Below are 72089 nucleotides of genomic sequence, written 5' to 3'. Positions count from 1 at the left end.
ATTTCAAACTTGAGGTATATCAAACTTCTAAAATAGTCTAAAATCATAATTTGTAATTTGCAACTTTCTTTTGAGATCTATGATCTAAGGATAAGATCTTTAGAAACTCTAGAATTCTCTCTTGAGATCTATATTCCAACAATTATATCTTAAGAAACTATTATCTATAGATATAGAATCTAAGGATTAGAATAAGAAACTTTGATCGAGAGATATAGAATCTAAGAATTATATCTTAAGAAATTATCATTGGATTTATAATCTAATGGTTGATATGTTTCTTACGTATTAGAAAACTATCAAGTATTGATTGAACTCAAAAAGTACACATTACTTGAAACATGTAAACAAATCTAAAATAAATTATCCTTTCAATTATCTAAATTAATTTATATAAATATAAAATTATGTGTGAAAATTTGTATAATTAAGAAAATAATAAATATTTATTTTAGTTAAAGTTATTGGTGGTAGTAGGACATCTTGTCTTATCCTTGATATTGTTTTATAATTTATTAGGTACAAGATATGAATGTATGAACATCAATCACCAATAAGGGCTAGTTTGGTTACAAGCATAGAAATAGGAAATTAGAATGGAAAATGGGAATGGGAATGGAAATGGGGAATGGGAATGGAAAATGACAATCTCATTCTTATTTGGTTACCTTAAAAACCCAGGGAGTTCAACTGTATGGAATATGATTGAGCCAAAGTAAAAAAGCCTCATTGTAGAGAATGTCCAAATACTTCTTTAGGATTTAAAGATCCCAATTTCATTGTTCAAAAAGATGCATGACAAACTGGCCACAACTCAATGTGGCATCTCTCATTATTAGGTTCAAACTCATAATAAATTTAGTTTTAATCTAGAAAATATGAAATGACTTAATCTGTTCACGGAAATCCGATAATAGAATACGAAACAACTTACTTAGTCAAACACAAACCATTCAAACATTGTGTGAAAAACTAACTTGAGTAGTCATTAAAAGCATGGGAGACTGGGTAGCAGCAATAGTTCTCTAGAACCATAGGCATTCAATCCTTCTAGGCAAGACAACTTTGCAAAGCCATCAAGCAGAGTAGACAGTTTCAAATGCCTGTTTAGGAGCAACAATGTCAAGTGTGTATGTTGGCACCTGCAAGAACACTAGGGGAGACTTAGTACTCTAAGATTTCAAGATGACGATGACATATTCCTATTATCCATTCTAATAACATATATTTTTGGAAATGAACTTACACTCATTTTGGGCTAAAATAGGAATACGTATTCCTATTCCCCATTCCCATTCTGCTCACCAAATGAGCCCTAAGAGAGTTGGGTAGAGGTTGCATTAGATTGAAATAAGTGCATTAGAGAGAAGGATAAGGTGTTCTTTAGTACCATGGAATTGGAATAGGGTTGTTAACAAAACACTAGAAGGTGAACCATTCATTATTAATTGACATTAAAAGTAGTTTTTTGAAAGATAAATGTATCACTTTGAGTAACAATCTACTAGATTAGAGAGTAACATCATTTTTGTCAAGTTTGACTCATGAAAAAAGGTGCTGAAAAATAAATGTTGATCGCATGATCGCAATGTTCGAAGGGCTTAAGTGATAAAAGGTTGCGATGCAATGATAGGGCATGATATGAGGGCATTGTAGTTTCACATGGCTAGATAGTCCAAGAGGAGAATGAGTTGTGAAGCCACAAACGATGCAAAGGTGATAGTCAACATAAATATAAGACAAGATGATTTGGTGAAATGCTTCAATGATATAAGGGAAAGTGGCGAGGTGGACTATTTAAATGATGACACAGTTGACTTGGTATGGTCACAAACATGCTATTGAGCAGCTCTTTGATGGCATACAAGCCTCTTGATCATTTACAACCACTCTTTGGTGTTCTCCATGCCTAATGAATGTAGTTTTCGCTCCATCACTGCCTTGGGTTATCCATATACTCAGTCATGTAGTTATGGCCACCATTTATGTCTCAGCAAGCCAAATTTACACATAAAAGATTAGATCTTCTATATGGGGATATGCATCTAATCATGATTTCCTTTGCTCAATAATTATTGCTTTCCTCTGCAATCTCAACTCCACCTGGTTGGACTTTGAACTCAATGTAATATCAGAGTTATGCCTGAACTCTATAAAAGATAGTTGTATATATGTTTTAGGGATTCTTCCCTATCTGTATTTGGCAATAGCATTATGCTCTGCAACTTTTACCCTCCATTAGTGAAATCTTTGTTCCTTACCTTTCCTTGCCATTTTGTTGTCTAGTGTATGCATATACCTTGTAGTAAATGTTTTCTTTCTATTTTCTTAAGTCTACATGTTGTGTTTAATTTGTTGGTAATTGTTACATAAGTGAAATTTATCTCTCCTTTCAACATTTCATCAGTTTCAGACCTCCATGTCACTTTGGGAGATAGACCGAAGTCAAGTCTAGTGTATTTTGGGCTTTCATTGATGTTTTGTGCAGTTGTGGGCAAAGTTGTGACCATTTCAGTTAGGTGCATCAACCCCTTTAGATTAGATTAGGTAGTTTGATTTCCTACATCTCCTCCCTTTTCGTTCAAAGAGTAGTTAGGTGCATCTTGAATGTAAGGAAGCCAACCTTCTCTGGCGATTCAACCTCAAAGTGAAAGTCCCACACTTGGAGGTTGTTTCCATGTTACACGAGGTTGCTTGAGGGTCATACTTCAAGCAAGGGTGCAAACTTCTGTGTCAAAAATAAACACCAAACTTGAATTATTTTTCAAAAGACATGTAAGTAAATTTTTTGGAAAGGATAATTTGAACTAATGAGTAACTTGGTGTGTCTTTCTGTCAAGATGTTGACTAGAACATTGACATGGTTAGAGGCACGTTTATACATTCTAGCTTTGATTAGTGCATGGATTTGATAATAGATTGTAATTCAAAACGTTGACAAAAAAACTTGTTTAGTGCATGGATATAAAGTGGGTGTAAGTTTTGGAGAAAATAGGGAGGTCATGTACATAACCAAAAGAAGAGGGAATGATCATTGATGTTGAGGATCAAGGAATATAAGTGATGAAATAATGTTGGAAGAAGTAATATTAAAGAGAATTATAGTATCCAAATTATTCAAACCTAAGGCATATTGGTATTGATATTTGTAAGGCTCCTAAATGGCATACTTGATTTATGTTTTATCTCCTTTGTTACCCTTGATTTATCTTGGGACAACACTTATATCAAAACAAATAATGTTTTTAGTGGCCTCTGTTAAAGTTGTAGCTTTAGTTGGATAAATTTGATCTGAAATACATTGTTGTTATTGGTAAATCATCATTTTCTATATATACATATTCATGTAATTTAATAATATATATATTGTAGGTGCACTTTCAGTACGCCATTTTAAAAACTTTTAAAGTCGCCTTCCATAAAAAATTTCCCAAAATTGTTCCCAGTATGCTTAACAAAGTTTCTATGAAGGATTGAATTATTTATGAGTCCAGATATGCAAATGTGGAAGCAAATAGAAGTCAAAGTTCATTTTTCCGCCATGGAGAAGCACTTTTTGAATTTTTTGCAATGGAGTAGTCAACTTGGGATTTTCCACCAAAAGAAAAAAAAGGCGTAGTGGAAAACTCATTTTCACTGCACCTTTCGCAGTCATTTTCAGATTTTCCATGGGAGAAGCAAATATTTCATTTTCCAGCAAAAGGAAAAATGCGTAGTGGAAAATTCATTTTCCACTACGACTTTTGTAGGCAAAGTCCAATTTTCCACATAAGGAGAGAAAAGGCAAATCTCAATCCATAATGAAGGGATATGGGTTCTAGCATCAAGATCACTCCAAAAAAATAATTTGGGAAACAATCTACATCAAAATGGTGCCCACTACATGAAAATGGAAAACTGAAGATTGGGTGCGCTTTTTGCACTCAAAAATGGAATTTCCACCAAGCATCAAATCCACAATACAGAGATGGAAAAGGGATTTTAATTGATTAAACAAGGAATGATAATCTCACAATGATTTACTACTTGAAGATTTAAACATCAACATGGCATTAAATGTGAAATGGAAAATTCATTTTCCACTGTGCCTTTCGCAGTCAAAGTTCAATTTTCCACAAAAGGGAGAAGACAAAAATTAGATTTCCGCTATAAGCATTCCAGAGAATTTCTCCCAAATTTTCGTAGAGAATTAACATTGAAAGCATGGAAGATAACATTCTTGTAGATTGAAGACATATGGATTACAGATAATTGAAAGAAGAGTGGCTAGAAATTTTATTTTATCAATTCTGATTTTGCAACAGTCATATAGACTGCATTCAGTAGCTCATATCTTTTGACTCAACAATTATTTTTTTGATCACTTTGGTCAGAATGTAGAAAACTAAGTTTGGAAGAACATATATCTAGAAATGAGCTCGATCCAACTGTGGAATAAAAAGATATGCCCCACAGAAAATGACCCATTCTTACCTGGCAGGAGTATTTATTTTGATGTCCACTCAACAAAGGAAAGATTTTGGATATTGATTTAATATATTTAAATGTCAATTGTTAAAATATAATTTAAATATGTTAATATATATCATTATTAACTTTAAAAGTTAATAAGCATATCAATTTTCAAAAGGAAAGGATGAGAAGTCAAAGAGACAAGATCAGTTACAGAACTGAAAAGTCACCATAAGAAACCAAACGATTGTTGGAGAATGTATTTATTGTAAAACCTTTTCATTCGTAGGGGGTTCTTCTTTTCTGCAAGAGACAGAGAGCTGGAGTAGGGGGAAGGAACTTAGTTTAGTTTTTTTGCATTTTCATTATGCATGTTAAGAGTTCAAGTTTTTGTAATAGATTTACCATAAGTTGTGAGCAAATAAAATTTGAATATTCTTATTTGTGATGTTCAAGGCAACAGGGGTTTTATTCTGAATCAGAGCATTTAGTTATTTTTCCTTTGATTATAATCAATCAGAGTATTGTTATTTTCAGTTTTGGGCATCATCTTGCATCTTGTGTTGAATAATGAATGGGTTGTAGATTAGAGTATTTGCAGACGCTCCTATTACAAGAATTGGGATTATTTAACATTCTCTTTCATTTCATTTTCCACTACATTTGCATACATAGCATTCACATTGCATTACCAATGTCGAGGAGTCATAGGAAGTGTGAACTCCTAGGGTTGGCTAGGTGTAAACTGAATTCTCTGCTTGAGTTAGTTCTGTCTAGGGCTAGCTTGGTTTTCCTCTTCCATTCTCGGGTTAAGAACGTACCCAATTAGTTTAGGAACAAAAAAATTCATTGAATATCATTGATAAGGGAGTTGTACCTTTCAATTCAGAGGAAATCTATCAACCTCATGATAGATTATCCAACTGTTGGTATCAAGTTGTTTCTCACACGTTCGGGCATGTAAGAGTTACATTGGAAAGAACAATTTGTTTACCAATAGATTTTTGGCGACTCTATTGGGGAAGCGGAAAATAAGATTGGTGTTTACTTCCTCAGTTTATTATTATCTCTGCTGCTTGGAGATTGGCGACTCTATTTAAAATTCTCAAAATTTGTGGTCAAGCAGTTCAATACTTTCACTTTTAGAATTTAAGGTACCTCCCCCAGGATGGAGGTTGGTGGTACTGTTGAAGAATATTTCTTGAAATATTCATAAATTTTAAAAGATTGGATGCCAGTGAGAGATGAAGATGTTTCAGACATCTTTATTTTTATCCCAGGATTCAAAAACCCAATTGAAAAAGTTACAGAAGACACGGTGAGAAGTGTGAATTGGTTGAAGGCTTCCTATGGCTCTTTTCTCATCAAGAAGAAACCTCCTATGCAAGAACCCAAAGAACAAGAGCATGCATGTGAAAATCTTCAGCAAACTAAAAATGAGGAGCTTGACATCATCTCATTGCATATGCTACATGAATAGGAAGAAGAACAACATATACATGATGACCTTCAAGTAAGTGATGATGGGTGTTCTCATAATTTACATTTTTAGCCTGATTTTTTGAATGAGGAAAAGGTCAATTGTTTTGAGAATAAAGGAAGTTTCAGTTTGAAGTTTGATCCTATGTTAATAGAAAGCAATATTCAAGATGTATTGGTTCCAACAGTATGCTATGATAAAATTCCATCATGTCAAATGCTTGAAGAATCATTGTTTTCTAATTCTTCCTTTGAGTTTCAAGATGAAAGTATGATTGAAGTTGAAGAAGTTAAAAAGTTACCGCAGCTGATACCATCCATGATTTCAACCAACACATTATCTTGCAAGGAAGAGGTTATCTCTCAACTCTTATCGATTGTTGAAGAACGGGATGCTCCTCCAATAGTTTCAGGTATCGGTTCATCATCCTATGCCACTATTTTGGATAGAAGATTTTCAGATTTAATTGGTGAAAAGGATAAGGAAATTATTTCAGTCAAGGTTTATCCTAAAATTGGAGAGGCATGTTCAAAATTTGAAGCTGTCAAGTATGCTGAAAGTCCTCCAAATTATGACAGTCCCAAGAGTTTAAATGATAAAGATAACAAAGTGTTTTCTTTGGAGATATTTGAGAAATGTTCTTTTCAATTTGAGTTTGGGTATGGTTTTGAATCTTCCATGCAAAAGGTTAAAGAAAAGCCAGAATTCTATGATGAAGCATGGCTCTTTGGATATAATATTTTGCCTGCAAGACTTCTTCATTATATTAAGTTGATTTTCAGTATTGAGGGGATCATTAAATTATAGCTGAGATGGATTACTCCATTGGGACACCATGCATTGTTCAGGAATGACTCCTTCTTTTCTCAACCGGTTAATGGCCATGTATGAGTTCCATTATACTCCTCCTTTTGGTGAGGTTTCCTCACCTACTTGTAAATATGTTTTTCTTTCTAAATTTTGGCTTGCCTAGTTTAGTTTTTTTCCTTGCATTGTTGTGTTGCTATTCACTTTCCCAGTTTTGGTTTTGCCTTGCTCCCCTACACCCTCCCAACAAGCAGCTCTATGTTTACCCTCTTTTTGGCTTGACTCTATAACCCAATGGATAAGGCACTTTTCTTCTGCTAGAGATTCTAGATTCTTTATGCACTTTGCAACACATAATCCCCATTCAGAGCCAGTTGTAGGTGCACTTTCAGTACACCATTTTAAAAACTTTTAAAGTTGCCTTCCATAAAGAATTTCCCAAAATTGTTCCTAGTATGCTTAACAAAGTTTCTATGAAGGATTGAATTATTTCCGAGTCTAGATATGCAAATGTGGAAGCAAATAGAAGTCAAAGTTCATTTTTTCACCATGGAGAAGCACTTTTTGAATTTTTCGCAATGGAGTAGTCAACTTGGGATTTTCCACCAAAAGAAAAAAAAGCGCAGTGGAAAACTCATTTTCCAGTGCACCTTTCGCAGTCATTTTTAGATTTTCCATGGGAGAAGCAAATATTTCATTTTCCAGTAAAAGGAAAAATGTGTAGCAAAAAATTCATTTTTTGCTACGACTTTCATAGGCAAAGTCCAATTTTCCACATGAGGAGAGAAAAGGCAAATCTCAGTCCATAATGAAGGTATATGGGGTCTACCATCAAGCTCACTCTAGAAAAATAATTTGGGAATCAATCTACATCAAAATGGTGCCCACTACATGAAAATGGAAAATTGAAGATTGGGTGTGCTTTTTGCACTCAAAAATAGAATTTTCACCAAGCATCAAATCCACAATAGAGAGATGGAAAAGGGATTTTAATTGATTAAACAAGGAATGATAATCTCACAATGATTTACTACTTGAAGATTTAAACATCAACATGGCATTAAATGTGAAATGGAAAATTCATTTTCCATTGCGCCTTTCGCAGTCAAAGTCCAATTTTCCACAAAAGGGAGAAGACAAAAATCAGATTTTCGCTATAAGCATTCCAGAGAATTTCTCCCAAATTTTAGCAGAGAATTAACATCATAAGCATGGAAGATAACATTCTTGTAGATTGAAGAAATATGGATTATAGAGAATTGAAAGAAGAGTGGCTAGAAATTTTATTTTATCAATTCTGATTTTGCAACAATCATATAGACCAGCATTTAGTAGCTCATATCTTTTGACTCAGTGATTATTTTTTCGATCACTTTGGTCAGAATATAGAAAACTAAGTTTGGAAGAACATAGCTAGAAATGATCATTGATCCAACGGTGGAATACAAAAGATATGCCCCAAAAAAAATGACCCATTCTTACCTGGCAGGAGTATTTATTTTGCTGTCCGCTCAACAAAGGAAAGATTTTGGATATTGATTTAACATATTTAAATGTCAATTGTTAAAATATAATTTAAATATGTTAATATATATCATTATTAAATTTAAAAGTTAATAAGCATATCAATTTTCAAAAGGAAAGGATGAGAAATCAAAGAGACAAGATCAGTTACAGAAGTGAAAAGTCACCAGAAGAAACCAAACGATTGTTGGAGAATGTATTTATTGTAAAACCTTTTCATTCGCAAGGGGTTCTTCTTTTCTACATAAGTTGTGAGCAAATAAAATCTAAATATTCTTATTTGTGATGTTCAAGGCAACAGGGGTTTTATTCTAAATCAGAGAATTTAGTTATTTTTCCTTTGATTATAATCAATCAGAGTATTGTTATTTTCAATTTTGGGCATCATCTTGCATCTTGTGTTGAATAATGAATGGGTTGTAGATCAGAGTATTTGTAGACGTTCCTATTACAAGAATTGGGATTATTTAACATTCTCTTTCATTTCATTTTCCACTGCATTTGCATACATAGCATTCACATTGCATTACCAATGTCGGGGAGTCATAGGAAGTGTGAATTCCTAGGGTTGGTTAGGTGTAGAATTGAATTTTCTACCTGAGTTAGTTCTGTCTAGGGCTGGCTTGGTTTTCCTCTTTCATTCTTGGGTTAAGACCGTACCCAATTAGTTTAGGAACAAACAAATTCATTAAATATCATTAATAAGGGAGCTGTACCTTTCAATTTAGAGGAAATCTATCAACCTCATGATAGATTATCCAATTGTTGGTATCAAATTGTTTCTCACAAGTTTGGGCATGTAAGAGTTACATTGGAAAGAACAATTTGTTTACCAACATATATATATATTGTAGTATATCATACATACATACATACATACATACATACATACATATATATATATGAATGAAATGGTGATCAAACCTTGGAGACATGTCTCTTCACTCCTCTCATATTTATATGAGATCTAAGTTTGCATTTGGAACATATCAATTACAATGGCCATATTATACCATTGGCATAAAAGATCCATGTTATTTAATATGGTATCAAAGCTAGATTGCAAATGTAAGAAAAATGAAGAGGCTTCCTCAATAAAATATACTATAATCAATGTTAAAATATATGTATTCATAGAATGGTTATGTTGGACAATTCTCTCATTTTTTGTATGTCATTCTGTGTATGGTGGAGGCTCATGCATTTGAGGCAACAAATGTCTTGAAGATGAAATGGCTCTCATACATAACTTCCACCATCCATATTAATTAAGAATGAAGTGCAAGTGTCATCGGGTTAAGAATCATTTGGATTTCGTGTGTGTTATGGTGATCACTCAAGTGGAAGTTTGTCTAAACTCTCGATGGGACTCCTTGTGTATGCTTTGTTGTCTTGCTAAAGGATTGGTAAATATAATAACCACTTGGCTTTCATGATTATTGGGATACAAAATGACAATGTGTAGTAACTACCACCTGTTCATCATCTTTCCTTATTTTTGTGTGTTATATTTTTCCTAGCTGTGTGTAGGTTGTGATGATGAATGGTATTGTTGATGAGACATATTGGTTCGAAGATAGAGAGCCATTGTTTTATATTGTTTAGCAAACGTTCTTGCTCGACTTTATTCTTGGTTATTATTATATGTGCATATGTTATCCATCCATGATACTGTGATTGGATAGTAAAAGTTGAGAATTATGATTTTCTTGGTATTCCTATGTACATGACATTGAAGTTGGGGGTGATTCAATATTACACTTAGGTTGGAGTGCATATTAAATAAAACTAGGCTAGGTGTAAATGTACAGGCAATATTGATACCTCATTGGTGCCTGCAACTAAAGGAATGTGTCCTCACAAATGCATTTGATGTAACCTTTGTAGATTAAAGGGAATCCTCCAAATTCAAAATTTGATAGTGTGATTATGCGCACATTGTTGACGGAAGTCATAAACTTAAAAAAAGGGTATGTCGACATCACCAGGCATTTACAAACTCATACTAAGAGCATATGTTTTCATTGATAGATAGTGACATGTGGATTATTGTGTGGTATTACCTTCACGCTATTGAGAACTCGAAACATTGTGCAATTGCATTATAACAACTATGGACTATTTTTGTTCTTCATCTTGTGCACACAATGTCCATCATGTGGCTATTGGATCAATCTATCTTTGTGTTCTTGAGCAAAAGACTTGTAATTGGTGAAGATCTCCATGTATTCATTACGGATCCTTAACATTGTGGTTCCATTTTCTCGATATGACAAAGGTATTGTCAAGATCTTGGACCTAAAACAATCACATGAAAAAAGATTTTGAGCGGACACATCCAATAACTAGATCGTACCCAATAATACAAAAATCTATAACATAAGGGTAACTCCCACTGTGGAAACAAATATAAGGAAAATATAATAGGGGCACCATGTTCAACCCCTATGATTTGGAATAAAATACAATGAATGTCAATGTCATGCACATTGATAGATGTACACAGTGTTGAAGATAATGGGTGTTGCACACATTGCATAATATTGTTATATTTTATTATTTTATTTTATTATGTAATGTTGTACCTAGATGGACGTGCAACATGTAAAGATTCCCATGGGATATAATTGATGAGTTGTATTGTAACATTGTAAAAATATTTTATGTAATTATTTAATATTGGGGAAAAGAATTAAATGTCCAATATTAAATGTGGGGTCAGTGGGTTAGGTAGCACATGGTTTTAGCACATGGTTTATGTAATACCACTTGGTGGTTTTGTGGGACTTGCTACTATATAAGCAGCCACAAGGGTAGTTGTTGTAGAGACAAAAAAAGAGTGACAAGAAGAAGAAAAAAGGCAAGAGTCGACCGGGACAAGGCTTGACAGGTTAGCCAAGGGAGCATTTGTGAAGGTTGAAAGCATGGCATGGGATGTGTGGATTCATGCTTGTTCACATAGTTTGCTCGGTTGTGGCTATGGCCATGAAGGCTTCCATGGTTGTATGGAAATGGTATTTTTTGCTGAATAATACATGATGATGGATGCTTTTGGAGGCTGGGTTTTTTCCCTCAATGAGGGTTTCCCGAGGTATATCTTGTGTCACAATTTTGTGGGTATGTTGTCTATTCTCTTGCATGTGGATTTTAATTCCGTATTTATTTTAGATCTATTATGGGTTATGTGGAAATGGTTATATTCTTTATTGCCAAGTTTCCTTACACACAGGAAATGGTGGATCCACCACTAATATAGATATTAAATCGATCGAATAAAAAGGAGTTTTGAAAAGGCATGAAAGCATCCGCAATTTTGCTGGACCTATTAAGTAAAGTGGACCCAATTCACATGTATGATATATGATATGTTTTATATTATTGGAATATTATGAACTAATTATTTTTCATATTATATATATAGTATGAATTATTGCAATATTATGAACTAATTATTGTTCATATCATATATATAGTATGAAAAATGTATGTAGAAAGTTACAAATGGATAATATGTAAATCCAATAAGAATGACATTATGAGTTATAGTAAATCATTATAATATAAGTAATAAATAATTTTTTTCAATTACAATATCAATGTCTAATGGAGTGAAAGATTAAATAAAAAGGATATTGATGAACGGTTAAGTATTTATCCTTGAGTATTTTGTCTTTCTTATTTGTATTATTAATATATGTACTATAAGAGTTATGTACCTTGATCTTTTCCTTTGAGAAATTCTCACAAGAAAAGAGGGAGATTGAGATTCAGAGAGAGGCTAACATTTCAGGAAACCTTGAAAGAGAGGGAGTAGATAGAGGATATGATTCAATCAACCTTCGGTGATCTTGACCATATTAATTTTGAGGGAGTAAACCATATTGAGATGGAGTCTTCAACAATCAATAAATTGTAATAGTCAAGATGATTGTGATTCATGAATATACCTCGTGACTGTGTGATTTTAATGGGTTACCTCCTGATATATGATGACGATCTTATGTGATGCATAATATAGGCTTAATCAAAAGATCTAACAAATCCCTTTGCATGAACAAAGGAAATTTGAGTTATTGTGAGACATTAATGAAGTTTTTAAGAATTCAATTGAACCATCCACGAGTCTCTCTTTGATGAATAAAACTTGATGTATGAGTTGTAGAGTCATTCATGTGGCACAATCATACTCAATCAAGATATTAACATATTGTGGACGTGTTTGAGAAAATGGAAGGACATGTTTGCTTCTACTATTAATCTAAATGAACATTTGGACCTTCAATGGATAAAATGAGTAAGTTGGAACTTAGAAAGGAGTTGTCATATTTGATACAAAAATTTTCAACAATATAAGAATGAGTGAAATTTTACATTGTGGGGGGAATAATAGTCAATGTTCCATTCCCACTTGAACCTTAAATTTAGAGGGAAGATGTTCCATTCTCAAATATTGTAAGTAGACAATTTTTGAATCTTCGTGTACATATAAGTATTCTTATCTTTTACATTTATCTACTCTTTGTAGTCTCTCTCCTATATGTAATTCTATACATACTATAAGGGTTATTTGCCATGATATTTTCCTTTGTATTTGAGGACATTCTTACAAGAAAAGAAGGTTGGTACTTTACATATGCTACCAATATTGTGTAGACTCAATCTAATGACAATAGCTCCAAAGACCCTGATGATCAAGATGGATAGAGTGAGGCTCTTGAAGCAAACATCTTTGATGATTGAGATTCTTCTACATTAAGAGGGAGTATGACACTTCTTCTAAGGCAACGCGAGAGCTTAGAAGATTAATAATCAGAGGGAGTCTAGAAATACATGTGTATGACTATATGATTTTGATGGGCCTACTCTTGAGTGCATCATGAGGAAGTATTGACTTATTACTAGAAAGTTAGACAATTGATATTAGATTTAGAGAGAGTTCAAAAGTCATCCTTGGGTGAAGAGAGAGCTTCTAATGGAGTAACTACAGGACTTGAGTTCCCAAGATCATTATTCAGAGGGAGAACTTTTGAGGTGCAATCCTTTATGAATGATATATTCTCTATGAGGAGAAGTTCTAAGTGAAACTCATTTGTAATACATTCTTCATTATGAGAGAAAATTAAGTGAAAGCCTTTGCACCACTCTCTGATTGGGTTCACGGTGGTTACTATTTCACATATGACATGTAATGAAAGGTGACAATCTTTCATTGACATATATAAATAGAAGGTAACCATTTTAAGGTGACGATCTTTCATTGACATATCTAAAAAAAAAGTTTATTATTGTAAGGTGACGATCTTATAAATGGTAGACCTATTATCATGACAAGCTTCATCAAGCTGTTGTCCTAGAGTGTTGGAAGTCATGATAACGAATGTATCTACCTGAAGGTAACCATAGTAAGGTAACAACCTTAACAATAGTTGACCTATCTCCTAATACCAAAATGTGTTGGAGCAAGTGTTATCATGGTTCTTGGGGATGAATTTTTTGGACACCTTGATAACCAATTTATCATGGTTTTTTAGGTCGGATTTTGCCAGACACCTTAATAATCAATTCATCACATGGTTCTTTGGGCCATATTTTGTCAAACACAATGATATCAATTTGTTATGATTCTTTGCGTCAGATCTTGCTGGGCACCATAAATTAAATCTATCATAGACCACACTTAAGGTGGTATTCAAATATTGTATAGTAATTGTTGAAATTCTCTCCTTGCTAAAGAGGGAGTGTTGGGAAATTTAGTATCATAGTGAATTGAAGTAGATTCTATATGCAACATATGTTAATATATGTGCATGTTGATGAATTTATGCTGATATCCTTATATATGCCATTCCAGAAATATCATACTAAGATGATATCTCTTCATATACTTGAGAGCACAAGTTGTTCTACAATCCTCCCTAGCTAAGAGGGAGTGTTAAAGTTGTAGCTTCAATTGGATAAATTCGATCTGAGATACATTGTTGTTATTGATAAATCATCATTTTCTATATATATGTATTCATGTAATTATAATATATATAATTATATATTATAGTATTACACACACACACACACACACACACACACACACACACACACACACACACACACACACATTATACTAATTATTATTATGATATATATATATATATATATATATATATATATATATATATATATATATATATATAAAGTGATGATTAAACCGTGGAGACATGTCTCTTCATTAGACATGTCTCATCTTCTCATATTTATATGAGATCCAAATCTGCATTTGGAACATATCAATTAAAATGGCTATATTAGTACATTTGCAGAAAAGATCCATGTTATTTAATATTATCGTTGAGATCAATAAAAATCTTGAACAAGTTCCAAATATCTTTAATCTAATTTGAAATTAATTTCAATCATATAACTTTGAATTTAGAACCACTTTATTATTTCTTTTTGTTTAGAATGCTTAAGTCTCAAATGAATACTTCAACATAGAGAGGCTTTTGTTTTTGTATGGAAAAAGGTTATAAGCTCAAAAAGTTATGTTAATCATGAGAGTTTATTCCCAAGAAGATTACAATTTTTGCCAATAACGTGTAAAATATTGGCATACTCCATTATGTCACCTAACTCTCTTATCCTAAGATATTTGTAGATTTAATAAGTAACAAAACAAAGTTTGTTGGGGCCATATTTGTAGATTCATGATTAGTTTATCATTCCAGGTACTTCAATATCCTTCGCCATTAACATTTGGAGTGATTTCTAATTAGTAAGACACTATTATTTATTCCTTCCACATATTTTGAATTGGTTTTCAATATGATTATAAGAGTGATCCAAGGAGAAAAAAATCTAGAAGGTGTATTGCAGAGAACAATAATTAAATGAGTTCTAAGTTTAATGCTAATTTACATGCCTTCTTCAAGTTGGAAGAGAATTATTGGGGGATACCTAAGGTGGAAGTTCTCATTTATAAAGGGGATGCCACAAAAGACCCCCACTATAACTTTAATGTTCCAAAATTATGCTAATTGTTCAAAGATATCTCATTGCCATAAATACTAGAGTCTACCAAAATTATAAATGGAATTACCTTACATAATGACACATATTTGTAGATCTTCACTTTTAATAATATTAAACTTCATTTATGATTTCCAATCAAACACCTATAGACGTATCCCTTGCACCCCTTTTGAGTACAAGTACTAGTTAAGCATCTCTTGAAAATGAACCACCCACAAAAATCACCTTATAAACCTACATTTAAATTATAATATAATTTTTTTATTTCTTATAATATTATTAAAACCTATAACTAATTAAATCAATAATAGTAGTCTACCAATAAAGTAGTATATCCACAAATATACCAATAAAGTAATATACCCACAAATATTCACCAAATCAAAACTTCAAAGTGGATTAAAAAATATTATACAATAAGGAAACAAAGCACCTACTTCCTGCCAATAGAAGAAAATAATATGATTTTTTTGCAATAGTGAAATGTATAAAGTCTCTAAAATAATTTGTTGCATTTTTTGGATAAATAATTAAAAGCCCTACAAAACAACAAGTCAATTTGTCAATAAATATTATTTTATGAATTATTTCAAATATAATATAGATAAAAACTTTATTGTTGCAAAAAGTAATTGAATAATAAATTGTTTTGATTGGAGAAACAAACAAATGCCACATTTAAAAATAATTTATACTAGCAGTTGCAAACTTTTATGCTTGCAACGATGAGCCGATAGGTGTTTACTTTAAGTAAAATTTAATTTAATTTTGTAATAAATCAAATAAATAATATTTATTTATTTAATTTATCATATACTAATAAGCTATCATCTAAAAAATATTCCAATAAAAATCTATTATGAAAAACTAATAAAAAACTATTATGAAAAAAAAACACATATAAAGTGGAGCAAAATATATAAAATGAAATAAGTATAAAAACTAAAAACTAAAGTAAAGGAAGTCCCAATGCTTACCTCTGTGAGCATCACCTAGATCCAATGACTGCTAAGTGTTCTATTTATTATCATGAGAGATGGATTCTTGTAAATCACTATCACTACTCATTAAACATGAGTCTATAAGTTTGACTCAAAAACTACATAGTTAAACCCTGGTAACAATATCACAATTTAACTTCTTGTGAAAAAATACCTTCTACTTATTAATTTAAAGTCTATTACCTTAAATATATGAATAAAATCATTTTAAAATATAAAAAGATAAACTAATTTAAAATCTACCAACTTAAATATATGAAAAAAATCATTTAAAAACAATCTTCGTAATTTTTTTCAATGAAAATCTAATATGAGAAATATTAAAAAAATATATTTAAAAATAACAACTTGCACAAATATGATATCATATTGGCTAAACGAAAAATCAATATTTAAATGAAAAATTATACTAATTTAAAAACTAAATTAAAACAATAAAAAAACTAAAATTTCAATCATACAAACATCCTAATCGTTAATCCTATTCGCTAAACTCAAAATCAATATTTAAAGTGAAAAACTAACCTAATTTAGAAAATAAATTTAAAACTAAAACTTTAAAAAATAATTATAAAAACTAAAAACTAAACTAATTTAAAGTCTATTTTTTTTCTATTAGATATAAGAGTTTTAGAAAATACAAAGCAACCAAAGTACCACCACAAAAATCAACAAGGAGGCCAAGCCTCACTAAGGAAGAACAAAATCCGCTGTACAACATAACAAAAAAGAGGAGAAGAAGGACTATCTAACTAAGAACATCATAGTAATTGACCACCCAAGCAGTACAATCTAAGGGACCATCCATCCAAATGACGCTTCTATGTTCTTGAATCTGCATCAGCCTGAATAAATCTTCTTTTCTAACATTCACTTTCTTACTAATTTCTCTGTTTAGCCTAATGCAAGCTTGCTCAAAAACTAAACTAATTTAAAGTCTATTGGCTTAAATATATGAATAAAATAATTATTTTTAAAAATCCCCAAAAATTAATATGAGAAATATTAAAAAATATAGTTAAAAAATAGGAACTCCCACAAATATCCTACTAAACTAAAGATTAATATTTGAAGTTAAAAAAAACTAAACTAATTAAAATAATTTAAAAACTAAAACTTCAATCAATTTTAAAAATCAAAATTAAATAAAAAGAAAGAAAAACATGAATTAAAATTGGAGATAGCAACTAATTAATTTTCTAAGTAAATAGAAAAAACAAAGTTCAAAGTATAAATGAATTACTTTATAAATTAAATACAAGAGTTAAAAATGAAGATAAATAAAAAAATAAGAAAAAATAAAGAGTTAAGATAATAGCTAATTAAATAAAATAAATAGGGAAAAAAATAAGAGTTAAAGTTGGAGTGAGATAAAATTGGTCGGAAAATAATTAATAGCAAAGGTTGGCAGTTTTTCGGTCAAAGGCTGACAATTTTCCGACCAAAAAAGTGGTTTTACTAAAATATAATTTTAGTTTTGTTTGATCCAATAAAATTTGAGATATAAAAAATGATTAAACTATTGTTAACAATATTAGACTAGTTACAATTAATTTAATTCATATAGTTGATAATAATAATCAATAAATTAAATTAATTATAAATCTTATTGTATATATTTGAATTGATTTAAATTATTATGTTTCAATCAAATTATAAAATGTGAGAATGACTATTGGTAATTAACCAATTGACTAATATATATTCTTTTAGAAATAGTATAGATATATTAATGTCTCGCAAATATTATTATTAGATAGAGATTAAAATATACTGAACAATTTTAAGAAATTAGTAAATATTGAGATAAACAAATCATAATTTGTTTAATGATATTGTTAAAAAGTGACTATACATATCAAAATTGTATCAATGTTCATTTTAAAATTATTATTATCATTTATAATATAAAATAGTTAGTTTTAATATTTTTATTATTATTTATTAATTAAATATTTCATCAACTACTTAAGATTGAAGATAAATGAAATTGTAAAATTGAAATATTTTTAAATGTAATTAATATGGTTAAGATCCATCACATCACATACAAGTAAAAATTAAGTTTTGAAATTTAAACATTCAAAACTTAAAAATGATAATTAAAAATTAAGATATTTAAAATAAAACATACTAAGTACAAACTAAATATATGACTATTTCACATTTGATTGGGAGTGGAGATATTCTCTATCAATATTGCTAACTTTGAAACCTTTTTTTAAAATTAACTAATATTTGTTTGAAAAGTTAAAAAATATCAATTTTAATGCATTTTGAAAATTTTGACAAAAAAAACGTAATATGAAAATAGACTCTGCAAAAAGGGGTCCTATAACACTAAAGCAAATTCAACCAATAATGTTTGAAATAAATGTTTTTTTATAAGATATAAATTGCGCAAAAACTAATTTAGATTTGAATGGAAAATAATTTAGATTTGAGTGATACTCAATCACTCAAATTATCAATATTGTGTTCAATAAATTTTTAAATAACTTTATAGATCAGTGCATTGAACGCATAATTTAGGCTAATGAATTGAAATAAAGTGCATACAAAACTACTAAATTTATTATTTGAAATAAAGTGCTCAATTAAATTGATGCACACCCTCTCTCAAGCCCTTCAGGTGACCACCCGCTTAAATGCCCCGAATCCAGTTCACTCAGGTACCCCCAAATTTTTGCGACCCACCAGATTCGAAGTTCGAATCGCGCGAAGCACCAAAACCAGAAACACTCATAACTCTACGGAAAGTTAAAATCAGACCCCAAAAACCATTCCACTCAAATCGTACCCTCAGTTAAATCTTTTCAAACCCTAAATCTGAAAACCCCTAACCCATCATCAATGACAGAAGCAGCGCTGTAAGACAAATAAATCGAGAAAAAAGACTGATAAATTCTCAGCAATGAAGAGACTAAGGCAATCCAATCTGCCACAGGAGCAGCTTTCCCAAGCGGCAAATGGCGTCTCGAACCCGGCACCTACAGAGTCCCGATCCGTGACCAACATTTTAACAGGTTCACATGAACTGACAGTAGTAGGTTACTCTCTGGCCAAGGGCATGGGAGCTGGAAAACACATTGCCAGTGATGTGTTTACTGTGGCGGGGTATCGCTGGGCGATTTACCTTTATCCCGACGGGAAAAATCCCGAGGATAATTCTCTGTATGTTTCTGTTTTCGTGGCGTTGGTTAGCGAGGGCACGGATGTTAGGGCTTTGTTTAAGCTAAGCTTGATGGACCAGAGCGGCAAGGGGAAGCACAAAGTTCAGAGCCATTTCGACCGCCCGCTCGAGAGCGGGCCATATACTTTAAAGTATTCCGGAAGCATGTGGTGAGTATGCGATTTATGAATTCCGTTGTTTTATTATGAATTTGAATTGCAGGAATTTTCGTGTTTTGTTATTTTTTTTGGTACAGTTATATACGAATTTAGTACGATCTGCTTCAGTTGTACTAGACTGTGTTTTGCATATTTGTGATCAAGGCAACAATAAATGGATGGAGCTCTAGTTTGACAGAATGATTTGTGAGGATTTTACTACGAAATTGTGCATTTACAAATGGTTTTAATCAGATCCATAAAATTGTAGTAGATATTTATGTAGTAGTGGATGAATTTGGTCCTGATAACCAACTTCTGTTTATAGAAATTGTTTTGACTATTTGTGGACGGACTTAATCTATTTTTGTAATAAGGTCGAATTCCAACGATTTCAAGTAGATTCTGGTTATTCAAAAAAAACGACCCGCATCAATTATTGTGAATTTTTGGGTGTTAATGGATGAATGTGGTCCTTATATGCATCGATTATTAGTAATTTTTTTGAGAACTTATGCATGATCTTTGTCTTGTAAAAACCATTTTGTTATTTCTTTTTTAAATAGGCAAATAGCATGTTTGGGGCTGTACCCACATATATTTAAAGTATTAAAAGAAGTACATGTATCCGTTGATTATCCCAGAAGGACATTATTCCACCATTGACCTTGAGCAGCATAGAGTAGATCCAAAACCCCACCCCAGACAAGACACTGTTCACACTTGACACCCATGTACTTAGCTTACTACAACTATTGATTCCTACTGCGAAATAGAGCAACATAGCATTCTACAACCAGGCTTCTACTACAAAATGGAGTGACCTTAAATATATTTCCATCTTAATTGTATTAACAACGCTCCTCGTCCCATTTCAGACACACTGCAACAGTTCAATTCCTCCGGACTTATTTGCTTGACAGTAGCTGAGATTTGAAGGCATACTCTGGGCCGCAGTTGGTATGTTCCACTGACTCAGCTTCTGATACAGTCCTCTGTCCAGAAAGTACCACAACATTGGCATCTTGCGCCGCATTGTTCTCTTCAGAATCTGGGGCCTTTTTGATGTAACCCAGCAAATCCTCATCTCAGATATACTTTGCAGCCAGCCTTCCATTTTCTCTTGTTCCAGATCCATCTTTAGTTTTAAGAAAGAAAGACTTCGCATCACTGACTGCCTCCTTCGTGGAGTCACTGTCAGTAAGGATAATGTATCACGGGATAATCTTTGACCTCCATCCAAGTCAGTGGAGGACATAGAAGTCCTTTGGGAGAGGGAAATATTTTGTTAAATTTCAATTCAAAGGATTTTACTAGATTTTTTGTGCCTTTAGAGGTGATGGTCCTGTTTTTGTTTTTTTTAACAATTTTTTAAAATTTAAATTGGAAGGATTTTAATAATTTTTTTCCTTTATGTTTATGGATGAATAATTTTTTATATTATTAAAAAATAACTGATTTGGAAGTATTTTTATTTTTTTCAATATAATTGGACAAACTCAATGTTTTTTTTTGTAACACTGAATCCATCAAAATTTAATTACAAGGCTTTCAATGTTTTAGTGGGTATTTGTGGATGAATGCAAGATTTGTGACAATTGTACTAGATTTTGTACTGATTACTGCCAATCAAGTTGTATACCATAATCTATTGCAGCTGTTATGAACCATCCAAGAATCTCCTTAAGGAGGCCATGTACAAGAGAGAGGAAATTGAATTCATCTTGCAGCCATCCCCAAAAGCCTTTAGCTGTGGATTATTTGGATTTTAAACTCGGGTGGGATATGCTAACACCTTCTGAGAATTTCATAATTGCCAAGTTCAAAACTTTGAATATGGTTAGAATCCAAATTGCGTGCATTTGGCAAATAATATCATTCTAAACAGAAACATCTCAATCAGTTTGAGAGATATAATTTATACTTCAAAACATGTATGTATAAAAAACTAAAAAGACTTGCAACTTCACATTTCCATATAAATCCTACTTTTCACAAGAAAAATAAAGTTTGAACATTCCATGTTTCAAACATAACTGTAGTAGTGTTCAAAATACCATTTTTCAAAACACCAAGGTTGTAACATGTTTTATATCCTATAAAGGCACATATTCTCATGTTAAGTTAAACATCAATTACTTGAGTGAGAGTATGAATCATGAAGGGCAAAATGTTTAATAAGTACCAATAGAATGATTAGGTGGCAACAACCACCACCATAAAATTTGGTGTTTTTTACAAGTCTGTATCTAAGATCAGAAACAAAGAAATTACCATGATACATTACTTATCCATGATCAATATATCATCCAAACAAAGATGAAAGGTTGAAACGAAACTCCACATCAATCTATTGCACAAATGATTGTGGATAAACTTAAAGAAATATCACAATTAAGAAATTATCATTGTAGTATCCGTTGTTTACTGCTTTGCCAAAACCCCGTGATATCAATTCATCTGTAGTTTCATGCACGACAACTTAAGCCTTATAACTTAAGCTGGTCTCAAATGTAAGCATCAAACTATAATGCCCCCTTTGGGATCGCCTTATACCTTGCCCTAAATTCGCAAATAGAAATGAAACAAGGAACGTAATATAGTCAGAGATATAATCCTAACCTAGGAATAAGATGAAATAAGCCTATTTTGTGTAAATGTATTTAGATCTCTGATAGAGAATAGTAGCATCAAATGTTCACTAATAGTTCAGATCTGAAATTCTTAAATATAATTCAGTTCTGATATAACGGACTGAATATAGGTACGTGACTGCACTTGATTAAGTGCTTGAGACTGTATTTAAAATATATAAATTATTTGTATGACTGCAGAATGAAATCACTGTTTGTAGATATTTCATTGACCTTGTAATTGATGATTATCTCAGGCAGCGATCATATATAAATAAGGATAGAGGTCATGTACCCGTAGGGACATGACTCTATGTGGCCAATGGCCACGTAGGGTCATGTCCCTATGTGGACCATAATCCTGTTTATCCTTTAACTAATGTGCCGTCAGTTCCTATGATTATGAATGAGGCCCAATAGATATAGAGGAAGGAGTTTGATTGGTTTCTGATTATTATTATAAATATAACTATATATTGTTTATGAGTAAGTATATGAATATATCAGAAATATATGAGGGATTATGTGTGTGTGTGTGTATGAGAGAATTACAAATTCATATGCTTATCATAATGTGTACTTCACTTCTACTGAAGCTACACTTTAACATTTTGGAATTTGCAACCAAATTAGATAATAATAATATCATCATAATGCATGTAATACATCCACTTTTAGGGTAAAGAGAGAAATACTTATAACACATAATTCTCATGGGCTCAACCATAATGGGTGTTGAGATAGTAAAGACATAATGAGATGCCCTAATTATCCATGGCCCTAGGCCCAAGAGTGGAAACTCTGCCCCCCTTAGCCTCATGTAGTTGTGAACATAGCTCCTAGGCTCAGACTCGGCGTGGAATCAGTAAGACTAACTTGAGTCGGGATTGATACCCCTCAAAAACTCAACAAAGTGAAAAAACCCAAGAAGCTTAGAGATTTTTAAGGATTTAAAACTTGTTTCATGAATCTGTTATTAAATAGACCTTAAAAACACAATAACTTCATCAAATAGAAGCTAATTTGATCACATACATAACTACAAGTTTACATCAATCACAAGAATAAACTATAAACACAAGTTGTAGTTTCAGGAAATAGCAAAGTTGATATAAAAATATTCTCAAATATATAGAAAACTCACGGAATATGAAATCCATGTCACCAAATGTTTCAAACAAATATCAAAACAAAAACTACAAGTGTATGGCTCAACTGCTCAAAGGAGCAAGAATCCTTCCTATGAAGTTATCTAATGTAGGTCTTGGATGATATAGAAGCCATACTATTTTTAAAACTATGAATATGCAAAGATTTGCAACAAGGGATATGCATTATGTGGAATTTTATGATCATATATCACCGGCCTTTTACTTGGTTAGACTTATAGTTTGATGGGGATTTGGGGAACACCAAAACAAAGTTGAGGGTAACACCCATTCTGGGGGTTTAAGGGTGAGAGAGGTAGAGATATAGGTCTAGATCTTGGAGAGAGGAGAGTGAGATAAAGAGAGGTAGATAGAGGGAATAGAGGAAGAGTGGTAGGGAGAGATAGGTCTAGTGTTCCAGGCAGTGAGATGGCTGTGATGGGAATCATGGGTAGTTTTAAAAAATCAAGAATACCCCAAAAATATTGGTCGTAGCTCAACCTCTTGGTAATACTCCATTAACAACCAGATGATTTCAATTCTCTGATTATGGTTCTGTTCGATTCCGGTGTGGGCTAGAGACATTCAAAAAGGTTGGTAACAGAAGGGCGCTGCAACTATAGAAAGGAAGGGGCTAATCCTTGCTCCATTATTAGGATCTCCTACCCCACTATTATTAATTGGAATCTCCTGGGTGGGGGGATCTTCATTCATAGCCACACCCAGTTACATAAAGAGGGTCAGATAGAAAGCACCTGAGAATGCTGATAGGAGCCTGCTGATTACTGAAATTTGACAGTCTAAAAAGTTATAAGATCTTCTAACCTAGAATTCACATTGTAACTCCTAGAGATTATATTGAAATGTGGCTTAAATGTTATATTTCATGTATATATTTTACTGAATTGAAGAGAATGAGATTGACTTGAAGACAAAGATGGGGAGCTAAATGTTACATTTCATGTATATTCCAAAATAATAAACCCCCAAAACATTAAGTTTTGAGACTTAAAAAAAAGTCAGTTTTCACAGAGTTTGAGCATCCAAACTCAAACAGACTTCAGAAGTCTCACGACCAGACACGATAAATTTGGTGAGTCACACAAGACTTGGCCGAGTCTGAGGGCTCCTCAGACTTGCTGAGGGACACTCCTCAGGACTTACTGAGTTTCAGTGATTTTGGGAACTATGAGGTCAATGCTCATGAGGTGGCATGCTAGCAGAACCTGTACATTTTTCTTCTCCATCATGCTATCCTTCTCTCCTCTAATGATTGGGGATATCGTTGATATAGGAAGGACATGATGAGTTGTTCTAATTATCCCTAGCGGTAGGCCCAAGAGTGGAAACTCTGTTCCTTGTGGCCTCATTTAGTTGTAACCATGTTCATGAGGTGGCATACCTAGTGTAGTCTATACGCTGCTTCCCTCTATCACACTATCCTTCCCTCTTATTTGAGGATCCCTTTCTTAGTTACCTCAGAGAGGAGATTCTAATAGGGTGCCCTTAACTCGACCCTAGGCCCAAGAGCAGAATCTCCGTCCCCCCTTGGCCTCATGCAGTTCTTAACCAATCTCACGAGGTGTTGTACCTAGAGGCCTCACCTTTCCCACTCCTTGTGCTTCCTTTCCTTCCTAATATGGTTGGTTATTGTAGATGCATGGTTTTACCATATCTATCCATCTATCTATATTAAGTATGCACAATTATCCCTTCGTAACTCAGTGTCTGAAGATATTACCACAACTGGATCTGCAGTAGATAATATTGCTGTTTGATGATTCTCTCTGCTACTTGTATTATATGCTGCCTCCTTCAGCGAATAATAAGATTGCCATTTCATGTTTTCTGTTCTCTCAGATGCTTAATCTGATGCATATATGTCCCTTTCATTGGCTGCAAGGGTATGTCTCTTCCATGGACCAGCCTCCTTATGAAAGTGGTAACTTATTTCATCTGACCTTTGCGCCTAACTAACATTGTCATTGTGATCGCCTCTCAAAAAGTGTTATTAGTAATACTTTTCATTGTAACATTCCTTAATTTCATTTGCTATGATGCTGATTTCGATCACTGCTCTTAATCTTATTTTATTTAAATTAATTATTATTTCATCTCCTAATTGATGCAATAATGCTATTTCTTATGAGAGTCACTGCTATGGTAATCACTGCCTTCTCTTGCATATTCTTCTTATATCTACTATTGCCTTCACTTATCAATCATATCTTCTATTTCGCAAATCTGCTATATTCTTCCTATTCTCTGCTCAAATCTGGTTGTGCACTTATGAGTAGCTTTTCATTATTTTCCCCTTTTGATTCTCATTCTATCCATCTTAAATACCTCCTTATATTCCCTTTCACCCAAAGGATGCAATCATTCATAAAAGGGTCAACCTTTATTAAGAGAAATTAATTAATATAGTTTTTTTCTTTTACCAAAGTGGTAAACGCATGAAGGGAGGTCAGCCTCTTGATTTATATTTATTTTAAACTTTTTTTTGTTACTTTTTCATATGTGAGGTCAACCAAAGAAGTAAAACACATTTTTTGTAATGAAGGTTGGCCATGAGTAGCAATTTAAGTTGTTTGCTCTAAGACTAGGGCTTCACGATAGTTGGCGAAGAGTAGAATACTTGACTTAATGTGCTAGAATAAGTGGGATCTGTTGTTTTTATTTGCAGGGACACGACAGGAACATATGAAATATCCCAAGTACAATAGCATGAAATGTAATACCAAAAATGCTTTAAGAGGCATTGTTTCTGATTGTAATTTTATTATGATTGAAATTTATATTACAACTATTAGTTTGAGACATGAACTGAATGCACCATGTTTAGAAATGATGTTTTCCATGTTAGAAGTCGTGGAAAATTAATGATTGAAGATCCTTGGATTGAAGGGAACTCCTTGATGCTCCATGCTCTTAGTGATGAACTGGTACATGCTGCACTGCCCGAAAATGATGATTTACTACTTGCTCTTCAATGATAAGGATGAACTGGTCCCGATACAAAAAAAGCTGATGTTCAAGCCAAACATAGTTAATTTTTGCAATAAGATTGCTGTTTGGGAAATATCGGCCTCAACAGTAGTGACTCCCAGATGCTTGATAATGTGACTGATTGAAGCACATAGCTATGGTAGGCATGATAAGTTGTGGACTGAGGATCACAGTGATGTAGAAGTGTTGCTGACAACTACATATGTATCTATTAGTCTGAGTAGGAAGTGTTTTCGTTTGGAACAGAATAGATTCAGAGTGATGCTGCAACTGGTAGCACTAGAATATTTGTGCTTTGTTTTTTTTGTCACCAGTGACTACTAGGGAACTTGTTCTGATTTTGAGCCTCCTCTTGCTTCACTGGCCACAAATTTTACCTTAATGAGGAGGATTCACAAAATTGAAGATACCGAGCACACTAGGGTGGCCAGTGGACCACAAAATCTGCCAAAGGATATTGAACTCCGTAAACTGGAAATATAGTTCCAAGTGATGATCAATGCATCCTCCTTACCTCTGATTTATACTGCTTTCACCATGTTTACCATCCACTTTTAAAACAGGTCAGCTCTTAGAAGAAAGGGATGAAATAATAAAATGGCCCCTGATGAAAATGATCGCCTTAAAAAATGGACCCATAGTCAAATGAATAAAGATTTACTAATAAATTGATAGCCCATGGGAATAAATAATGGGCCACCAATAAATCCTCTTATTTACGTTTGTTGAATGGGAGGGTACATGATAGTCTCCCCTCCTTGGAATTTTTTGCCCACAAGCAATTTCAGATTAGGATGCTCTAATGTCTCATCATTCTTCCACGTAACATCTTCAATTGGTAAGTTCTTCCACTTACGGGATACACCTTGATTGTCCAGTTTCTTAGCTGCTTAAAAAAATTCACAATTTCTTTAGGCTCCAACAGTAGTTTACCCTCAACATTGAGAGGCATAAGCTCATCTGAAATGGTGATTCACTTCCCAAGCACCCTTTTGAGGCAAGAGACATGAAACCTATTATGTTTCCTGCTGCTTTTTAGAAGCTCCAACTCGCAACCCACTTCTCCAATTTGTTTGACAACTTAGTATGGACCATAAAATCTGGGCTTTGGCTTCCTTGCATCACTTTTCTCTAGGGAAGATTGCCTATAAGGCTGTAAGTAAAGGTAGACCAAATCTCTTGGCTCGAAATTGCACTCAATCCAATGCTTATCATGTTCCGCTAGGATGAATATTTGACTTTCTATTTGAGTTTTGTTTTTAGAATTTTACTATTGTGTAAAGTACCATGTTACTATGTTGAATGTTCAATGGTTCTAGTTCGTGTTGCAAGTATGCTAATGTTCAAGTATTTCAAATTGGTATGTTATGTTGAAATATCATTTCAATTCTATATGTATAATATGCAACACCCAACACCCCCTACTTGCCCCACTGACGTCTTGAAATTGAGGCCCTTTGTCCCCCCATTCCAAAAACTCATCCTAGTGTGCCCGAGCACTGATGTTATATTGGTAAATACTAAAATATGTTTCTTGGAGAGTGTAACATCCACTTTTCTCGGGTCTTAGTTAACAACTAACATATCCAAGAATTATAGATATTACTTCATTTCATAGGGAAAACAGTTAAATCAGTTTAGTTCATATGAATGAGATTAACGGTTAAAATCAGTTAAACAAAATTTCTTAACTAAGAATTTAAAACACCATTAATGAATTTACTAGGGAAATTAAAAACTACATACCATGGAATTTGAGACCGAAATCAATCTAGGGATGCTTCTGCAACTAGCCAGGTTAGTCTACAAATACCACTATAACAATATCAACTGACAACTACCATCCAATACTGCTATATCAAAATCAAATGACGATTACCATTAAATACCATTATATCAATTAGGGCATCACATACCACTGTATCAATTAGGGCATTGATTACCATTGGATCATTTAGGGCATCAGATACCATTATATCATTTAGGGCTTCAGATACCACTGTATCATTCCTTTCCTTCCGATTTGCTAAACTGTAGCATTAACATAAGATTAGAAGATATGCTCATAAGATATGCTCATAATCAGTATTCTTAGATATTGAAAAACTGAAATAACAATCCTATAGATATATTCCATATTCAGTTAGAAGATCAACCAATCTAGTTGACAATAAGAATTGCTTTCATTTTAAGAAATAACTCTAATGATGATACAACTCAACTAATCTTACCTTTTATTTGAATATACATCATAAAGTAAAAATACCTGTTTCCAACAAATGTTTGAATGCATAGTTTATCTTTGTTTGTTGCACGTTTGACAACTTGTGGAGAGGTCAAACGTTGGTAGGGTTTTAACCACTCAACCTCAGACCATAACTTATCCCCACACAATTTTTAATGAGAAAGACCCTCCCGACCTGGAATAGACATGAAACATCTTGTCATCCACTGAGCATCCTGCTATCTAATCACATCACTCGACTTGACAATAGGAGAATACAATAAACATTATCATGCATGAGCTATTATATGATATTATTCTAGATTTAATATATCATATCTGACATTTATTTCTATGTTGTTACAGACTCCATCTCACCTCTTCAGCTTTTCCATGGCTATACAACCGGTGAATCCTATGTGCTCGAATCTCAAGAGCAGTCGGCTCTGTCTGTTAATTCTCAACTAATTCATGATTAATATATACATATATTCCAGCTTATCACAATCTGTGATTTGAGAAAAAATATTGTTAAAGATTGCAGAAAATATTGTTTTAACTCTATCTCCATTGGCATAATGATTCATGGATTCATATTATGGTTACTTGGCTTTCACTTGCCATGATCAAATCTACTTTAAAGAGGATCAATTCTGTAATATCAAACAAGATATTATCATGATAAATATTGTAGCTTACTGTTATGTAATTCGATGTCATTGCACCATTTGATTCAAAAAAATCGAATTGAAATATTGGATTCGGGTATTCCACATAACTTGGATTAATTCGGAAATGATGTCTTGCTGGACACTCAGCTACTTGCCACACCTTTACTTGCAAAATATCAAATGCAGTCCCAACATAAGAGTGCTCACGATTTCTGTAGATCTTCTAAATAACTGGAAATCGTGGTTAGAAAAGACAGTGCAAAGATTACTAATTACAGAGTTATTGGTTGCCACGATAAACATGGTTGGTAATATGGAGAAGTTGGGTGCATGAAAATATGGAAGTCGGGTGCCTGGAAAGAATATAAAAATCAGACGCTAAACCCATCCGTCTCACTCATACAGGAGATATCTTGAACGTAGTTCTCAATGTATTTATAGTTCACAGTTTCCAGCCGATAATTAGTATAACAGGAAATCGTGGAAAAGGGATTACTGCCATCGTTACTATGTAATATATTGCAAGGATATCAGTTCCTAGGAAATCGTGGTCGGGTAAATGAAAGAAGTCAGATACTTGGAAAATAATAACTCCATGCCTCTCTCTCGACTAATGATATAAAAAGGTTTAAAGAAGACTCTTTGACATCCGTAACTTAAAGAATATTTGTCAAATAAGAATGGCAAGTGTTTAATTGGTTACAAACAAGGAAGAGAATAAAAAATGGAAAAAGAGTTGGAAGGTTATAATTCAAAAATTATTATGATTTATATTTATATATGTACGTGTAAATATATTGGTGAGGTGGCATCATTTTATTATAATAAAATAATACGATGGTGTCACTTCATTTTTATATCTATGTGTACGTACATAGATATAAATAATAAGGTGAAAGATCATTTAAAATTCTTTGAGGTACGTATTATATTTTAATTAAATTATTTATGTTTTAAATTATTTATTTAATAGCTCATGCAGTTTTATCGATTGCATCCTGATATTCAAGTCACTAAGTCCTCAACCATGGTGATTCATGATTCATACCCATTTGCCTAGTGATGGTGATGCTCCTGTGCTCAATTCTTTTTTGACAGTGCTTCCACCCCTTCGACATGCTTCCTACAAGGAAATTCTCTGTAGTAAAATCATATTATCATAACAAGTTATTTAATCATAAATAATCATAACGGCTAACCGCTTTTTCAATTCCATGAATTCGTGATAAATAATCGACTAGCTTGTTATCTTCTCATGAAATTATAACGACTAACCATCTTACCATTTCACAGGATTATAACAAATTTAACTGTCAACTGACTTCATGTGAACCACAACAACCATATTTTAAATTAGGTCAAAAATTGGGATGTAACAGGGAGACATTCCCATTTTTTAGTCACATGGGGTTGGCTTGGAAATGTCCTTCTACCATCCTTGATAAATCTCTTCCATCATAAGCGAGGAATTTTTGTATTTGGTTGGAGAATTAAATAAAGATATCATCATTTGTGTGCTGGGTTTTTCACCCTCAAGTGGAGGGTCTTCCCAGTACAAGTCCTCCTGTGTTCTTGGTTATTTTATGTGTTGCATTTCAGTTTTTTGCAATTGTCTTTGTTTTGGTTAAAAATTTAACTTGGTATTAGAGTGGCTCTTAAGGAAACAATCCAAACCAAAATAGAATAATTGGATCCTGGTAGAATCACGATGTCTAATGGATGTTGAATATGCTGTTCAAAATGAGGGATTCATATGAGAATGTGTAGCTAAAGAGCCTTGAAGGGTAAAATCTTTGATGAAGCTTCTTACTTGAATGGGGAGGATGTTGTCATGCTTATCTATGCTTACATGTTTGGCATTCATGTCTATAAGGATAGTAGATGTGCTGGTGTTCAAAATTTTCATTCTCTGCAATGGCGATAGATCTATTGGTGGATTGTGAGGAAATTTAGGCATTAAATAGATAAGTATTTTATGATTATACCTTTGAATATTGATCATGAACTTGTTATTTATTATATATTAATTCATGTTATAATGCTGAGAATAGTGTATGTTTTTAGCATTGATCTGTATGTATCTCTTCATGCTTGATTCTATGAACTATTGCGAAGCAACAAAATGATGAGAGATTACATGCAAAGTCACGCAAGTTGTAGAAATGAACATGGGGACGCTACTTGCAGCCATGGGACTGAATTGGTGGCACATAAATTAGTTAAAGAGGAATAACCTATACAGATTGTCATTGCAATTAGTTTCTTCGAAGAGGAAGAAATGACATTCAGAGGGAGACTATTCAGTTGCAGAAATTAGATTTAGAGGGAGCTTAAGTGGTAGATGTGATGTCCCCAGAGTGGGCCCCTAACGGAAGGTGACGTAGGTCTGTCCATGCGGTTTGTTGCTACCACGTGTCCGGGGTCCTCGCTAGCGAGGCTGTCCTGGGGTTGCCCCCTTAACGCGGGGAGGTGCCGTTTACTAACAGTCCGGGCTTTTGGTGCAACGGTTACTAACTTGGTATGTAAGAACCCCAAATAGGCTCTACGCTGATCACTGTTTGTTTTCCTGGGTGTAATGATTGTGTTTGGTTTGTTTTTGAATGTTTTAAGCTGTTTTTGGGTTTTTGAGTTGATGAAAAGAAAATACAAATATTGAAAACTAATCTTACCTAAAATTATAACTCAAATCTGATTATAATGCTAATCAAATTCATTTATTCAGATGGCTCCTAATGTATGTACAATACTTATTGCTGGAAGAATACATTAAAAACATCATCATTAATAGTTGAAAACCTGATTTTTGTCTCCAATTCGCAACCACGTTGCTGTTTGCTTCCTCCTTGGGCAGCGCCTATCAAAAACTTCTGATTTTTAATTCACTGTAGCGCTGTACTGTTCACAGTACTGTAGCTGCTGTTATAACCCCTTCCAACCTGTAAACAGATTCATCCAATTCTTTCCTACTAAAACACAATATTGACTCCAGAATGAAGTCAACTCATAGGCAAAATTCAAGTGATATTTCACACCCTCAAATTGCATCAACTCTGAAGATACTACGTTCTCCACAGTGTGAATTCTTCTCAAACTTGTAGAAACCCTTGTTGCCACAACTTCAAAAAATTTCACAAGGCAAAGTTTTTAAGCAATTCTCATAACCTGCTCTTGAAGGAAGACAATGTTTGTTTATAAGGACTCCTCTACTCCAGAATGAGTCTCCACGCTCAATGTGGGATAAAAGATATAATAATAACATAAAAAATGTTATTACATTAAAACTTAGAAAATCCCTTTTAATTTTTCCATAAGCTTGGACCCGCAATTAATTGAAACAATGGCCCCTTTTATGATATCATGACCCTCACTTAAGTTATATATTATAACTTAACAATATAGGCTCAAAACCAATAATGTTTATTTTAACTAAATAAACATTAATATCTCCATTATTACTCAACATTTTTGAATGTTGTTTGGACTGGGAGCTAACATGATAGAACTTCCTATGACCATACCCCTTTTCTAAAAATAGCAAGGGTCTATCTTTATAACTCCAAAACTGCTAAAAATAGCCTGACCAAGCCAAACTCAAAGCAAAAACTCATCATAAACAAACTCTGGCAACCCAAAAGAGTACTCTGCTCTGGTCCTTGGAGGATCTCCACACCAAGGTGACCCTCTATCCAATCTTATTAGCCTACGAGGGTCTCTGATAGGCTAATCACCAGCTAAAGTGATGTCTCTAGCTAGAAGGGGACATCACAGTCCGCCCTCCCTGAAATTGCTTGTCCTCAAGCAATCTCAACTCTGGATGCTGTAAAATCTCCTCGCTCTCTCAAGTAGCATCCTCTACCGGCAAATCCTTCCACTTCACCAAATATTCCCGGATGGTACGTCTCCTCAAGTTCCTCTCTCTAAAATCAATGATAGCCTCCGGTATCAAAACAAGTTTTCCCTCATCATCTAGGGGTGGTAGTACTGTAGAAGGCACAATATGATGCCCTAGCGCCTTCTTGAGGTGTGACACATGAAAAACATTGTGCACCTTGCTCTCCGCCAGCAAGTCTAACTCATAAGCCACCTCTCCCACTTTCTTGATGATCCTAAATGGACCATAGTATCGTGGCTTGAGTTTCTCGGCACCACTCTTCTTGAGAGTGGATTGACGGTAAGGCTGCAACATAAGATACACCATGTCTCCAACCTCAAAAGTCCGCTCAGTCCTCTTCTGATTTGCATACTACTTCTGCTGATTTTGTGCCTTGGTTAGATTATCCTTGAGAGTCTTAACAAGGTCTTGACTCTCATGTAACAAATCACCTGCACTGGGCACTCTACTGTCACTCAAAAGCAGATCCATAAAATTGGGTGACTCATACCCATACAGGGCCATAAAGGGTGACATCTGAATAGACGTGATAAGTGGTATTGTAGCAATACTCACAGAGATAAATCCACTTTACCCATGCTCTCTGTTGCCCTGCTATATAATTTCTGAGATATCCCTCCACCCATTTGTTTACTATCTCTGTTTGACCATCTGTTTGAGGGTGGTAGCTAGTACTTGGAGTGAGCTCTGTCGCACACAACCTGAATAGCTCCTGCCAAAAGTGACTCATAAACCTGCTGTCTCTGTCACTTACAATGCTCCGAGGTAAGCCATGTAATTTGAATATCTCTTTGAAGAACAACTCTGCCACCTGTGTAGCAGTGTATGTAGCAGTGATTGGAAAGAAGTGTGCAAACTTCGTAAGGCGATCCACAACCACATATATGCAGTCCCTGCCTTGGGCTCTAGGCAGTCCTGTGATGAAGTCCATAGACAAACACTCCCACTTCCTATCAGGAATCGGAAGTGGCTGAAGTAAACCGGCTGGATAGGAGTGTTCTTGCTTATTCTGCTGGCAAGTGGGACACTCCCTAACATACTGAAGTACCTCTGCTTTCAGCCCTTTCCATGTGAATCGCTCTCTAATCTGTCGGTATGTCTTGTAGAAACCAGGATGTCCTGCCATAGGTGAATCATGAAAAGATTTCAAAACCACCCTCCTCACTACTGATCCTAGGACCAAAAATATTCGTCCTTTGTAAATGATGAGCTCATCTACAAGGGTGTATCTGCTATCCTGAATAGTCCCATCTATGAATCCAGCTGCCCAAGTGTCCTTTGCATACTTTGCAAGGATCAAGTGTCTCCAATCCTCCGATATTCAATAAGCTCAAATGGGGCCTACGTGATAAGGCATCAGCAACTACATCTTGTGTCCCCTTAAAATATGTAATGTCAAAGTCATAGGACTGTAACTTGCTCACCCACTTCTGCTGCCTATCATTGAGATCTCGCTGCCCCAAAAAGTGTCTTAGGCTATTATGGTCGGTTTTGATACAAAATTTGCTACCTACCAAATATTGCCTGAATTTGGCCAAAGCATGCATAATGGCTAACATCTCCTTATCATATATGCTGAAGCTCCGCTCTAGCCCTCTCAATTTCCTGTTCTCATAAGCAATAGGGTGCTTCTCTTGCATAAGCACCGCTCCAATGCCCTCTTCGGAAGCATCACAATGTAGCTCAAAAGGTTTGCTGAAATCTGGTAACGCTAACACTGGACAAGAAGTCATCAACCCCTTAAATTTCTCAAAACACTCCTGTGCCTCAAGAGTCCACAAGAAAGCTCCCTTTCTTATCAAATCTGTCAAGGGTGCCACATGCCTGGAATATCCATCCACAAACCTCTTGTAGAAACCACATAGTCCTAGAAAGCCCCTCAACTGTGTAAGGTTCACTGGTGAAGGCCACTCCAAAATGGCACGAATCTTTTCAGGATCCATGCACACGCCCTCTGCACTGATGATGTGACTCAAGTACAACAACTCTGTCATGCCCAAATCACACTTCGACTCCTTTGCATACAAGGATTCTCTGTCCAATATACCCAGCACCGTGTCCAAGTGAACCAAGTGCTCCTCCCAAGATCTACTATATACCAAGATATCATCGAAGAAGACAAGTACAAATCTCCTTAACTGAGGATGGAAAACCCTATTCATTGTTGCTTGAAAAGTAGCAGGTGCGTTAGTTAGCCCAAATGGCATAACTACAAACTCAAAATGGCCACAATGACATCTAAAGGCTGTCTTCTCGATGTCCTGCTCTCTAACTCTGATCTGGTGATAACCTGATCTCAAATCTATCTTTGAGAAGAAGCAAGCTCCATGAAGCTCATCTATCAACTCATCGATCCTGGGAATGGGGTATCTGTTTTTAATCGTCTTCCTATTAAGCACTCTGTAATCAATGCACATCCTCAATGTCCCATCCTTCTTCTTTACTAACACCACTGAAGAAGCAAAAGGAGACTTACTTGGTCTAATGTGGTTCATAGCAAGTAACTCCTTTATGGTTTTCTCAATTTCATCCTTCAACCTCTTCGAATGCCTGTAAGGTGTAATCATGATGGGCTTAGCCCCCTCCTCTAAGTCAATGATGTGCTCAATACCTCTGTCTGGTGGTCTACCTGGTGGAATGTCACTGAACACCTTAGAGTGTTTAACTCTAAGCTCCTGAATATCAGGAGGATATTCAATCTTATGCTGTCCCTCCTGTGATGGCATCAACATGCACTCTGCTGCCCACTCTACCTGATCATGTCGAATCAATCTAGCCATTCTACGAAAAGAGACCATCCTGAGATCATTGTCCCTGATTGCCTTAAGAATATGTGTCTTTCCATTCACTTTAAACCTCATCTCCATCTCCTTGAGGTTAAGAGTGAACTCACCAATATCGTGCAACCAACTCATCCCAAGAACTATATCTGTATCTCCCATAGGTACAACATAAAAATCTGCCTTAAAGTCATAATTATTAACTTTCAATGGGAGTCCAGTGATCCTACGATCACATTTGAGGACATAGCCATCCACTACCCTCACTCTAAATCCCCCAAACTCCTCTGTTTGTATGCCACGCTTCTCCACCATCCTAGCATCAATGAAATTATGAGTAGCACCTGTATCAACCAAGGTTATGACTCGCTGTCCAGCAAGTACTCCTCTCATTCGGAATGACCCTTCTTGCTTAATACTAGTGAGACGAGCTTCCCTAAGTTGCCCATCTCCTTCCCCATCCTTGGACTCCATTTTAGACAAGTTTTCAGCCTTGTCTTCCTCTTTTTTACCATCTATTTCCTCTATATCAAACTGCTGATCTGAATTATCTGATTCTGATTCCTCATAGTATGCCCACATAACTCTGTTAGCTTTTCCCTTTGGCCTAAGAGGACAATCATGGTTTGCATCACAGGGTCCCTTACAGTAGAAACATAATTTTTTCTTCCTCAAATCATTTAATGTTTCTCTGTCAAAAGGTGCTGGAGTTTTATCTTTAGAATCATTTTTAAAATCAGTCCTCTCTGGTTTTTTATAAAATGGTTTGTTATCCTTACTAGAAGATGCTCCTTTGGACTGAAATTTGTTTGTTGGGACTGCATGTTCCATACTTCTTGCCTTTTTCATCGCTTCCTGTAAAGAAATAGGATCAAATGTCTTTATCCAACCTCTCAGTGGTTCGGATAGGCCCTCAATGAAAAGAACTATCAATCTATGCTCATAAATGTTTGGCACCATGACTGCCAACCGCTGAAATTCACCAATGAAATACTCCAAGTTGCCTGTTTGTTTCAGCTGTGCTAAGTCCCGGAAGTAAATCTCTGGATCTTTCTTGTCAAATCTTTCAACCAAACTATCCACGAAGTCCTGGTATTCTGTCACCTGGTTATGCTGAAGTGTTACCATACCATGGTACCACCAATCATGTGCTATTCCTTCCAAATGCAAGGTGGCATATTTGATAGCTTCAATCTCTGTCATTGGCCTCAGTGCCAAAAATGTGTCAAGCTTATCAATCCAAGCTTGAGCTGTCATCTTACCACTTCCATCAAATGTAGGCATAGTAAGCTTGCCTGTAGTCCTCTTCAGCTCACTATTTTGACTTCTAGGCCTCCTATCTTGTTTGAGTGACCTGTAATGCTCTCTCCTCTGATTTACAAAGCGTTCAAAGGTCATCCTCTCCTGAACCTGCGGAGCTAATAATTCCCATTCATCATTTGCAGCCATGAGTGCATCTGCAAATATTGGGTCTCCTGTCGCCTCCTCTACCGGAGCTTCTTCTGGCTCCTCCGAAACAAATGTAGGGCGTGTTGGCCTATCAGCTGTTCTGGAATGGGTCCGTTGTGGTCTCTGATTACCTGTAGCACTCCTATTATCTCCCTGTTCTTCTGGCTCCCCATTTTGTCTAACAGGTGGGTTCATCCTTTCTACCATAGTAGTGAGTGCCTGTAATGCCTGTGCCATCTGCTGCTGCCCTGTAACCATAGCACGGTAGAATTCTCTGGTATCCTGATCATCATTATTCCTCCTGTTCCTAGTTGGACTACCATCATGCCTCTCTTCCATATTTCCTGTTTCCTGTAACTGTTCTCTTTCAATCAGAGCTCTCCTACGAGTATGGTACCTGTGTGGTCCAATTCCCAGTGGCTGCATATGACTCCCCAAACCCTCAGGATGGCAGGAATGAGGCTTTGATACCAAGTTAGTAACCGTTGCACCAAAAGCCCGAACTGTTAGTAAACGACACCTCCCCGCGTTAAGGGGGCAACCCCAAGACAGCCTCGCTAGCGAGGACCCCGGACATGTGGTAGGAACAAACCGCACGGACAGACCTACGTCACTTTCCGTTAGGGGCCCACTCTGAGGACATCACAGTAGACGGAGAATATCAAATCCTTTTGCTGAGGATTAACAAGTTCATGTAGCAGTATGACTACTAGAGCTTCTTTTTTGGTCAATATTGTAATTAACTCTTTTATTGTGATAATCAAAGCAGTGAAAATGCTGCCCCTATTGCGAGGGAGTCTTTGTTGTGATAATCAAAGCAGTGAAATTGCAACCCCTTGTTAATGAGTTCTTCTCTGTGAGGGAGAAGTTCAAGGTGCAATTCCTTGTTAATGTGTTCTTCATGAGGGAGAAGTTCGAGGTGCAATCCCTTGTTAATGTGTCCTTCGTGAGGGAGAAGCTCAAAGTGCAATCCCTTGTTAATGCAGTCTTCTTTGCGAGAGAAGTTTGAGGTGAAAGCCCTTGTTCCATCTTTGGGAGTAGCCATGATGGATCCACCCACTAGGAATAGCCATGGTGGAAGTCATGTGTGAGGCTATATGATTCAGTTCTCTGTTCTTTCACCCTCTAAAAGTAGCCATTCCCGGATGAGAAAATCTGTGCTAAGATTTTGTTATTGACACTTTTTGGTTGCAGCTACATTGTGCTTGTCAGGGTAAGACACAGTATGGAATATGAATGATCTCTCTCTTGCCAAGAGGGAGTATTAACGTTAATGGTAGCTATGAGAGATTTCCTTCATACCTGTAATGATTTAATGATCAGCATCAATCTTCTTAGAGTACATTTGCAACAATGGATTGTGATCATCATTCCTTTGGTTTATTAACTTGCTTGGATACCCATCTACATTCCTTGATTCTCTGTCATGTATCATCGACGATTTCTTTCCTTCTATAGCAAAGTGTCTATCATTTCTATGTATCTGTTTGTTTCTATTCCAGATGCTATGTTTTATTTTGAAGGTGAAGAAGCTCAAACGTCATATGATATGGCCTTTGTGGTGGTATGTGTTAAGACTCTTGTGGATAGCGATTATTTTGGCCGTCGGTTGTATTGTTTTCTATGTAGTGTTTGAGTGATAATCACCAAGAGAAAATGCATCTGCAGACACACTTCTTGTGAGATCATTAAACTCACCTTGTGAGTTTCTTCATTTTGTAATTCTCTTGTTAATTTATTGGTGATTGTTCTTAAAAGATATAAGGCTTATTGATTGATTGTAAAGGTGTCTTCAATCATAATCGAGAAATTTTTGTATTTGGTTTGAGAACTGAATAAAGATACCTTGTTCTGTGGGCTGGGTTTTTCACTTTAAAGTGGAGGGTTTTTTCCAGGATAGCTTTCCTGTGTTCCTTGTTATTTCGTGTGTTGCATTTCTTGCAATTGTCATTTTTTTGGTTCAAATTTTAACATTAAGTGACAAGTCAATGTTTTATTTTTGATATCAATAGCCACTTTAATTTAAATATTATTGATTAAAATTTAGTTGTGATATGTAATTTACAAACAACATAAAATAAATTACCTAATTAATTATACTTAGATGCCAAAATGAGACATTACAAGTCCTCCCACCCAGGGATTGCTTGCCCTCAAGAAACCAACACTTGTTTACCAAGCCAACTGCCATTTGCATCTATAATACCAAGATCCCAAATCAATCTCATGAATACTACATGAAGAATCCACTGCACTATTCTGATATAACTCAATTTTGCAATACTATGAATTTGCATTATTCTGTGAAATACTTCATCAATAATGCAAATCCCCGGATCCCATGTCAGAAAATCATCCTCAGCATATATCCTCAAGAAAAAAGAAAAAACATCACTCATCAAATTACCCACATTAGTCACATTGACATCCATAAATTACTCGGATTTATGATCATTCCATGAAAGGTTCTGTTATCACAAACTAGTAGTTCCTCATCAATATCCAAATTCTAAATGCCAAAGTGACAATCCCATGCGCTCAAATTCTTGACATTTATGTCAGCTCCTTGATTCAACACATCGTCCATCGAAGAAATTTGGAAAGCTGCCCACCTCATCATGTCTGCATATCTCCATAGCCTCTAAATTCTTCATCATTGCCCATCTTGGGTGTACCCTCCACCAAAGCTTTCAATTCACCTTGTTGAAACTCCTGCTTGTATTGATCATATAAAATGCAATTCCTGAACTTATGGTACAATATCAGAATTCTGAAATTCAATGACATGGAGATTGTCAGTGCTGATGCACTTATGCAATTGAAAACTCATATATGGCACCATACTGAACTCTGGAAATCTGTCATACCTTCAACTAGATAGAGGAATAAGTACACCTAGTTTATCATCCTTGAGGTCTTCTTCCACATTACTGGAAACTTCCTCAATATGCAAACCATCATTACCAAGTTCATCCCAAAACCATCTTGGCTCAGAATGCTTATTTCCTCTTGCGAGCTAGCATTTGAAAGATCCAATTGTCCATTGTCTCTTCATTTTTTGCAGATTCTGTCTTGCTTGTGCAGCTATCATCTTAGCACGTTGAGTTCTCTCCATCTGTTCCTCACACTGATGTAGAGTCCTCTCCACACCTTCTGCACTATCCATTAGCTTTCATGGCTCCTTGTTCATGAATGGTGTAGAGGAAAGTATTTCATCATCTGCCATAGAGATATCACTAGAGTCTGATTTCTCCTCACTCTGCTGTTCTGACTCTTCATTGGAGACATCTTGGGACTCAAACATTCTCCCTTCTTCAGTTAGGCCATCTTAATAGTCTTGAGCTTCAAATGCTTCTTGTTCTTCAACATTACTTGGCTGCAATAAATCTTTTTCCTTATTAATCTCACATTCGTAATCAAGTGTCCAAGCCTCTGATTTTGTTCTTGCTCTGTTTGAGAGATTCCTGTATCTTGTAAACCCAATGAAACTAGTTCCTTGTCATTCAATTGTTTCTTGAACTTTTCAATATTCTGCCGAACCAATAACCTTTGAAAACTCATAAGCAATTTGAGAAACACTATGTTCCTTCGTCCAAATGGTCAGCAAGTCAGTAATCGCCTACAGATTTTATCATCCTCATTTAAAATTAAGGACAAAAAGGTTTCCCTGGTTGTTTTAACATCGCCCTAATATTGTCTATTAAGTATGGTTAAGAAGCACTGGAACATTTGGAGGATTATATCACCACACTTGATATCAATCATAAGGACACTTGAAGTTGAACTGAGACTCGCGATAATTTCTAAAATCTTAGTTCTCTTATCAAAGTTAGGGCCTTTGACATCATGTAACCTGTTAAAGCATCCTCCAATAAGCTTTAGAATCTTCCTCAGCATGTTATCATTATATGGCAGTATAGGAGCATGTTCCAAAAACTTGTACTGGTCCAAAGCAAGCATTGATGGCTTGAAAGCCCAATTCAGAATCCTCCAATCTGATTGGCCTACCATGGACAAATATGTGTCTTAACTCTTCCAACATAGAATGAATGCCATCTGAAAATTTTATGGATTCAAATCCTAATCCAATTATAAAGAGTCAATTTCCTACTTCCTCCTTATCATTGAATTCTTTTGTGAAAGTACCACTTTTGATTTGCTATTGTTTTTTTTTCCCAAGTTGAACATTGTGAAATTCACAAAATCTTATAGAAACTCCAATTCAACTCCACAGGCTGGCAGGTTCTCCAACTCCGATACCACTGTAAAATACAAAAATCCCTACCTAAATATATCCCAATTTCCATCTTTCCCTTAAGCTCAGTCAGTGGTCAAATAGTTTGCTCTTTTGCAAGTTAAGTTTTAGTTTGCAAATTTGATGGAATGTACTGCTAGTTGGAGATTTCAACCAAGAGATATATAGAACCATATATGACTGGAACAAATTCACATATTCTAAATTGAAACTTCATTGTCTGTATTCACTGTTATATAGAAATTGAGCATGAATGTTAAATCCTCAAGTTGAACCATACAAAATGGATTGCAAGAAATGATGTTACTGACCTCATCCACAGGCCGTGCTGATCATTGAGCACTAGTGTCATTCTCTTTTATTACCATCAAATGAAACTTCGTCCGCCATAGACCATAAGTACTGCAATATCAGATAAGGTTCGATGATGCCAAAGTATTGAAGCCCATGCCAACCAGATTTCATGCCAAGCCAGAAATGATAAGCAGAGGATGACACTCATGTTCCCATAGATGTCTCATGTGGCCAAGAAAGGATTATGTCAGTCGTCGGGATACCCAATAGCCTGAATAGCTGACCGCTTAGACCTGTGTTACTAAAGAAAGACTAAGCTCATGCCATTTAAAAAGGAGGGGAAAACCATTTCTAGGATTTAATGGCCACCAAGTATAGGTATGACGATTCAGACCAATGTGGAGTCTTCCAAACTCATTGGAAAACACCTTGCACAGGTGTCAGATGGTATTACTTCACATAGGCGATCCAGAATGTGAAGACTCATGCATCAAATCAGCCCTTTTTTGGCCACAAATTTCTCTAGATAGCTTACACAACACTGACTGTGTGTTAACTTGCTAATTTGCACTGTAAGAAATTCCATTCCTACAGAAATTGGCCCTACACCATTTGATTCCTTTCAGAAAGCGCTCATGCTGATTAACAGAGAATGTTGTTACATAGAAGCCGGCTCTCCAATATTCTTGATAAATTATTTTCCCAAATTATATCTTCTCCACTTCAAAGCCTCCTTTTTAGATAATGATTCACAATAGTTTTACAATTAATAATTAAGTCATTAAGTGACTAATTAATATTTTATTTTTGATTTCTGTAGTCGTTTTAAATGTTAATAATTGTTGATTAAATATTAGTTGTCTTAAATGATTTAAAAACAACTGAAATTATTTAATTTTACTGAGCTACTAAAATGGGCCATTACATCTATATATTAGGTGTATGCGTTGGAGGTTGTGTGTAAGGTTCTTATAGATGTTGAGTTACCTTTGGATCTCTGGTTGGTGATACTTCTGTCAGGAGTTTTGCTTTGTAAGTATATTGTATTCTGTTTGTTTTCTTCTGAATAATATATTGGCAGATATTGGAGTGTGGGGGTTTTCTCCCAAAAGGCTTTTCCCTAGGTAAATCAATGTATTATGGTACGGGTTCTATTTGTATTGTCTTTGTTTAACTTATATAATTGTTGTAAAGATATGAAAGTTTTGCATAACTCTGCTCACAAGATTAATGTAGGAAGTTGTTCTATAACCCTCATTTCCATTTAAATGTGAGTGTGCCCTTGGTCATATAATTGATTCACACTTTGAAGATTTGCTGCAACCCTTTAGCCTATAGGAAATTCTCAATTTTTTGTATTTCCATTACCTAGGCTAAGAGTTCCCTTTCCATCTATATTTGATTTAGTATTGTTTCCCAATTTTTCAGTCCCTTCATTCACTTGTTCTAGAATAAAAAATTTACTCATGTCATCAGTCAATGTGTCTTGAACAAATGCTATCAAAATACTATCTATCACATATGTTTCATGCGTATAGAGCTGTTTGAACAAACATGTGTTCTTGCTGTTGCTGTTGCTTCTTCTTCCTCAAAACCTTTGTCGATTCATCCTCCTTTTTGTCATGGACATCCTTCTTGTTTTGTCTTGGAGGCTCAACATAAATAGTTCTCCAAATCTGTGCCATGTGTCAAATTTTTTTCGACTTGTAGCATATAATGTTATAATTCATTAGAGGAGCAAATGAATTATAAATTCTTTTGGAGAAGCCATTATTATTCTATGTATGAATTCTGCAATCAATTGCTTTATGATCAAAATGAATTGCATGAAAATCTATAGCCATTAAAGGAATGGTAGAACTTGGGTATTTGTGGCTGTTTCCGGTGAAAGTGCTTTCTGAATTTGTCCTTGTTTGCCTTTGGAGTTTGATTGTTCCCATTTTTTGGTAACATGCACCAAAGAAGCAACAGTCACAAAAAATATCACAATTGATCATAATTAATTGGTTGTTGGCCATGTCCTCGACTTCCCTCTAAAATCGTGGCAAAATCAGTCAATGACTTTCCACAATTCTTTTGCGTTTGAATCAGATTAAATCATGTAGATAATTGGCCAAAAAATCACAGAACAACCTGCAACATTAAAAATGCTACAGTAATCCTAAAAGTGTAGCTAAACTGTAAAAAATACATTGTGTTGCATGGTATCTCAATAACAAGATTGGTTGTGACAAAAAAATGCATAAATTGGAGGGTTTGTAGGCAGCATGCAGGTGTCAAATGCAAGCATGGTAGGAAAAAGGAAATTGTATTTTTGACAGAAGATAAGAAATAATCATTCATTCAACTATAATACCATCAGTGTCTAGTATATGTCATTATGGTATTATGATATTATTGATATGAAATGGATGTTAGTGATTTGAAATATTTTTGACAGAAAATAAGAAACTATCAAATGAATATTATTGATATCGATTATTTTTAACCAAAGATAAGAAATAAGGTCTCTGGATTGAATCCACACAACTTTAGTTATGTTTAAAAATTATACAAAAGTTTACTTTTAGCATGGTAATATTGAAATAAAGGAGTACATAGTATCATTTGATTATAAACATCTAAAACTACCTTTACAAATGAAATGTTCCTAGCTTAGATTGATCAAAGATGCTGAATTTTGATTAGTGAAATTTCGTCAAACAGTTGATGAACAACCGGGAACTGAAAGTGTTGATGCTACTGTAGCAATCTTATATTGAAACTCGATGGAAATAAATACCGAAGCAATTGATTAAGTTTGACATGACAAAAAATTGTGCAAGAAAGAGTAACATTGTTTACAATAGGGACACAATTATAAGTCTGCTATGCCACAAGAAATGGACAGAATCTCTGATTTAATTAGAAAATTAAGTAATACACACCTAGCAACATGAAATGCAAAGCCAAAGGAATTTATACAGACCCGATTTCCTTAGCATGAAATTACTGCTGTTTGAGGTCTAAGCCATACTGGTTACTGCCGCAACCCATCCTCTGCCATTGCCACACTTGAAATGTCTAATGGCTTGGTCCAACACGGCACCCCTAGGATCCTGACATTTGCCGCCGCTGCTGTAGGAGTAACTCGTGATGCAGATTGAGTGTGGGAGTCACAGTGGTGTCTTCAATATCCACTGGGGTTGACAGTGATGTCCGCTGCTTGAGAGAGTCACAGGTTGCTCAGTCTGTTCTTATGTCAGCCTTCAATGCAGATGTCTCTTCTGTCATATGGAGGATGCCAGGTATTACTCTTGTTGCCGTCTACACACCAAGTCACTGGCGGAATGCCCTCTACCAAAGACCTGACTCAGGAAATCCCTCTTAGCCGATTGTATGCTTACGTCCCTACAAATAGATCACCTCTAAGCACAGATTCCACTTACGTACTGTCACAAAGGTGTTAAGGAATATACCTCTGCTATGCTGATGGATGATGGATGTTTAATCTTTGTGCCCAATTTCTGAACTTGCCATATACCAATGCTCGGCTTTAGGAATTATCGACTTCAACTGTTCATACCTTACTAACTGCCGTCAATCTTCAGAAAACCTTCTTTACTGATCTGCATCTGCTGTTGTTAACTCCAGTCTGAAAGCTTAAGGTGAGTTACTGGGTTGGCGTCCAGTCTTACTAAATTTGCTCAAGGGGTCTCATCCTTAGGAAGTATCCAACCACAACAAGCAACCTTTTAGGATTTGTTTAATCAAATATATTCATTGTAACAATCCCAATGCAAATGCTTTCCTTTATAACTTCGAAATGATGAGAGGTACGAACAACTTAGCAATGTGGGATAAAAGACTATTTCATCTTTTAGTCACTTGAGTCACTTTATAACTTTATAACATTAAAATATTTAAATAAATCACTTAAGTCACTTGAACTTTAATATCTCTTGAAATACCTGTCTGATTGCCATGTTGTCTGAAATATGAATCTCTCCTCATAATTTCCCATGTGACCAAATACACACACTCTTTCTAAAAATAGAAAGGGTCCATCTCGATTACCCTTGACTTACTATACATAGTATGGAAAATGGAGTCCAAATGACATCGAACGAAGGCCAAATCCATAAATTGCTGAATGTTGGAGATGAATCAATCCTCAAAAGACCCTCTAACCATCCTCATTAGCCTACGAGGATCCAATATTAGGTTAATCCCTGAAATACTGATGCTGGCAACCGATGGGGACATTACAACAAACCCTAACCCCATACATCAAGCCACTGTAAAAGCATAAGATCCTAAACAGCTAACCACTCCTGTTAATGTTTTGAACCAGAATATTATAAATGCAATAATTAGAACCTTTAACATCAAAGCACAAGCAAACCAGACACATATTTACCCTGGGAAAACCCTCCTACTTGAGGGAAAAACCCATCCACACCAAAAGATATACCCTTTATTGAGATTTTCAAAACAAAACAATAGTCTCTTGTTTATGCTGAAAATTTTATGGGTCAGCTGATAAGCTTTATAATCAATTCAGAATAAGGTAAAATTTCTACATGAGCATCTCTCAGATTTGTATACCACATAAAGACTTACAAATGCAATATCATTATGTTGATCAAACACAAATCACACATACAATGGAAATATACTCAGTGAGACTGCATCAAAATCCAGTCACCATCAAAACTGAAAGTCCGTTCAGGTATATAAAGAATGAATCTTGATTCTAGAACCAAAACGACACCAAAAACTAAAACTCATGCATCTTACACAACAAACCCGATACCAAGATCCACAACGCCTTGGTGTCCAAAAGAGTAATAATAATATTTGTTTTTTATTGATTCTCCAATCGAAGGATACAGCTAAGTGACAAGATGCCACTCATGGAAGGCCTAGAATCTACCATTACATGACCACTGACGACAGCCACATTATATTGAAACAAATGATACATCTGAGCAACACCAAGATATCACAATGGCATATTCATTAGTTACAAAATAGACAATAAGAATATAATAAATATGAGATAGAGTATTCCCTCTTAGGAAGAGAGATCATTTGTATGCCATAGTGTGTCTCAATCTTGACAAGCACAATGGAACAACAACCAAAAAGTGTCAACAACAAAATCTCATCGTAGATTTTCTCAACATAAAATTGTCATCTCAGCATAACCTTCATCATGTCTACCCCCAGAGGGTAAAAAAACAGAGAACCTAAGTCATGGAGTCTTATACATGACTTCTAGCGTGGCTACTCCTAGAGGGTGGATCCATCATGGATAATCTATTTTTAATGTGTTATTTACTATTAACATCATTTTAGGTTGTTGAGACTCTATTTACATCTTATACAATTGTTATGAGACGACTTTTGAAGGTGCGGGAGGCATTGGGCCAAATAGTAATTTGTAACCAATGGGGTGTATGGAAGTAGTTGAATTCAAAGAGGGCCCAAAAGGTCAAGTCATTGATCTTGGATGATAGTTGGTGGGCTTGTGTGGAATATGTATTGGATTTCACCGAGCCTATCATGACTATGCTTCGGTTTGTTGATAGAAGTGCACCATATTTGAGGCATGTCCATGAGAGCATGGACAAAATGTTCGGGAAAATAAGAGTGGTAATACAAAAAAAGAGAATGACTTCGAAGAAATCCTTTCCAAAAGGGTGCAAACTAGAATTGCTGGAAACTCCTTTGTCCCTCTTTGGGAACATGTATCCCCGTATCCAATTTGGAAAGGCATCCAATACTCCCTAGATACACGTTGAATATTGCACTCGTGTCAGCCTAAAAAAAGTTGATTTCCAACCGCGCCAAATACTACATAATTTGATGTTTTTTAAGATTAGGCGTAAATCCTTTCAATTTAATGTAAAAAAAATTATAATACAATTGTTTTAAAAAATGGTATAAACAAAATCTGCACCAAATGAGAAAGACAACTAAAATGTTGTTCTATTCAACAACCTGTTTTCATGGGTTATCTTCTATTGCAACTCTACTATTTTTGCATATTGTAAAGTGTAAAAATAACTTATAAATATTTATGTAGCATTTCTATGTCCATATTGTTTCTGAGCTAATGAAAAACTCGTCTAATAACTTAGAAAATTGTATTAAATATATGTGTATGTGATATTTATTAATGTCGTATCCAATCGTATCCATATTAAGGATCTTAAAAAATGGCCGTATCCATACCCAAGATCGTATCCGTATTTCTATCTGTATTCGTATCCATGCAACTTTGGTGCAAACATTCATTCTTCTTTACTAGAACAAATTAGGAGATTATCCTAATTTACATAGGCCTTGTATATAATATTGAGTTTACAGTGGCCCCAATAAAACCAAGGGTCTTAAGAAGGCGCACCTGTTAGCATGAATGCTGATGCTATGGGGGAGCATTGCAGAACATTGTTATGATGTATTTATAACTGTGTTTGTCATTGATGACAACATAGTAATGAGTTTGTTAAAGACTGACAGAGCAACACACTGTGATTTGTATTAAGGACAATATATCACTTATATGCTTGCGCAGTTACCAGCACATACTATAGTGTGTATTTGTTACATAGGCAAGTGCGTAGAACCTGAATCGATAGTGTACGAAAGATATGGTTGATTTACAAAGCACCGTATGGAAACAAAGTATTAGAAAAGCAGTTCCTATTGCATGATTGCTACAGTTCGTTACAATTGTAATGAAGGGTTGCGTTGATGACGTCAGAGAGTGTGCATGTACGGAAGTCGCATGTGTGAAAGTTTGTGTATAACTGAGAGCTAACAATATTAATTAAATGTGTATTTTATATAATTAACGCATGATAATGAAGTGTGAAGTTGACTCAAGGAATTATTATTGAGTGTGGTATAAAGGAAAGATGTTTTCCGTGTTTTACTAATGTGGAAATAGAGAAGTCTTGCTTATTACTAAGCAACATAGTAGAGTGACTTACTAATGCATGCAAGTGACCTTAAGGGTTACTGTTATTGATCATAGAGTTCCAGATTTGATTGCATGATCCAAAGGTGAAGGAGTTCGATGTACTGGATAGAGGAAGAAGTGGAAGCTTGTTACACATCTGTTATTTTGAAAGGAATAGCACTGAGGTCAATTGGACAGTGGGTTCGTTGATCTGATCTTGAAGCTTTTTGGACAGTGGGTTCAACTACCTTCCACAACTCCTAACAGGGATTCAAAGTCTCCTAAAAGGGACTCTTTGTACTAAATGTTGTAATAGACTCCTAACAGGGTCCATCCTCTAACAAGGAATATTCATATAGTACATCATTTTGTGGGCATCATTCCCACCGGGGTTTTCCCTCTGGTCAAGGGTTTCCCTAGTCAACATATCTGGTGTAATTGTGTATGAGCATCTCTTTATGGTTGTTTTTTACATTGGTTGATTGGTCAAGATCTAAGTCACTGGTTTGGGTTCGGTTCCAAGTTCGCGATTCAAGAACTGGTTCGCTGGTTCGACAAAATTTTGGAAAGGGGTTTGGGTCCATTTGGGTTCATTAGTACAAAAACATGTAAAAATTAAAAAATATATATATACATCTTTATGAAGCATGAGTTAAAATTAGAATGTAGCATAGTAGCATAAACACATTTAAACAACAAAAAATTTAAAACAACATAAACAATAACATATCATGGTGATCATACCATCATATTGTAACATAGTTCAGTCAACTTCAACATCAAAGATGAAAGATTCAAGACATTTAAAATATCAAGTTCAAGTATCATTGTTTCACGTTCAGTGTTTAACAGTAACTAATGGAATGAAAATTTATTAAAATTCTGAATTTTCAGTTCTAAGTTCTTCAATCTTCGTCTTCTTCATAGTCATTTTCTTCTTCTTCATCTCCTCCTTCTCCACCCCCGCTATTACTTGCACCAAGGCCAATGGGATCAGTAGCAGAATCAACAATGGTATTGGCATCAAAGTCATCAAAATCATCAATTGTGAGCCCAGCAGTGGAAGCATCCAAGTCCGCAATCTCTGCATCTACATCCCACTTCTTTGTCTCCCCTTCTTTGTATTCTTGACTCTTGTGCGAAAGAAGGCGCAAGTTGTTATGCATAAATACCAGGTTCTCTGCTTTTTTTGATTGCAACCTATTGCGCTTCATTGAGTGGATGAAAGAATAGGTGCTCCAATTTCTTTTTGATGCAGAAGAACTAGCAACCTATAAAGACAACATAGGGTAAGCAATTAAAAAAGAATTAATTCAATCTTATAAAAAAATTCTTTTGAAAATAAAGTGAGCTGATTTTTTAAAAATAAAACTTACTTGTGATATAACTTTGATTGCAAGGGGCTGCAATGTTTGGAATTTTTGGCCATGGAGGTACCACCAAGCATGAGCATCGTTCTTGAACCGATGATGAAGAGCATCATTACTTAGACCTCTAGCATTGACAAACTCTATGAACTCATCCATGATTACATCTCTTATGTCATCATCAGGAAATATTTTTCTAAATGCTGCTTGGTACCTGTCAGACACTTCCATATCTCTATATGGTGGCAACCTTCATGGTAGATCACAATATTGTGAGCTATAGTATTTGGGGGTCAAGGCATAGGCAAACAAATGTAATGGAGTGGTCATTTTGTTCCATCTTTTATCAATAATTTTTTGCACTTGTTTGAAAAAGGTCTCTTGCAGATCTTGCTCCTCCTCATTTATAACTTGCCTAATCTTCTCAATCATTGAGTCTATGCCATCATAGATCTCTCCAAGGCAAGGCCTATCCATGTTAGTGTACCTAAGCATGCTCATAATGGGCTCAGTGATCTTAAGGAGATATTCCACACGTTCCCACCATGACTCAGCCAATATCCTATCCTTTATTTTGTTTGCCCTTTCAGTGTTCTTTTGCTTCCATACACTCCAATTGTTGCTGATTACCATACGTTGAAGTGCATCTTTCACTTGCACAAGTTGTCTTAAGACAATTATATGTGATGCAAAACGGGTCTCAATAACCTGCGACATAAATTAGAGCAAAAAACAACTATTAGATATATATTTTAGAAAACTAAGAAAAGTATACACATTGGCAATTGCCCAAGTAAAATATGAAAAATCAGAACTTGTCAAATATTAAAAATTAAATTACTAACTTGAGTTCAAGTTCATTTACTTTTAATAGCTCCAATTTTGAGTAGTTCTTGAAAAGAGATTGAGTCATGTGGTGGTTTGTGACAAACATTTGTATGTCCTCAACCTCTTCATACACTGTTTTGATCCACTCAATTTGGTTCCCAATCTTTTGTAGCATAAGATTGAATGAATGGACTGCACAAGGTGTCCAAAAGATATGTTGATATTGTGATTCAACCAACAAACCTGCTGCTCTACAATTCTTTGCGTTGTCCGTTATGACTTAGACAATGTTTCTTGCACCCACTTGTTCAATGGCCTCAATTAGGATATCAACAATAAATGGCCCATCTTTTACTTTGCCCTCACAATCCACCGCTTTCAGAAACATTGCCCCTTTAGGGGACACCGCAAGGACATTGATCAAGGGACGGTTCCTAGAATCCTTCTAGCCATTTGAAACAATTGTCACCCCTGTCTCAACCCATGAGTCCCTTATGGGCTTCAATTGATTTTCAACCCGTTGGACCTCATCATCCAACAAGGTGGTACGTACTTTCTCATATCCGGGGCCACAATACCCTTTTGGAGCTTCATTGGCACCCCTCAACATGTCCTTCCAAAATGGAGAGCGGACAACATTAAAAGACAACCCATTTGCATATAGGCATCTTCTCACCTTAATGTCAACAATTTCTCGGGCCTTATTTTGAAAAGAAGTTTTTAGTGGCCCCTTTCTTTTGTGTACAATGGGGACAGATTCAGTGTCAGTGTTTATTGCAGTACTGAAGAAGGGGTGGTCTTGTACTATAACATTTGAAGGGGGCTGCATTCCCTTTGCTTTTTTACTTTTATTGCTATTGAGTTCTATTGCCCTACGTCCTTCTCTCTCTTCTGTTGCCTCATGCTCTACAATATATTTTATCACAGTGTAATTTGGTATAGGGACACTATTTTTGCCAGGGCATTTCTTGACTCCTCTCCCAGTATAACCACATAAATGACCTACCACACGATAATAAGAACTATTTCTTTCTACACCACATCCTCGACATCTCCAACAGAATGCACCACCTTCTGGAATGGGTTTTATAATGTCTACATACTTCCATAGAGGAGAATCAGAGTTGGGTTCCATTCTTTGTTTGGTGTTGCCTATTGATGAAGAGATAGATGACATTCCTTTTGGACCTTTCCCTATGGCAAGAAATTAGATACATGTTCATAATCTATATGCAAGAAAATGACAAATTTTGGAATAATGGAAAAGATTCAAGAACATATGAAGATTGAAAGAGAAATGAAAAAATGGAAAAACCAGAACAAAAACAATAGCAAATGGAGTAAGATCTTACCTTTTGGTCCTTTTCCAGCCATTGCAAGTTTGCAAATGTATATGAATGATGCACAAACACTTGAAGAACACCAACAAATCAATCTTCAAACTCCTCCTTGCACAACCGGATGCTTGTTCAAAAACTTATGTGCTCTCCTTCAAGGCAAAATAACCTATTTAGAAACATCAAATGACAATGAGAGGGCACAAAACCAATTAATAACACTTTTTTAGGTTACATGGACGCCAAAAAAAATCCAAAATTGCAAATAAAACAGTCAAAATGACGTCCATAGCCGCGGGTTCGACCTTGGTTCAAATTTTTGGACGTGGTTCGCCCACCAGATCGAACCAGGCCTACAAAAAAGGACCTTGGTCAAACCAAGTTTGAACTGGACCCAAACTTGGAACTGGTTCGTGGTTTGGGGGGGGGGGAAGGTACCCGTGCAACCTAGGTCAAGATTGTTTAAGAGGATAAATGTTTTAATTGTCATATAACTGACCCACACCCCGCCCAACCCCCCCGAGTTATATTAGTGACTATTATTTCTAATAGCACCTTCTTTTACAATTTCATTTTACTACTTTGTCTTGTCTGTGTGCTTTGTTGTTCTTTCTCATTTTGTCCATCTGTGATTCAAGTTAAGGCTCCTGTTCTGTTCTTCACCTGTATTTTCTATCAGAGCTCCACACTTTTGAAAAGGGTTAGCATAGCCAAATTCATTCAAATACTAGTAGTGGCTGGATTGGTGCAATTGCTCCTTTATTCTTAGCTTTCCCTACAATGAGTAATCAACATTTATCTTTTTTTGTTCCAATTGCAATTTATCCAATCCCATAATCTATCAATGAATCTATTTGTCTTAAATTTAAAGCCAGCTTTGTTTCTATATTTTTTGAACTAATCATCTTGGAGGAAGGTGTTAAGGTCAGCTCTGAGTTTATAAAATTGTAAAGTAAAGGGGCCTGCAATAACTGTATAGTCATACAATGAACTATGATATAAAGAAGATAACAACAGACCCTTCAAAGGAAAGGAACATCAGAATAAAAGGGGGAGAGCAGAAAACAGTGGAGCAAAGAACCGAATAGAGGGCAGACAGAGTGAATGAGGAAAGGATCTAAATGAAGGGGACAGCAGAGGACAGAGCCAGCCGGATAAAGGAGAAGAGCCCAAACCTGCAAAACTGGACTGAGGAAAAAGCACCCAGCAAATGAAGGTGAGGGACACATGAGAAACAGGGGAAAAAATCCCAACCAATGATGGGCAAACAGGGGAACAGAACTCTCAAAAAAACCTAACCAGATTATCCCAGTCAGCTTGGAGGCTGGAAGAGATGCTGAGAGCCTACAAATGAGCTAAGCTTAAGGAATACACAAAACAAAAACTAACCTTATATGCCCTAGAGAAACCAAGAGTTGATACAGAGTTCGAATTCTTATTAAGAGTAAACAATGCATTCAGCTGACAATTTATTCCCATCGTTAGATCTCCAATTAAACTGAAATATTACACCTAAGCTGGAGACACTCTATACACTCTTTTCTCCAATGCCCATAGGCCATCAAACCGCCAGCTTATTCCTTGAATGATCTCTATGCTCTTTCAAAGTCTTACATAATTGCTTTATATAGCCTTCAAGGTGTAGTTTTTGTAAGTAGCCAACAATCTCACAAAGGTTTTCTTCAGGTTATTATTTAATAAATGCATTATTCCTCCCTTTTAAAAGAGTTTTTATAAATATCCTTCATCAACATTCTTTTAACCAAAGGATCATTTTATCCTTTTTTTATGTCTCCCTTTAAGGATTTTCTTTTCAGTTTGGGGAAAAGTTTAATAAGAGTTTGTCTCTTGCTATAGCTTTGCCTGTGATTGTACAAAACTAGTTGCAGAAGGATCTAGAGGAAGGAGAAAATGTTATTCTTACCAGTTGGGAATTCATGAGTGATGGCATGGAAATGCCAGGTTGAGGGCAGATTAACACTGATGGACAATATCTAACTCTTCCAGCCCCTAACATCGGAGTTGCCCTTGTTGCATGTATTGGTTTGTTTTTTGGTTTTGATGAATTGTTGACTTGAAAGCTATATTTCTTGGCAGCTGTGTTATCATTTTTTTGTGGCCATTTCTATTTTTGGCCCATGTGTTTCTAACTTTCTGTTGTTTCCTGGCTTTGCCAATCACTTTGGGGCGCGATCCCCATGCCGTCCATGTTTTTGAGAATCTAACTGTAGAATTTAACTTTTAGTTTTAATGTACAATTTTCTCCCAAAAAAAAATTAATAGCTCCTTTGTGTTAGTTTTTCTGATGGTTTTGTTAATTCTGTAACTCTGATATATCATACTGGTCTGATTACAGATCGTACCGATTTGTTCTTGCATAAAATCCCTTAGGAAGTTAGTGTTAGTCTTCTCCTTAATAGGTATCAGCATCTCCTTTGGAGAACATTGTTAAAGACTAACTAATCATCTTGCTTAGTTTATATATTAATAATATGTCTCCTTTAAAGTTGCTGATTTTAAGAGAGCAATTAAGGCCGACTTTGGAAGGGCCCACATGTCCTTTCTAAGGACATGCCCCTTGGTTACTATATTTAAATAGGGTGTGAATGTGGATAAAGGACACACAAGAAATACTAAGTCTGCTCCTTTAGCATTCATTGCCTCTTACGAATTATAGCAGATATAAATATATAGTTGCAGAATTATACATCAGTCAAAGGATACTGCATAATCAGTTGGTGTTGATAAAGACCATCTTCAGCAAAGTACAAAGGCTTCATATCAGATTTGGTTGTTCAGAATTTGTAGAAACTTTACAGGTTTGAGATGCTGTTTGTAAGGAGACACTGCATATCATCATGTGAATTATCGTCTTATTACAAATAGTACCTAAAGTCATCAGATAAACTATCACAAAGGAGCTGACATTTATTTTATTATAAAAATATATATTAAGACTAATAGACCCAAACATACAGTCATGATCCTCAAAACACACACACACGCACAAACAGTACCTAGAGCAATCCGTTTTTATGACGGAAAGATTATGTATTAGAACACAAGTTAAAACACAGAATCACAATCTTCAAAATTAGGTGTGGCAAGGGTTCACACCCCAAAGTGTATAGGGAAATCAAGTCCCTATTGGAGTGGAACCTAAAGTATAAAGAGTACGTGCATAAAACTTCTATACTTATACCCCAGGGTCCATTTCAATAGTGAATAAGGACACCCAAAATCCCTATACTTATAATTTGGGTTCCTTTCCAATATGGACTTCGAAATCCCTAGAGGAAACAATTAGTAATGTTTTTTTTTGCTCGATAAACGGCCATAGCCTTGGACTATTTTTGTTAGTTTTTATTTTTTTACATATTACACCCTGTTCAAATGCAAGCACTAGGGGAGAAAGAATGGGGAAAGAAAACCCCCAATGTAGCCCGAGACCTCTTCAGTCCTGCATATGTAATTAAACCCCCAGTGTAGCCCGAGACTTCTTCACTCCTGTATATATAATTGTAGAAGAAATCACTGCCCTAGTTTAGCAGATTATAGATAGCTTAGAAGGCTATGATGCTTTTAATATCAGTATTTTACATAAATAATTGTATTACAAGCTGGATTGCATATAATCGTTATTGTGCTGTTTTAAAACCAATAGTGATCCTGGGAATTCTTTGTAAATCTCTTGAAATATTTAGTAGCTTTGAATTACTTGCAGACATTAATCCTTTTAAAGCCAACTAAGATCAAATTGTTAGCATTTAATGAAATATTCGAGGTCATTTAAAATCAATTATATGAAATTTGAATTCAGAATATAATCCAGTATCTTGAATCATTTAAAATGTTTATTCTAATTATTGAATTACTAGGATCAAATATTATCATTAGTTCTGTAACAGAGAATTCAATTTATGTTCAGAGATTAAAATAAATGCATTGATTGAAATCAAGTTCTTAGTGAATCCTAACAATAAAAGTTAAACCCAATGCTAAATACATTGCCTACTCAAAAAAAATCTCATGTACCACATATATCTACCCTATTTAGAGTTAGATGCTAATCTTAAATCAGTAAAGAAAGTTAATGGAGGAGTACTACTTATTAAAAAAACTTTAAATGATACATGTTTATAATGATCCGGATAGCTACCTGTTTATGACCATGAATATATCAATTAAGATCTTGTTAATCTTCCAAGAATAAAAGGAAGAATCCTAGATGGATGATTAGGCATAAAACATTTGATATTGGAGTGTCTTCTTATGCTGCAAGAAAATTCCTAATATAAGATCTCAGAGAGGAAAATAAACAATAAACTAGAAAGCTGGTAAAATCCTTACCTTAGTGATATTATAGCCTAAGAATCTCTTACTTATGATAAAAGTAAATGATTATCAAGGCTATAATATGAATACAATAAGGATTTAAAAGAGACAAAAGGCTAACCATAAAAGGAGTCTATAAGGAAGTACATGAACAATCTCAGCGGAGCAGAAAGACAAAGGATAGAGAAAAAATAGGGAGGCAAAAAAAAAGGATTGAAAGACAATAGAAGACAAAGGGGGAACCAAGCTAAAGAAACCACCCAGACAAAGGAGAGAAAAGGAGAAACCAGCTGAGACATTGACTTCATCCCTTGGGGATATTGTGATTTTGAAGTCTATTTCATTTAAAGGAAACATATCAACAATAGCCCCAAAGTAAGAATCAATAGAGAGAAGGAAAATAAAAGATAACAAAAGAGAGAGAGAGACAAAGGACAAGAGGACAAGAGAAAGGCTCAGAAAGGAAAGAAGAACAACAAAAAAGGAACCATAGAAGAGAAGGAATGAGCTTGAGCACAAGCCTAAAATGAATAAGAAGAGAAAAAGACAAAGCCAATTTCTTGACAATTGCGAGAATCAAAATAATACCCGAGAACTTTGTAAGGAACATAATGCCAAATACTAAAAAGAAAGAGAAATCGTGCCACCTGTAGCAATTTTGATACAACCTTTTCCAAGGGGTACAAAAGAAGTCTAATCTGGCTGCAGAGATAAACCAATAAAGGAATGGATGTTCAAAGATGATAAATATATAATTGATAAACTTAATTAGGTATGAAAATCTTTTAAGGACATCTGTAACAGGGATAAAAGATATTTTTACCGAGTACTGCTTAAAAACCAGAGAATGATATAATATTTCAGTTCGAGATTTTAGCAGTATATCTAAGACACAGGATTTATACTTACATTAAAATCATCTCTATGGTTATGAAAAACAGACATTAGTCAAAATGAAAATGAGGAATTGAAAAAGGGGAGTCGACTCATGCTAGAAAGAAACTAAGAATGGAATTATATATATATTAACAAAAATTTCCAAAATCATATAATTAAACATGGTAACAAGAACACAAAAGCATAACTATTCACATTACTGAGTGTTCCAAACATTTATAACACCATAAGTATGAGATTAAAGGAGATGTCCATGACAATCTAAATTGTATGTATCATACTACTATCACGAGGAGCCTAAATTTAAACTAAAGACAAACCGAAACATGAACTATGTAATATGAACAAGGTTCATGCTAGAAAGACTAAAAGCACCTATAAACTCATAAACTACTAATGTTTGGTGTCAGGATCTAGCTATTTCCTCTTTAACAAGATGATTTCTTCATCCAAGCTGTCTTCCAAATTGTCCAGAATTTCCGAGTGATTGTTCTTAGAGGATGATTTCTTGTTGGTGCGCTTTGCAAATAAATTGCACAATTTAAACTGAATAGTCCGTAAGTCGAGTTTTTTGAAGGATTCCAAAACATGGTATCCCTCACCTGCTAAGTAATGAAGATTCATTCATTGTTTACTATTGGAATAACTCTTTTCCAATGCACCAGGAAATGTATGTTACATTTCATAACATGCCAATGGAAATAAAAATTGGACTTATCCTCGAAGGACATGATAGGACACCATTCAATCATTGTATTGTTGATCAAGCTGCTGATCTCATTTCTCATGTAGAAATTGGCCTAAGGAATTTCCTATTTATTGTTGATGGCATACACTGCATTCTCCACTCTGGATAGATTCTTTTCCTGGAAGATTTCCTTGCATAGTGACACTATATTCTGCTTGCTAATTCCAGCCATTACCATGCAAGCTATAAAAAAATCAATAATTTCTCCATTTGATCTTTGAGTAAAACTATAATCGAAATCCTTCTCTCCAAGAGTTTTCACTACACCTCTCCTAACCAAGTCTTCTACTGGTTTAGGATTCAATTCCATCTTTCTGGTGTAATTGGACCTAAGAATACCATTTCTCTTGATCCAGAGGTCTCTAAAGTGTGAATATTGGTTTCTATATATCCAGAGAGGGATTAAAGAAAGCATAATAGAAAATGGCAAAGAACTCTCTTAATGTATTATAGGATTAATAGATTGCATTAAAGTCCTCGCTTAATATATTTGTCCAATCATTATGTATGTTCATAAAATGTTCTCTGTTTCTCCATACTCTGTTTTGGTAGATGTGTTGATGGGACCGTATATATTGATCAGAAAGAAAGATAAATTACTGTTTATACTTTTGATCCATCCTCTCATCCAATTAGGTCCTTTAGCTACACATTCATATTTAACCCAAATGATTGCTAAGTCCACTGAGGCAGTTAAGTGTCTTGGTGCTGCCAATTTGCCATGATCCTAATTTTCTTTTTTACTTTACTAATTTCTTCTGTAGATAACTTTGTTTCTTGTATAATTAAAAATTTCAAAATTTAATATTTTTAAACATGTCTTAAGTAATCTTTGCTTGTTAGGGGTGTTGAGGCCCCTAACTTACCCCTCCCTGCATTAAACAAATTAGAAATTCTTGATTGATTCTTGGCTTCACCATCCAGTTTCTTAAGTTCAGAGATAGATTTCCTACTTCTTTTTTGCACTAATTTCCCACAATTGGGAGTGTCTGCTTCTTCAGTGTAGTAGGCTATTCCTAGTTTATTGTTATTAGTTGCATTTGTAATTAATGTTTAGTCCAATTCTTCCTTATTAGTTTCTTCTTCCATGTCCAATGTCTCACTGATTTTTCCAATCACATCTTTTGTGCTATCCCATAGTTGGTTTACCATAGGTGTTTCAAAACATATAATTGATTCCTCAAATTCTTAATTGATCCCTATCATATCATAAACCGCTTCTAGCTCTGAAGGGATCTCTTTTTCATTCCCTTGTATCTGGGAATCAATAGCGCTTTTGTTTATCATAAATTTAATTTGTTGCAAATGCAATTAGGACTTGTCTAACTCTGTAGACTTCCTACTTTTTCTTGTAATCTGTGCCCTTCTTCCAATTCTTTGTGTATTTCATCATGTAGGTTTATAATGTCTTTCATTAGATGGCTTAGCATATTCATTTTGGGTTCTAGATTTCCAATTATTTTATGCTTGAGCTCTATTGATATTGCTTAAACTATATGAAGAATCTGGATTTTGTTATACTAAATTCTGAGGTTTATTAGAGGTCGATATGTCTTTATTAGTTTGTATTTTGGTTTCCTTTATTTGTAGTGAGTTTACTACGATATCTGTCTTGCTGTTATTGGGCTTTATCATACTTTCACCCATAGTTCAAAATTTCGTTCTCTGTGACTTATTGACAAGGCAAAAAAATGTTTCCTTGGCAAATAATGCAGTTAAATCGGTACTACTTGAGAAAATATTGGGAATTTTAAAAATGACTAAAATTTAATAAAAAAAGCATTTTCAATGCAAAATTCAATAAGTAGATGTGTCTAATGAGTTAGTAAATGAGTAAGCAAACCAAACAAGCTGATCTAGATATATAAATGCAATAAGTAACAAAATTGCATCCTCATGTGAAATGCCGATGTAGTCAGAGACTGAACTTTGAAGCAAACTACAAATAGCAAATTGTCTTTGTAAAGCCAACTTCTCATTTTTGCAAGTCCAAAGCCAACTTTGATCCCTATCGCCAAATTGGTGTGGTAAATGGAAAGAATACAAGCACAAAGTAGTAACTGAAGACTTGTGGGGCAATTCAGCTGAGATGAATACGAGACAAGGAGAATGTGGTAAAGAATATCTGTAAACTTAATCAGGACATCTGAACTTTTCCCTGCACCTGACCAACTATAAGATGATGGATATTGTACCCATCAATACTATGAAGAAGAGAAAGATGAGGATCTTCCGTCAATAAAATGGTCTAGTACTGAAACTTACAGATTTGATAAGTAGGAGATAATTTCCACAGTAAGTCAAATTATGATATTGCTATCAGGATTTAATTGTGTAGGTTTTGAGTCAAACTCATTGACCCATGTTTCACGAGTAGTGATACAACATGAACCCATCTCATGAGAATAAATGGAACACTTAGCACTCATTGGATCTAGGTGATGGTCACAGAGGTGAAGCACCATTTGACAACATTAATGAAGCTAGTTACCATGTATACCAATTGGTGGGTTGTTCAGAAAATTCACAAATTGATGGAAAATAATATTGCCTTATTATTTGATGGGCAACATGGAAACACATTCTTCCAATGATGATGAAGCAACCCATAGTGCTACGAAACTTGACGACGGAAAGCACAAAAGAAAAGATACAATGAATACTTCAGCAAGATGAAGAAAAAACGAGGAAAATAAATCAAATTAAGCTCATTCTTTAGCTTGCACTTCTTTCACAAAGGAGATTTCTAAATTTTTTTTTATGGAGGTCTTCCATGAAATATTTGTAGCTACCTGGTATGGGAGCACAAGCCTTATGGCTAAACCTCTTTGGCTAAGAGCCAAGGAGTATCCATTCTACCAAATTTGCCCGGGGCATGATCCCAACCTCATCCCTTTTCAATGTCGGAGCCACGCACTTAGCGAGACTTGATCCCTGGTGGGCTCTTTAAGAACCTCTCAACTTCACCGGTAGACAAGGGCCCATTGACTCCATAAAGGAGATTGATTTCATGAATCAAAACAAAATATCAATTGGTGAAAATGAACCACAAGTGGAGATGGAAATTCCTCCTCCAATTCATGAACATAATGCATAAACCTATTGAGTAGGGAATCTAGGAAGAGAAAATAGTAAGTTCTCAAGAGACGTTCGCAACTTCTCGGCAATATATCCCGAACTTCTCGGTTCTTTTTTTTTGCACGAAAACTGTGTTTTCTCGCAAGAAGCCGGTTGTAGCCAATTTATTTGCGCTATTTTGTGACAAAATGACCATGATCTATGCTTTCACCTAATTTTTTTGATCGCCAGCTTCCATATCATGGTCATTTTGTGACATTCTAGGTTTATTGGTAGTGCTTGATTTCCCTTTGGAGAATATGTTTCCTTGGTTGTCATATCTATAAAGGGTTTCACTGTTGCTACATTCTCTATTGATTCCCGAATTCCCTTCTTATCTTCTATTAGTTCACCTTCCTCTTAAGTATTGAGGAAATTTTGGTATTACAAAGTCCCCATTCTTTTTAAATTTGATCGAAAGTTTATCAGTATTCATGGTTTGACTGTCCTGCTCAGGATTTTTTGTATGATAGAATTCTTTTGAAACCCCAAGTTTCCTAAAGATAGTTTTGAGTTAATTACTCCATGACAAAATTCCAGCTCAAGTGTGTAAATTGATTGATTCAAAATTAACTTTATTGGTTTCGGTTCCCTTGAACAATTATAATCTATTAAAATTTTAACATTATTTGATACTACGTAATTTTCCTCAAGCCCTTCAAACTTCCCCAAAAAATTACCAATTTTTCTAAGGACATGGCTATGCAATAGTCATACTGGAAAATTAGGAATGCTAATCCATCTGTAAATTGATGAAAATCTAGTAATAGAAGTATCGAGATTCGAAGTCCTGTTAAAAAATTTAACTAAAAATTCCTTGCAGTATAGAGGTGGCCCCTTTAATTTATTATTATTTTAAATTAGGGCTTTTACAATCAACGAAAATGAAATTATTGTCTAGGTTTGTTATACTTACCTGCCCTATGCAGGTGTTTGAGAGCAAATTCTGAAAAGCTGAATTTCAACACGAAACTTCCTCCCCAAGATTCAAATTAACCATGGGATTTGCAGTATTCCGATATACCATCCAAAAATTCCTTACATACTTCCACGTAATTGTGCTCAATTTTGAGATTACTGCATATTTTGGCCCCCTTGTTCATCTTACTCTTTAAATCCCCAAACTGGGTATTTCCAACCAGTGGAAAATTTAGGGCTTTCACCCATTATTTTTTCTTTCTTAGAATAATTCTTCTGGGGTTTTTCTATTTCTTGTGTTACCTCTTTAGAAGCATTTTCCGTATCCCTGTACTGATTAACCTCAAGAATTTTGTTATAGTGGACTGCTTGCCATCCGTCTTTGCCTTCTATATTCTTCACAGACGAAATTTAGCTTCCAACTTCATGGTGCTGATTGTTCCCTGTACGGATTACATTTCCTTCCTTTAAGTTGTTGCAAATCTGCCTGAGATTGATGGGTCTTCATTAGGCTCTTGATGTGGTTATGGCCTTGGAGACCATATTTGGATATTAAAAACACTTTTGCCTGCCTTGTAATGTCGCCCACATGATTTAGGGTTTCAAATGGATTTTCCAGTGATATGGGTAGTGATCCCATATTTTGTCTCCTCCAAAAAAGCCTCCTGTACTTTTATTTTGTCTTTCATATAATTTGTGTGCAGGGCATAGAATTTTGATCTGCGAGCCATTTTCCCGTAATGTTATATTTATAGGATATTATTCATTAGCACAAGCTACTACCATAGGGTACATCTCAGTCAATTATAGAACTTTTGTACCCATGACAAAAGCCTTCTTATTGTATCACACACACACACATATAAATTTATATATATTATTACATTTATAGCATCTAATTCATTTGGACTAGCAACCGCCATGGAAAACCTGAGATTGATGAAGCTCCATCTAAGACGAAAAAACTTTCTTATCAAGAGCAAGTAGATTTTCACAATCCATGAGATCATTGCAAGCTATTTCTGTGTTCGATTGTGTAAGTATTTGATGCAAAAATACTTGCACAATAAAATCCAGAAATAACTTGCAATAAGCTTTCTTATTGGTTAATCTTTTACTAGTACCACATTGGGTTTTAACAAGAAAAAATCATAAATTTCAAATTATCATGCAAATTTTAGAAAATAACATGTCTGTTACTGTTATTCTTTTGTTCTTATAATTGTTGGTCACCAGTAATTAGCACTCAAGGAAATGCAAAAACTACATACACAGTCAAATCCAAAAACATTGTAACTATACAAAATCATATCCCTTTTTAAAAGACACTTGTGGAAGACAGATAGGAGAAAATACCATCCAAAAATAAAAAAAAATAATGATGCAGAGAATGATTACTAAGGTATTTTATTTAAATAAAGGAGTGAAGCCTCCTCAAATAAGAGTTAGAAATGACATCCAATAATGACAAGATTGCCAACTAAGAAAAGCAGACAACTAAAAAAATTAAGAATATTCCAAGTCCATCAACTTAATAATTATTATAACTTAATATTCCAATATTATTTTCATAATGAAGTCTCCTAGTGTCTCGAGATTTCCATGTATGTGTTTCTGAGATTGGAGATAAGTTCTAGTGCTCAGGGTAAATGTATCCAGATAACCACAGTTCATATTTATGTATCCTAACTTGCTTATAGAGTTTTGTCTTTATGGGATGGAGCTGTTTCGTATTACACCCAAATGCAAAGACCACTGCACATGTTATGTGTCCTAACTTTCACACAGAGACTTGCAAGGGCATCAATTCAATAGTCATTTATATGGTGTTTTATATGCATAAAGTGAATGGTTCTTACATGGCTGATGGTATTCCATATTCCTTTGATAAAGGCACATTTTATGCATTCTAGCTTAAAATGTGTAATTATCAGATATATTTGCTCTCTTGGTCTTGAGTCTCTCTAGGTAGCTCTGATATTCAATTCTCACACTGTTGGTATCACAACACACTTGGCAATACACGGTATCAGATATATATATACGATTTGCTGAATTGTGGTCCCACATGGTAGCGGAGCTAAGCATAATTTGGTTACCTCTTTTTCTCACTTGTTTTCTGTGTATTTCACATTTTTGGGATCTGCAGGGGTTACAAGCGTTTCTTGAGGCGATCCTTGTTGGACACATCTGATTTTGTAAAGGATGATACCTTGAAAATTTGCTGTACAGTTGGAGTTGTGGTATCTGTGACTGAAAGCCCTAACTCACACTATGTTCCCATCCCTGAAACAAACCTGAGTCAACAATTTGGGGAGCTGATGGAGAATGAGGAAACCTCAGACATCACATTTGATGTAGTAGGGGAGAAATTTTATGCTCACAAATTGGTGCTTGCAGCTCGTTCGCCTGTTTTCAAATCACAATTTTTTGGATCTTCACACGAGAAGCATAATAAAGAACTTTTCATTGGAGACATGCAGCCAAAAGTTTTCAAGGTAATTCTATGTTTTTGTGATTGATCATGAAATCACTTCATTTAGATTAGTTTGAAAGAAATCCTATTTACATTGACTTTGACTGATTTTATTTGCGTTGTTATTTGCGCTGTTCTGTTGTATGTAATGCAGGCTATGTTACATTTTATCTACAGAGACACCCTTCCAGACATGGATGAACATTTTTGGTCACCACCAGTGACTGCTTCACTTCCTTGCCCTTCAACCTCTACGTCAATGGCTGAATGTTTACTTGCAGCAGCAGATCGGTTTATGCTAGATCGGTTGAAGAGTTTGTGCGAGGCCAAAATCTTTCAAAGCATATCCATAGATAATGTTTGTACAATTCTATCTCTGGCCCAGTGCTATCTGGCTTCACAGCTCAAATTTGAGTGTCTTAAGTTTGCTGCATCAAATTTAGAAGGTATGTGAGATTAATCTTTGTTTATTTTAATTTTTGAACATATCATGGTAGCTTCCAGTTTTCAGTAATACTGTAATATCAGTCCATTTTACAGTATTAAATAAAATATCTTGATTCTATCATCCAGAGGTTGTGCAGTCAGAAGGATTCAAATATTTGAAGGAGAATCGTCCATCTCTTCAGTCAGAACTCCTGGAAACAGTTGCACGGTTTGAGGATGACTCTGGCATGATAGAAAATAGTGAGAGCACATGGAGCCATGATTCTGATGGCTTTGATAGCAACAGCACAGAGGCCCAAGTTTAATATATAAAACTAAATTCACACAATTTCAGAAAAGGAATAGCCTGAAATTTGAATGCCATAATTTTGACATAGTGCTAGCTTTGCTGAAATGTCATTGGGATGCATGTGATGTAGGAATGAACTCGTATTTTTAAAATATTTTGGAAACCCTTGATGTTACAGTAGTGGCTTCCATGTGTATCAATCTCTTGATATGAAAAATAACCCAATAGACAAATTACCCTCAGGGCTGTTCTGTTACAGAAGCATCTCTCATGGTGGCCGTTATCTCTCACGGAAACTGCAATTTCTACCCAGCTTGATAGAAGCTCCCATCCAGTGGCTCGAAACTGGAATTCTTCTGAACTAAGGAAATCAGTATCTTCATTACTTCGAGTGCAGGGGAAAACTGTATGAATGTGGCAATGTGCACACTTGTATTCTATGTGAAGGATTCTAAAAGTCCACGAAAGCAATGAGTACATAATTCTAATGATTATAATTACAATTTTTGATAATTGCATTATAAAGTGTTTGTTTTTTCTGGTTAAAGCCAATAGTCTACGAGTGATCAAATTGGGAAAAGCTTCAAAGCATTCGGTCAAATCTGCAGATCATGCTATATACTGCAAGCTATATATATCTTTTGCTAACCTGCGAACTTCAAATAGTTACAATGATTACTTGGTATCACGCTGAAGTTATTGTAGATGGTACACGTTATACCTGGATCTTCATGACTGACACCCTGTATGTTCCTTCTCAATACAATTTATTACTATGGTCCCTTCTACAAATGTAAGTTCATATTTTCCCACATTGCACCTAGGACGCGGTATAAGTATCCAACATAAGGCAGAATAGATCAAACTACGGTTTTTCCCTTCTGTAAGCACCGAGGGCTTGTTTACCATAAAAATAGTATTTGGGTTGCTTAATATTTTCTGGAAATCAATGAAAAATTTACATAAAATTTGTCAAATAAGGTGGATTAAAATCAGATATAAGTTTCGTAAAGTACATTAGCGTGCACTCGAAAAGCCAGTCATCAGAGTAGTTGCAGTTTTCAGCGATAGAAATATTATTAGAGATCAGTTACCATGTGTCCTCGTCCAACTTGTCTTTGGTCCTTGAGAGACGGAAATAGACCACCTAACCATATCTATCTTAACTGACGGCAAAGCTTTAAATTTGATAGGTGCTAGTCCCTCAAGCATCAGTTTTTTGTGTGGTTTCCGTTCAGATATGCCCTTAAAATTTTGCGTTGTCTTTGACACTAATCCTAACCAGACAACTAGAAGATAGAATTTAGGAAATTTTAAGCTGTTGAATGTAATGCACATGTACTAGTGTATATGGATAAAAATATCGTCTGGACAAGCAATTGACGTGCAAGGTTTAGCCTTTCAAGGAAAACACAACATAAATGGCCCAAAACGTGTATAAAGGCTTCTAAGTCGACAATGTCTACATTGGAAGAGATTATTCTGCGACAGGAATTTCTCTGTTAAATGAATTATTCGATGCTCATTCATGCTGGACATTGTCATCTCTCCGCTCAAGTTCATTAAAATGATTTCTCAATTTGAGTTAGTTTTTACTGAATACAGTACTTGTGTTTTTGTCTAATATTTGTACTGCAACGTTCAATTGGGTCATTGCTTTGATTTTACCACATTATTTTGGCTGATGTGTACTTTACGCCCATTTATATCTACACTAGCACCTGTACTAAATATAGGTCCAAGGGTCACACTGATTGTTGATGCAACAATCAAATTTTCAAAAGACGATAATATGAATGATAACATATGAAGAAAAGATAACTAGAAGTTACGTATTCTTTACTCGACTGTACATGGGTAAATCTGATCTCCTTTGTATTGATCATTTGCTACAATTTATATAACCAATAATATTAGTAGTTAATTCAAAGAACCTAATGATATTGTTAGATATTTGAACAAAATCATGAAATTTTGAAAATCTGTCTAAGGATGTGACTGTAAGAATTCTATACATGGCTGTACATTTTGACATTTAATATACAAAATAAAAACATTTGTCATAACTTATGTTATAAAGGAGGATTGTGTCAACTCTTTTCTTGCAAATGTAATTCAAAATTTTGATAGGCATGAGTTGAATAACTGAGAATGAAGTAAATATTGAATCTTTGTTCATTTACCATTATTTTTTGAATATCAGAATATAAAATAATTCATAAATCTAGTCATTTGAAATCTTAATGTCTCAATTTGTTAGTTATTCGTTACACGATTATGGTTCCCTTGAACCCTACATAGGTAGATCCTATCTCTATTATATTAATCATTTGCTACAATTTATATAAGTAATGATATTAGTAGCCAACTTAAAGAAATTAATGATATTATTTTTTAATCGGTAAAAGGCAAATATCTATTTTATATTAAATTTTTGATCAATTTAATAATTTTGTGTTTACTTGGTTCAAAGTGTAGACACTAAGGGGAATAGATTGGTGAAGGGAACCCTCATTATTGTCCTAGACTTGAGTCTTTTTCTAGGCTATACACATGTTAGGGTGTTGGAAGATTTTCCTCGTTACATAGGTGTTAAACAATATTGGGGTATACTTTTTATATTATTGATCCAAATGGATTTTCCTTCCTTTACGATTCTTTTCTATCTTCCCTGCTTATATGATATCTTTTGTTATTTGATAGTGTCCTTTCCTTGTCTGAGAATTTTGGAAAACCCTGTATATACTTGTTTTTGACCAAGATTGTTGCTAGAGTTTAATTTATTTAATAAATGATATTCAATAAAAGCGAAAAAATACACAACAAAGGAAATTGATATACCAATCTCTTATTGTTTGAAATCATTTGCTATATGTAAATAAAACTAGGTTGGACATTCTTCACCTTTAGATATAGATAATTCAGATAATTGGTTTTCTTCCTAATTAGTGAAGATTTGTGATTTGTTTACTATAAATCTTAGAATTGGACTTAGGATTAGATAACCTAATAATTCTCTAACAAATACTACTCAATATTTGCTTTTTATATGTTAATGTATCCACTACTTTTCCTAGAAGCATATAGAACAATCTAACTATTCAAAGCTAGCAATAACCTAAAACAAGTATCTAACTTATCATATTGGCTTGTCTTATTTGAATCTCTTCTCTATTTGTTCCTTTATTAGCAAGATGATTTGTTTCTATATTGCCTTCCCTATGAATGTGTTTTATGATTGTCTCTTCAAATCTATCACGTATGATTAGAGCATTTTCAAGTTTAGATAAGATGAGATAAATTTATTAATGTCCAACAAGAGACCAACTTTAAGATACTTTGTAAATCACCTTCGATTGCTAATTTATTAATACCCATCTTTCTACTTAGAGTTAAGCCTTCAATCAGGGCCTTTAATTCTGCTAAATTGTTAGACATTATTGCTAAGGGCTTGACGCATTTCATTAAGCATGATTTCTTATCTAAATAAGTAATAAATCTTAAGCCTACTAGTCCTAAATTGCCCCTAGTGGCCCCATCAAAATTTAACTTTGATCATCCAATAGGAGGGGGTACCCATTTACATTTTGTCCTAGCAATCTTGTTGGATTTTGTGTAGGCCATTGATGGATTAATAGGGTTAAACCATTTTTTACGCATTTATGCATCCTACTCTGAAAAAGAGCTTTCCTTCTTATATGAATTCTTGAGATTATTGTTAGCTACTTCAATAATACACGCTTCTAATTTATTAAGAAAGGATGCTAGATCCATCATTTCATTATGAAAAACTCTTTTATTCCTTTCTTTCAATAATTCCTATGAGTATGGAAGGGGACATTTTTCATAAATTACAATAAACCTTGAAATAACCATGTTTAGGCCAACCTAAATTTTTTAATAGATTTTCAAGGAGAATTGCTTGCCAATTTATTTTCTTACATAGCCAAAACCAACAATTCTTAGTAAAGAGGCAATCACAAAGCAAGTGTTTAGATGTTTTAGATTCTTTTTTGCAAAGTAAGCATCTTGATGGTCCCTCAAAACCCATCTTGATAAACTTGTATGCTGTTAGGATTCTCTTTTGAAGACTAGCCCAAAATACCTACTTTTAGAAGACGTGATAGATCCCAATATAGATTATGAGGGATGTCAATCCCATTGTTGGGAATTTATAATCTTTTTACACCCTAGTTTGACTTTATAGTTTCTATCCTTTGAAGCTCCCCATATTAGTCTATCTTTCCCGTCTTTGTGATTTGTCTATCTACTATTTAATAATTGTTTAAAAATATGTCATTCCTATAATTAAAGTGGAGTCTCATTTAGGGATTTCCATTGCCATCTTCCGTACTAATTATTATTAATTTTAATTTTGTAATCACTTACATGCCTACCCCACGGAGTAGATAGAATGATTTTGATGTTGGTAGTTTGGCACTATCTAGAGAGAGACCCATCCCATGAGTGTTCCCAAAATAAAGCGTCCTGCCCTAAATCGATGTCCCAAGTTAAGTTCTTAGCTATTAATGAGCGATAATTCAACATAAAGTTCCAAATTCTTGAACCTTTCGATGGGTATTTTGTTCTAAACAAAGACAGAGGGTTGGTATTGTTTAAGTATTTATGAAATAAAGTTTTGGCCCTTTTACTATTTATGTTCTTTGAACATTCTCCATATAAGTTTCGTCCCCAGGGGTACCTTTTGTCAACTCTAGTTCTTTATGCTTAGGCCTCCATATTCTTTAGGTCTACAAATTTGTTCCCATTTTATCAAAGCTTGCTTTTTCTTATCTCCGGTACCTTGCCGTATTTTATTTTTTTAGTTTAGAGTCTAATTTCCTTTTTAGACCATTTTGTAGGGGAAGACGTGGCATATGATATGTGGGAATGATTGAAAGTACTATTTTGTTCATTGTTGTCCTACCTACTTTAGTTAACTATTTCCCTTTCTAGCTTTCCATTTTTTTCTAAAACCGTATTCCTAGCTTTACCTTCTCTAATAGCCTTTTCAAGTTGAATACCAAAGTATTTGCATGAGAAGGTTCCTTTTCTATATCCCATTATTCTACAAATATCTCTCTCCACTTCGTCGTTGGTGTTAATAAAGATCTATAATTTTTTATTATTTACTTTTTGACTTGATGCTTCTATATAATTATTTATTATTTGCTTAAAATTTTGAGCTTCTTCCAAAGTACTTTCTCCTAGTAGAATAGTGTCATCCGCAAATTGTTGATGAGTTATTTTAAGGACCTTTTTAGTTATTGTGATTCATCTAATTTTTCTTTAGTTTGGGCTTTTATTATGACTTTGCTAAAAGCTTTTGCCATGATAATGAAGAGGAAAGGTGATACGAGATTCCCTTGTTTGATTCTTCTAGATATACTAAAGAAGCCTTTAGGGGTACTATTTATGAGAAGGGATATTTTGGGTGTCAAGATTCAATTATAGATTAAGTTGATTCATTGGCGTGAGAATCCAAAAGCTTTGAGAGTTTTGCATAAGAATCTCCAATCTTCTTTATCATAGGCTTTTTAGATATCTAACTTCATTAGCATACAATATTCCTTATTAGTTTGTACATAATGAATTATAGTTTGTACATAATTGACTAATACTTGAATTATGATAATATCGTAAAAAATTGACCTATTGGAAACAAAACCCATATGATCCTCCGAAATGAGCTTTAGTAATATTTTTTTAAGCATGTTGGCTAATGCTTTTGAAAGAATTTTGTAGATAGTATTACATAAAGCTATAGGCCTTAAGTCTCTTGGATCCACATGTTCAATTTTCTTTGGGATTAAAGCTAGGAATCTATTGTCAATTTCTGTCAGTAGGGATCCAGAATTCCTAGTTGCCTCAATAACTTCTCAAAGATTATCTCCTAGAATATCCCAACATTTTTGAAAGAAGAAAGCTTGAAAGCCATTAGGGCACGAAGATTTATCAGGGTTAAGTTGAAAGAGGGCCTCTTTAACTTTTTCTTTGGTAAATTTCTTATTTAAGTTTTTATTATCTTCTACACTTATTAATTTAGGAATAGATCCTATCATTTTATTCTGGGTTGTTAAATTGGAGATTCTAAATTGTTTAGGATATCTGTATAATAATGGACAAAATTTTCAACCATCTCATTTGGGTTTTCAATCATCCTCCTTACACAATCCTTGACTTTTACTATTCTATTAATGTTCCTTCTATTGATAGTACTATTATGATTTTTTAAAAATTTCTTATCGCCTTCCAACAACTATGTTTCTCTTGATTTCTATTTCTAGAATATTTCTACTTTCACTAGGATATTTTCTTGTTTAGACAAAGGTTTATTTTCTTTGTTATATTCATCATCATCCATTCCTACCTTGCTAATTTCCTCTTTTAGGTTTTTCAATTTTTCAGT

The 72089-nt window shown here is 34.7% G+C and overlaps 1 protein-coding gene across 1 annotated transcript; it reads left to right on the top strand.

Moving 5' to 3' along the window:
• The first annotated feature begins 18961 nt into the window (after positions 1-18961).
• LOC149554810 (BTB/POZ and MATH domain-containing protein 4-like) lies at positions 18962-66227 on the top strand. Its single transcript, XM_089828821.1, has 4 exons — positions 18962-19629; positions 64618-64966; positions 65099-65390; positions 65518-66227. The coding sequence occupies exons 1-4, from the start codon at positions 19202-19204 to the stop codon at positions 65694-65696; spliced, it is 1248 nt and encodes a 415-aa protein (XP_089684947.1). The 5' UTR covers positions 18962-19201; the 3' UTR covers positions 65697-66227.
• The last annotated feature ends 5862 nt before the right edge of the window (positions 66228-72089 follow it).

The sequence above is a fragment of the Cupressus sempervirens genome, chromosome 5, assembly GCF_028749045.1.
Source record: "Cupressus sempervirens isolate cs-2001-9-10 chromosome 5, ASM2874904v1, whole genome shotgun sequence".
NCBI classification, from domain to species: Eukaryota; Viridiplantae; Streptophyta; class Pinopsida; order Cupressales; family Cupressaceae; genus Cupressus; species Cupressus sempervirens.
The sequence above is the reverse complement of the archived record's forward strand: the minus strand, read 5'-3'. Positions and strand labels throughout refer to the sequence as shown.

Coding starts and splice junctions, on each gene's coding strand:
- LOC149554810 (XM_089828821.1), top strand. CDS start 19,202: ATGAAGAGACTAAGGCAATCCAATCTGCCACAGGAGCAGCTTTCCCAA. Junction 64,967..65,098: donor TGCAGCCAAAAGTTTTCAAG/GTAATTCTATGT, acceptor TATGTAATGCAG/GCTATGTTACATTTTATCTA. Junction 65,391..65,517: donor TGCTGCATCAAATTTAGAAG/GTATGTGAGATT, acceptor TCTATCATCCAG/AGGTTGTGCAGTCAGAAGGA.